At 41.6% G+C, this 72,089-nt stretch overlaps 1 protein-coding gene across 4 annotated transcripts; it reads left to right on the plus strand.

Moving 5' to 3' along the window:
• The first annotated feature begins 477 nt into the window (after nt 1–477).
• Ccnj (cyclin J) lies at nt 478–19,101 on the plus strand. 4 transcript variants are annotated; one of them, XM_037206780.1, is made up of 6 exons: nt 478–565; nt 1,481–1,590; nt 6,523–6,733; nt 15,092–15,391; nt 15,476–15,635; nt 16,174–19,101. In XM_037206780.1, the coding sequence occupies exons 2-6, from the start codon at nt 1,522–1,524 to the stop codon at nt 16,571–16,573; spliced, it is 1,140 nt and encodes a 379-aa protein (XP_037062675.1). In that variant the 5' UTR covers nt 478–565; nt 1,481–1,521; the 3' UTR covers nt 16,574–19,101. The 4 variants fall into 4 exon arrangements, with proteins under 4 accessions (XP_037062675.1, XP_028745219.1, XP_028745220.1 ...); XM_028889386.2 differs by lacking the exon at nt 478–565 and adding an exon at nt 827–930 and having other exon boundaries at nt 15,509–15,635; XM_028889387.2 differs by lacking the exon at nt 478–565 and adding an exon at nt 827–930 and having other exon boundaries at nt 15,512–15,635.
• The last annotated feature ends 52,988 nt before the right edge of the window (nt 19,102–72,089 follow it).

Consider the following 72,089-nt stretch of genomic DNA (forward strand, 5'->3'; position numbering starts at 1 on the left):
TGATTTATGTTTAAAAATAAATTGAAGTCGCTGTATACACTCTGGAAAATTGGGGGACCACTGTCCCAGCTCACCACCTACTTTTGTGGTGGTCCACCAAACACTTTCAAGTACAATTGATAGGGCTTCTGTTACTCACATTCCAGCTCCAGCATCACCTTAATCGACGCTGGAGTGTTTCCACAGTTTGGGGTTTCTTCCCTGACCACCGCAGATGGCCAATTACATTCATTATTGATTCGACAAGCCACGTTACTCAAGATGTCGATTCCATTCACAACTCTTGAGAATCGCCGAAGCAAAAGCAACAAGAAGAACTGAATGAGACTGCTCAAAGAATACTGGGTTAGAGGTGGAACTGGAGCAGAATTAAACAAGCCAAGCGGCTTAGGGACTGTGGGAACAGCGAAAGCCTATTTGGGAGGCCGGGGAGACCTGGGAGAGCTGCCCCTCGAAGTGAGAGACAGCGGGCCAGATCCGCGCTGCCACGGTTTATCGCAGGGCTGGGGCGTCGCAGACTTTCTCTGCCCGCACCCAGGACCCATCGAGGAAGGTTCTTCTGCAGGTGAGTGGCCCGCGGGCACCGACAGACGCCGGGGGCTGCAGAGCCAGACAGCCGGGCTCGCCGCGCCGGGCGGGGGCCCTCGCAGAGCCGGAGCGGCACCTGGCTCGGCCCGGCCGCCGATTGGACGGCGCGGCGCGACCCCGCTGTATCGCGAGACGAGATTGGCAGCGCGGGGCGGCCCGTGCCCCCGCGCTGGCTTTGTACGCCGAGCCGCCCGCCGGTCCTTTAACAATGGGCGGCGCGAGCGGCCCGGTGCTGGGCCCGAGCTGAGGCGGGGGCTTGGCGGGCCGACCGTCCGCGGCATGAGCGCTGCCGGCGCCCCGCGCACAGCGGCCGGGCTGGGGCTGTGACGGCCGCGGTTCCGGGTAAGAAGAGCCTTGCGCCGGTCGGGCGGGCTTGGCCGGGGAGGGCAGCGAGCATCGCGAGGGGAGGCGAGGCGCGGAGCACGGCCGGCCGGCCGGCCTTTTGTTCGCCGCTCGCGGGGGACGCGCCGCGGCCGGCGTACCTCGGCCCCCCGGGGTGGTAGAGCGCGCCCGGCTGTCCGCGCCGACCTGGCCTAGCGCTGCTCACCCTCCTTTCCGGCGGCGTCCGGACGGTGTCAGGGCTCCCGGCGCGGGCCGCGGAGTTCGAACCCGGGACTCGATGAGCCGAAGCCCGGCCGTCCCGCCCCGAGGTTCCCAAGCTTGCACCTTCCCGCAGCTCCTCCTCCCGCTGGCGATTGCAGACTTAAAAGCCCGCGCCTCTCGACTGGGTAGATCGGGCCTTGCTGGCGTTGGAGGATGGCTTGGGGTCAGGTCAGGTGAAGATGAGCAGCCGAGCGGGGTGACCGGAGGTCACAGCCCTGGTGGCGGGGGGCGCGGAGGGTCGTGGAGGGGAAGTTGCTGGCGGTGACCGCGTCTGGGGCGTGTCTTCCAGACTGAAGTTGAGGCGTCTGGCCGGGCGCGTCGCCGGGTTCCATGGAGCTGGAGGGGCAGTGGTGGCGAGGACAGCTGGCTGCGGATATTCACCAGGCGCTTCGGTACAAGGTAACCCCGAGGCCCGACCTTCCCATCGCGGCTCTTGTGCTTCCTGGAGAGGCCAGTTAGGTTTTTTTGCTCTCCACTTTCCAGGGCAGAGAAGGCGAGTTTGCTTATTTGTCAAGGTTAATTAACTTCTTCCTTCCTTGGGCTGCATCAGAGGAACCTGGAAATGTGGAGAGGAGTTGTGAGCGTGTGGTAGTTGGGAGAAGGAAGGTGGAAAGCGATGTTCCTTCCAGTGTTGCGAGGTGGATCATGGATTTGATCTTGGGGTGTGTGTGTGTAAAATGCTGAATTTGTATCAAATGAACAGCCGTTCTTGCTTCTTCTACTTGATGCTGCGTGCAGCTGTTGTAAGCCACAGTTAATACATAACTCAGCTCTCAAACTTGTTGTGAGACTTCAGACTACTTAATTCTTAGTTTCTCCGTTTCCTCGTCTGTAAGAGGAGAAATAAATAAGCTGGAGCGTTTCTTATGGGCTGATTGTGAAATCTGATGTCCGTGCTGTACGCGGACTTAGAACAGTGCTCAGCTTATGAGCTGTGTGTTAACTTACTGTTACTTGGTTCTTCAGATTTGAGGCTGTTTGAAAAGCCTTAAGGTGGAAGGAAGGAGCTGCTCCTTACTATCATGTGTAGAAAGTAGATGCGGGATACTTAATAAACACTGAAAAAAAAAATACACTCTTTTTGGACCAAAGTCTATGTATTATTGCTTCTTAAGTAACGATTTTACTTTGAGTGTCCTAAGTCGGATTTATGGGATAGCCCTGCTTCTCTGACGTCCTAAAGAGAGATCTAGAAAGATCTCTAATTTAACTCAGTTTCACCTTGACTCTAAAAGAACCACCTTAAGTGTAGAAAACTAAGTAATCAAAACAGCTGACTCTTCAATAAGACACTCATGTAGCTTGAGGCTTAAGGGTCCCAGGATAATAGATTTGTATCTTGTGTATCTGACCACATTAAGTACCTTGGGACCTTGAGTTCTGGCTTCGTGTGTTAAACGTGCACCCTTTTCCCTAAAGCTTGAAATTTCTAAATAAAAAAAAATTCTTTACTAATCCTGACATTCGGTCTCTTCCCCTGAATACATCCCAGACCCGTATGATACTGCTCTTCATAAATGTTCCAACTATGGAATGATTCTTAGGAATGGGGGGGGGGGGGATTGTCCCAATTCACTTTTGATTCTGGAGAGAGATACATGGATTTTCTAAGTGTCAGTCTTTTTCTCTCTCTAGTAGCAAACTAGTTAGTTGGTATAAATGGTACTTTTTGTGTGGATGGGAAAGTTTAAAGACTCTTTTTCCGTGGTGATCCTCATGATTTTTAGTTCTAATATTTTATGTGTAGGTAGTTTTAATCCTGAGTAAATTGCCTGAATTAGTTTTGCAGGTCATCTTAGAAGTAGAATTTTCCTTTTTTAAATTAGGATTTGTTGCATGCTTTTGTGCAATTTCTGAAGGGGCCACGGAACAAGACAGACCTGTAGTCAGGTGGATGTGAAGGATTTCTTCTGAAGCCTGTCTCAGGCCACCTGTTGCAAACTACTCAGGGTTGCCTTTATGTTGTCTTTAAGCTTAGTGTAGACCATGGTCCTCGTTTCAGGTAATGGTAACATAAAAGATTTGCATTAATTCATAGGTCTTGAACTTTACAACTGGAGAGATAACTATTTGTAGTGCACTGGAGTCAAGAAGTTAAACTTTCCTCATTAAAAATGCTAATATCAGCTGTCAGTGATTTCGTCGTTTGTTTATGCAACATGTTCAGTACTTAGTGTATGCAAGGTGTTAGAGCAGTGACTTAGTGCCACAGGTCCTTGCCTGCTCGGACTCAACAATCTGCTTTAGAAGTCAAGGGCATCTGAATGTAGCTCTTCCCTGGGGCAGTTGCCATTCATTTGCTGTGAAAGATGGTCCATGTTTAGACCTCCAGTTTTTAAAGAAATAGTTGATGTGACCAGCATTGTGTTTACTGAGGAAGAGTGAAATACAGTGAATGCCAACTCTAATACTTTTGTAAATAGTTTCCCACTCACAAAGACTTCCCAGGCACCTGTCCCTTAGGTGCTTGTCTTCTGTCATTCTGCTCCAGGGCTGTAACTCTGTGGAACGAAGCTGAAAGCTGTAAAGGCAAATGGAAACAATTGTAGTCTTGTGAGAAACACTTCCTAGAGGTCTTTATTTCCATCCTGGCTAGAGAGTTAACCCAGTCTGGGTAGGGGATGGCATTTGAAGTGGTTTCTGGTGAGGACTTAGACTTGGTGCATTGGCTTCCCTGTGCTTTGGTCCTTTGGATTCCTGAAAAGCCAATCAGAAGAAGAGTGTGCCATTCTAAGAGACTGGGAAAAGAGCAGAAGAGACTTGTGGCTGAGGAAAGTGTAGCCTCTTTTCCGTGCCTGCGTATCTGCAGCGCCTGTGCAGGGAGAGCCGGCCCGGACAGTCATCCATCCGGTCAGCACTTGTACTTGCCCACTGAAAAAGACAAAGGAAGTTCATTGGATACATCATTTAGAACCTCTGGGGCTGGTGAGGTAGCTCAACAGGTTATGTGAGATATTATGGGATAGTTCAGCGGGTACTTGTATTGAGGTTTATCCCTAGAGTCTCCGTAAAGGTGGAAGGAGAGAACCAACTCGACAAAACACTGCTCTCCATATGTGCAGCATGACATGTGTGCCTGCCCACAAATACCAGGTGCTCACACACTAATAACAGTGGATACAAATACAATCTCGTATTGATGGCCCTGGGGTTTCAGGGTGTTTTTTACTAATGTTGGTAAAATTAACATAGTTAAAAATAAAGCCCACCAATATTTTCCAGGTGTGATTCCTAGTCTTTTAATGTAATATTCAGGCCTCATTTTTTTTCTACAACTCCTTATCCTGTGGGCCAAGCGAGGTCTTCTTTGGTGTTCTCAATGCCCTGTGGTGTCAACAGTGTATTGTAATGATCTCTGCATTTTAATTCACCTGCTAGAAGGAGGCTTGAGACAATTTCCACTGTTTATACCTGAAGCTAATGATAAGTTTTCATCTTGCTAAACTAAAACTCTGTACTCTTTCCAGTTCGTCTGTCACCTGACCTGATAACCACTATTCTACTCTGCCTCTGTGACTTTGACCAAATACTTGGTGTAAATGGAATCATATTAATATAAGAATTGTCCATTTATGTGACTAGCATATTATCTTTAAGGTTCATCCATGCAGTATATGTCACAATTCCCTTTTTAAAGTTGAAGTGTGTGTGTGTGTGTGTGTGTGTGTGTGCGCGCGCGCGCACACGTGTGCACATGCACATTCATCCCATAAGCATTTGGGTTGTTTCCACATTTTGCTCATTGTGGGTAATTATGGACATGGGTGTACAAATACCTACCTTTCTACTTTCAAATATTTGAGATACATAATTAAAAGTGAAAATGTAGAATCATGGGATGAGTCTATATTTAAGTTTTTGAAAACTATCACACTGTTACCTACAGCAGTTGCATCATTTTGTGTTACCATTAGTAATGGGTAAGGATTCTAGTTCCTCCATAGTCTTGTCAATGCTTGTTATTTTCTTTTTGGGGCATTTTTGGGGGCGGGGTTGTTTTGATAATAGCAGTCTAGATGGGTATGAAGTGGTAGCTTGTGGTTTCGGTTTGCATTTTCTTAATGATGAATGATGTTGAGCATCTCTGCTTGTTGGTTACTTTATGGTTTTTCTCTGTCTCTGCATTACTTTGTACTTTTGTATGTATGGTACATGTACATGTACATGATTGGATATCTTCCTCTATCACTTTTCCATCATATTCCCCTGAGAAAGAATCTCCCGCTAAGATGGAACTTGTTTTGGCTAGATTGGCTGGCCACCAAGCCCTGGGAGTCTGCCTGCCTCTGCCTTCCCCTTGCTGGAGTTAGGGGCATATGCAGCCTTACCCAGCTTTGTGTGTAAGTGCTGGGGATTTCACAGAAAGCTCTCCTACCCTTTCAGCCATCTCTCAAGCCCCTCTGTCTGTTTGCTTAGGGAAAATGTCTGTTTATTCTCCCACTTTAAAATTGAGTTGTTTTATTGCTTTTGAGTTGTAGGAATTCTTTATGTAATTTGGGAAGGGTTGGAGATGTAGCTAAGTAACAGTGTGTCTTGAGAAAGATTAAAAAGTAATTTGCTACTAACCTCTTTGTATGGGATGTCTGATTTTAAACGTTCTCTCCCAGTCTGTGGGCCGCCTTTTTCACTCTGATGGCATCCTTCAAGATACAGTTTGCTTAGGAAGTCCAGCTACTTCCCCCTTTTTTGTTTTTGTTTTGTTTCTGTGTGCTTTGGTGTTTGTGTTTCTTCTGTTGTTATTAGCTGTCAGGTTTATTCTTGGTGATACATCCATCTTACAAAATGAATCTGAAAGCTTTCCATCTTGATACACAGGTGTTCCATGTTGCTGAGACCTGAGCCCAGGGCATAGCGCATGATAAGAATATACTCTACAACTAAGCTACATTCCCAACCCCAGAATCTCTTAATACAGAGTTTAAAAACAAATTGTATAATATTGTCCTGAGAGTAAATACTGATAGATGATTTTTTAAATGTTATGTATATGAAAGGTGGCAAAGTAAAGATCCTAACTGATAGAAGGGAAGTCAGATTAAAAGCTACTGATGGATAAGTCCTGGTCGCTGTCTGAAGTATTGTCTGCACAGTTCCAGGAGCATGCTCACTGGTCTGCTCCCTTTCAACCTTGCAGGAAGGGTTTGGAGTGTGGTTGGCTTTGCATTTTGTTATTCTTCAAGCATACACCCTCTCCCCACTCAACTTTATTTCTACATTCCTTTCAAGCAAAAGAGTCTTTAAACTCTTACAACACAGTATGTTAGGAAAACAATGTTAAGTCTGCATTATGAGGCTATTTCTATAGATGAAATATTCTTCCTCTTGCTTTAGGAGCTGCAGTTGCCTTCTTACAAGGGCCAGTCCCCTCAGCTGAGTCTCAGGCGGTATTTTGCTGATTTGATTGCCATCGTGAGCAACCGCTTCACTCTCTGCCCTTCCGCCCGACATCTTGCTGTCTATTTGCTGGACCTCTTCATGGATCGTTACGACATCTCTATTCAGCAGCTGCATTTAGTTGCGCTTTCCTGTCTGCTTCTAGCAAGTGAGTATGAATCTGATTTACATGACTAAAATCTATGTTGTTTATATGATAAAACTATAGAGAACTCAGTGAATTATCTTCAAATCCCAGTCATTTCAGTTTATTGCTTTTAGGAAGTATGTACTGTGGTTGTTAGGTATTAAAAAATAATTCTGACTTTTTTTTAAAAACTCATATGCCCAAGCCCTCCATCCTGAAGATCTGATACAAATACAGATTCTAAGCACCACAGATCTACTGGTTCATCTTCATTGTCAACACGATTTTGAATCACTTCGGGTATGCACCTCTACAGCTGGGACCTGGCCTAAATAAAGGGGGAAAGGCCGGGCAGTGGTGGCGCACGCCTTTAATCCGAGCACTCGGGAGGCAGAGGCTGGCCTGGGCTACAGAGCAAGATCCAGGAGAGGCGCGAAGCTACACAGAGAAACCCTGTCTGGGGAGGTGGGGGGAGCCAGCTGACCCCTTACATTCCCTTGTCTCTGCTTCCCAGTCAGCACTGCAGATCGAGCTACTGCTGCCACTCTGTCTTCTCCACCATGGTAGACTCCCTTTCTCTGAACTGTGAGCCAAAGTAAATCCTCTCCTTTAGCTATTTCTGTTCAGATATTTGGGTACAGCAATGAGAGAAGTAATTAATATACTGTGCCAGAATCTGAATAATAGGGACTGGGTATTTTTATTTTTTAGCACTTTAAAAATTCCAAAGGTAATGTTGATGTACCATTTTGATTGAGAACCACTGCTTTTGATCAGTGATTGACAACCAGAAGCAACTTAGGAAACACTATAGTATCTAGTGTGTAGATGTTTTGGATGCTGCTAAACACTCTGTAATTCAAAGAACAAGTCCTTGGAACAAAGATTCTCTGGCTCAAAACATCAGTGTGGCTGGAATTGAGAAACTCTGTCGTAAAGGGGCTGCACACTTTGTCTTGGCTACATGGTGTAGGTTTAATGAACTCAGTCGGGTTTTCTGCAACTGATAGGAAGTGACTTCAGTATGTCATCGGATAGACTAACTTTTACCCATACAGAATGTGCTGCTAGGCCTCACCTTGTTGTGTGCTAGTGTCTACACTGAAGAGAGAGGGCATAGAAAAGAATTAAAATTGAGTTTTTCTTCATTCAACAATGTAAAAAGATCACATTTGATATGAAGTTGAATTGATAATTGTTTTTGGTATTGTTTTTATAGTATCCATATCATTATTAGCCTTACTTCAGAGTAGTATATGGTTGTTATTGTCAACCTTGACCTCTGATCACAACTAATAAACCTATACAACTCAGTGCATTATTAGGTGGTATCGTTTCCAGATTGGAGCCTCTTAGATTTTATTTTCATACTCCCAAGACTTCTACTTGAATGACTTTTTAAATTATTTCAGATCCTTTGTGAAACCAGATGAATGTAAATAAAACACAACCATAGTGATGGCTTCCCATTGCCTGTGGGTTGGGGTGAGATCTGAACAGTGAAGCATTAGAACTCTTACAAGTCAGCTGTTGATCTAGTCACATCATGTGCCTCCTGAGCCAAATTCTTAGCAGAATGCTGTAGACTTCCTGAGTATCTTTATTTCCCCTTTAAAATCTAGACACATAGTCCCCCCTCCCCACCCTGAAGCCAGAGTAGTACTTACACATTTATAATTAACTTTAATTAAAGTTTTATGTTCATAGGAAATCACGTATAAAATGCTCCATTTGTTTCATCACTGGCTGTGAAGCCCTTTAGAGTTTGTCTACATAAGATTGGAAAAACCCGTACTTGACAGGTCAGATGTATAAAAATCCATAAGAAACATGTTTGTTTGTTTTTAATCCCATAGAATATTAGGTTACAGAATTAGCTCATACTAGAGACGTACTCTGACCATCAGACAGAAAAGCAATGCTATTTTAAATTTTAAGATCATTCATGAAAAATAGTTTTATGGCCAGCAATGCCTGTTACTGTCAACTCAACTATTGCCAAGTCCCAGCTTGCTCTCTGTGATACTTAGAGTGTTCTGAAGCAAATAGGAAGCTAAGCTTGAGGGATTGATTGTAAATAATGAATGATATTCACGTAATTTCATAAAATAATTTATATTGTGACTAAAGTTTGCTTACTAGTAACTTACCAAACTAATTAGGGGTACTTGTATTACACTGCACTACTAAAGTCCACTTCGGGATCTGGTTGGTTACTGAGAATTTTAAGCCAGATATGGTAGACCCTACATTCAGGCAACATGGCAAGACCCTGTCTGCAGGAGAAAAGTTTTTGATCACCATATAGTGTTTGCCATCATAATGCCAAGTTCCTATACTTTCCTATTTCCCTAACAGAGGAAGGGGACCTGATTCTTGTAGTGTCTTAGGATGATTGAAATGGAGTTTTCAGTTTTTGTTTTTAATTACATACTGCAATGTGTGGTTGTGATCCTTTTATTCTATGGAAGATTATTTGGTGTAATTACTGTGGCAATGTGTAATTTTTAAAGCTTATTTTCTAATAACAAGATGTTGTGTTCATATTTGCTGTAGTTCAGATAGGAATTGCTTATCGCTGTCTTAGTTACTTCTCTACTACCATGACAAAGCACCATGACTCAAGTAACATAAAGTCATCTAATGGGGCACACCATTCCAGAGGGTGGTAGAGGCCATGAGCACCGTGACAGGGAACGTGGGAATGGGCAGGCAGGTGTGCTGGAGCGATAGCTGAGAGTTTCACATTAAGACAACAACCACAAGGCAGGGAGAGAACCAACTGGAATGGTGGAGGCTTCTGAAATCTCAAAGCCTACCTCCTGTGACACACCTCCTCCAACAAGGCCACAGGTCCACCAACTGGGGACCAAGCATTCAAATATGTGAGCCTGTGGGAGCGTTATCATTCAAAGCACCACCATCACTTACTACTGCAAGAACCAGATACCTCTTCCCTTTGTTCTGCTGTCACCTTTGACCCCCTGTTCCTGAGAGAGACCGGCTTTTAAACATTCTTCCTTTTCCCAGGTAGAGTGGGTATGTATGCCCGGTGTATGCATCAAGGCCTCTGCCCTCCTGAGTAAGTGATAGGTAAGAGTTGGAGCAATTGTCCTCCACTAGGTCAGAATTGAAGAGACTGGAACTTAGCAACAGTCTGTCCTCCTCTCAATCTCTAATACTTTGTCAGAAAAGCTTAGGATGCTTATAAACTATTAGTCTGTTTTCATTGGATGATTCATGTTACAAATTTGTGGTATGTAGTATCTATTGTATTCTTTTTTTTCTTTTCTCTCTCTTTTGGTTGATGTGTGTATTTGTTTGTTTGTTTGTTTGTTTGTTTGTTTGTTTTAGACAGGGTTTCTCTGAGTAGCCCTGGCTGTCCTGGAACTGATTCTGTAGACCAGGGTGTCCTTGAACTCAGAGATTCACCAGCCTTTACCTCCCAAATACTGGTATTAAAGGCATGCACTACCACTGCCTGGTGGAGTCTACTTTTATATAATAATTGGATGCTGTATGTAATTTGGCCAAAGACATATCACAGTTTGTATGTTCTTGGAGCTAATGCTTATCTACCTACCTGGGTAGCTGCACTACTAGAAATGGGAAGGAAGGGCCTGTACATTATCTAATTTGTAGTATTTCGGAGTCAGATTGTCGTGATTTTTTTTTCTTTCTTTTTTTTTTTTTTTAGGTTTGAATCCCTAACAGTACAAATTTCAATAACCCTTGGTTCCCAGGTTAATTCTCTATAAAATGAAAATAAAGACACTTGACTTGGCTTAAAGTTGTAGTGAGGAGCAAGTAGGGCAACATGGGAAAATTGCAGTATAAAAAGTTGAGCATTATAATGACCAATTAATTCCCTAGTATGCTGTTCTGGAATCTCTAGCCTGGCTTCTTACTCCTAAAGAGCCTGGTTTTTCTGAAGTAGATTTGTTTGTTCAGGAAAATAACTTCTTATATGTCACCTGCTTTCCCTGGCTTGCTTCAGCTTGTTTGAGCAGCCTTGAGTTTATGGGCAGTTTAGAAGCAGCCTTGGAGATGAGGCTTCTGATATACACTCATGATCTTGGACTCAAGGTGAAGACTCTTAGTCACAGGCTCTTAGTGCTACTGTTAGTGCTAATAATTTGTAAGAAATGTTTTTTTCTCTTGGCTCATGAATATTGACTTAAGTTTTTTTACTTTATTTTTTATTCGGTGAAAAATTAAATCTCACAGTTGGTTTCATTTACATCTTAATTTTTAATGAGTTTAGCCTCCCCGTCCTCATAGGTTGCCTTTTCCTGTTCTTTCTCTATTTCTCTATTAAATTAATGGCCTTAGTAGTTTGTAAGGATTCTTTTATACAATACAGATGACTCTTCTGTTTGGTAATGAAAGAATAGAGTGTTGGCTGGACTCCAGATGGCATCCTCTGCCCTGCTCACTATGCCATCTCCTCTGCCACAAAGTCACCATTTGCTGTTGAAAATGTGTGGTTTCCATGGCTGGTCTGTACATTTCCTGTAAAGGAAAGAGGATCTGGTGTTTTGTTTCTAGCCTCGAATTCTTTATTTTCTGGGAAGCTGATATGAATTTCCTTTATCCTCATTTCCTGTTTTGGCCCTTTATCAATATAGTCATATGGCTTCTGGTATTTCCTTTCAAGTGAAAAAAACCCTGATCTTTGTGATCTGTGTGTATGAACAAGTAGATTAAAATGTACATAGCAGTTAACACAATAATGATAGATGTGAATGCATGTAACTCACTTGATATTTTCACACTTTTTGAAATTCTTCCATGTAGTTGAATCTATACCACTATCTATAGCAAAAAGGTTCCCAAAAACATATAAGACTGAATTAGAATCTCAAGTGTGGTTATTGATGCAGCATATTGTTTATTTATTTTTTAGACAGGGTCTTACTATGTAGCTGGCTGGACTAAAACGTCCTGTGTAGACCAGACTGGCCTTAAATGTACAGAGAGATCCACCTGCTCTGCTTCCCAGGTGCTGGAATTAAAGGCCTATGTCACCATGCCTGGCATGCAATTTATTTTATTTTATTTATTTATTTATTTATTTATTTTTGGTTTTTCGAGACAGGGTTTCTCTGTGTAGTTTTGGTGCCTGTCCTGGATCTCACTCTGTATACCAGGCTGACCTTGAACTCAGAGAGATCCGCCTGGCTCTGCCTCCCAAGTGCTGGGATTAAAGGTGTGTGCCACCACTACCTGGCTTATTTTATTTGTAAATGATTTATTTTTATTTTATATGCATTGGTGTTTTGCCCACATGTATGTCTGTATGGGGGTGTTGGATTCCTTGAAACTGGAGTTGCAGACAGTTGTAAGCCATCATGTGGGTGCAGGAAATTGAGCATGGGTCCTCTGGAAGAGCCAGTGCTCTTAATGGATGAGCTATCTCTCAAGCCCCATGCAGTTTATTTTTTTTAAGATTTATTAATTTAGATACACAGTGTTCTGCTATGCAATTTATTTTTAACTTTGAAAATCAGCACATAAACTCCTTGACATTTGTTTAATAGCTAAATATTGATAAACACAGATACAGAAGTCTGTCATTCTGATAGCTGTCCCCATAGAGTCTGGCGTGATGTTTTAGCTTAGAAATGCAGATTAGAGAATATAAAAGTCTTCTTTTGGCTCCTGTTTTTGGTATCACTCAACTTATTTGACCTTGGGTGAACTGGCTGATGTTATGTAACATCTTGATTTCTTGAGCTGTGAAATTGACCATAAACAGTTTTATTTTTTGATGATGAAAGTTTCAAGGGGAGAATATGAAACACCCTTGATCCTTGAATTATAGTGAATTATGGTATATTAATTTCTTCAAAGGAATTTAAAGCATGATATAAATAAACTCATTAATTTTTATAACATTCCTTTGAAGTATGTAGCTAGTACTGCTTCTACACAAATGGCAGGCAAGGTACTTGAAAGCCTTGATGATTTCATCTGGAAGGACTGAACAATTGCTTGCCTCATTTTCCTTCTGCAGAACTTCATGTTAGTACTATGAGAGCAGTGACTTCCTTTCCTCTTCAGTGGTGATGCTGATCACTGTCATGAAGACCTGTGGTGTTATATAAAATGCCATTCTTACATGACTAGAATTAGAAAAAGCTATCTAGATTCTTAAAGTCTGAATAACATAAGCTTTGCTCCTCTCTACAGTAATATTTAGAGTGGTTTTGAGCTGGGGACAGGGGATGTCTGTAATTCCAGATACTCAGGAGACTGAGCCAGGAGGAAGTCAAGTCTCAGACCAGTCTGGACACTGTAAAACAGTGTTTGAGATTAAAATTGTATGCAGTTGCCGAACATGTAGAAAGCTTGCACAAGACCCAGTATCTCAACAAGTGGTTTGCTTTTAAAGAAGTTCACAGTCTCTAGAGCAGGAGTAACTACTAAGTTTTTCTCAAGATAGGAGCTTAGAGTCTCCTGGCATCAAGGACAAAACCTCCTACCCCAGTTCTGTTCCCTAAGCAAACTCCTAGGTAGGAGCAGAGCTTTTTCCAGCCCCAAGGTGAGCCGGTGTGAGCAAAGCCCCACTGGCTACCCAGCTGGCATGCTGTCAGCTGACTGGCCCTGCCTTTGCCATCTGTGGTAGCAGCTCTAACCAGTGTTACAGATCTACCCTTCAAGAAGAGAACCTTCGCCAGGAAACGTTGGTGTCCCTGCTTTGGTGGTCTCTCTTACCTTTCCCTGTAAGTTGTTTATAAATGGGTAGAATAAAATTACAAGGTTTCTAAGGAAAGCAAGTGATACTGAAATCGTTATCCAGTTTTAAAACAATTTTTATATATAACAAGGTGTGCTTTTGAAAAATAACTTTCTAACAATAGTTTTGAACAAGAACTTATGTAAAATCCCCTGTGAGAAATCTGTAATTATAACTTTTAAACGTCAGTGTAAAATAGAACACAGTACTGAAAGGTAGGCTGCTTTAGCCCTGATCTCTGTTCTTCTGTGGACTGCCATGTCCCAGAGCCAGGCCTGCGTTATACAAGTACCTAAATGTGTGCTTTATGTGTAGTAATGCTTGTTTGGAAATTTAAATGTAAGTTGGTTCATTATCTGTAGAAACAGTTTTTTTAGGTGGAAAGACAATCTTGTTCCTCAGTGAATAGCTGGAACATTAGATGAGTATTTTCTCAGAAGCTGATGCTTCCAATAATGAACTCCTATCATGTCACCTTTCCTCCTGTTCTGCCTTGAGTGAGGAGATTTAAGAGAAGAGAAGAATCTTCCCCTCTTCCCCACCACCCCCTTTGCTTTAAAGCATTCTTATTGGAGGGAAGGAAAACATGTACTTGTACTTGGGTGTGCATACTGTGTGGAGATCAGAGGACAACTTTGTGAAGTGTGATCTCTGCTCCCACCTTTGTGGGTTCTGGGGATTGCACTCGGGTGTCCAGACCTGCACAGCGAACACCTTCACCTGCTGAGCTGGGTTCTCACTATACGACCTGTGTATAGCCTCACACTTACTGTCCTGCCTGAGCCCAAATGATCACAGGCACATGCTGTCATGCTGCAGGCTCCACCAGACCTAGCCCCCTTCCCTTTTTTGAAAAGTAAACTTACAGAAGAGAAGAGGTAGAGGTAGGTTTGTTCTTTGTATTTGTTTTTGAAATGGCAGTGCCTGTATTAAAGTAATTTACTCAGTTTTTCTTCCAAATTTCCTTTCTCTCTGCTCTTGAGATTATACTAAAAATTTGCCCAGATTAAATACTTGATGCTGACTAGTTTTCAGAAAAAGCGAAGAACTACTTCCGGGTGTAGCTCAGTGTGGAGCACTTAACCAGATAAAGTTTTGATGTTAAAATCTTTTTTTTGGTTTTCGAGACAGGGTTTCTCTGTGTAGCTTTGTGACTGTCCTGGAACCCACTCTGTAGCCCAGGCTGGCCTCGAACTCATAGAGATCTGCCTGCCTCTGCCTCCCACGTGCTGGCATTAAAGACGTATGACACCCCCGCCCAGGTGATGTTAAATTCTTGATGCTCTAAAATAATTTTCTTTAACCAACTACCACCTGTCCACAAAAAGAACACTTTCTGGGGGAAAAAAATCCAGTCGATAGTTACTGCCTCATTAGCATGTATGACTATTTCCATTATGCTGTAGTATACTATTCAAATCTATGCACATCTTTTTCAGAGAATGGTTAAAGGTCAAGGGTGGGGAAGTACTGGGAAGACAACATGCAAACATGGAAGAGAAGAGCCTTCTGATGTAGCTGCATCTGTGTGAGACAAAGGGGACAGTGCTAGCAGACAGCAAGTCCCATTCAGCTGGCAAGACCTCCAGATCTCACTCACTGTTCTAACATTTTCTCCACCCCTTCCCCTTCTTTACAAGGTAAATTTGAAGAAAAAGAAGACAGTGTGCCTAAGCTGGAGCAGCTCAACAGCCTGGGCTGTATGACTAATATGAATCTAGTGCTAACAAAGCAGAATTTGCTGCATATGGAACTGTTACTATTAGAGACCTTTCAGTGGAACCTCTGCCTTCCTACAGCTGCCCATTTCATTGAGTATTACCTCTCTGAAGCAGTGCATGAGACAGATCTTCATGATGGCTGGCCAATGATTTGCTTGGAAAAGACTAAACTCTACATGGCCAAATACGCAGATTACTTCCTGGAAGTATCTCTGCAAGGTGAGTTGCTGAGAAGGCCCTCATGTGACTGCACTGGTGACACATGTCTTCTGTTGCTTAAGTTCATTTTTGGTGTCTCCACAGATTATGCCTTTCTAAATTATGCACCTTCTTTAGTAGCTGCTGCATGTGTGGCTTCTTCGAGGATTATCCTTCGTCTTTCTCCAACATGGCCTACAAGACTGCATCGTCTTACTGCTTACTCCTGGGATTTCTTAGTGCAGTGTATTGAACGACTATTGGTGTAAGCCTGTTTGCTCTTGCATTTATAATTTCTAGGTAACATTTTCCTTTGTGTATAATATACCCTAAAAACTACTTCTCAAAGGCTCAAGGCTCTTAGGGTACTTCTGTCAGTTGCTCGCTGCTGTGAGCAAATAGTGTTTGCAGCAAAGGAGCATTCTTTGCCTGTGAGCCAGGTAAGAGTTACTGTTGTTGGTATGACCCTAAGTAGCTGACTGGGAAGGGAGCTGTTCTTGTACATGTGCAGGCCCACAGTGCTGAGATCAGTCCAGGCAGATCTCACCCCAACCTATCTCCATACTACTGAATTTTAAGGGTCACTAGGATGTGACCTCAAATTCCAAGTTGTAAAGAACTCAAAACTTCCAGCGGTGTTTATACTGAGATAAATCACTTGAGAAAGACACAAGGAAAGTATCGCTGCTGTGAGAATGAGGGGACAGTCTGGCAGTTTGTGAAATGAGCTATGGTGGCCGTGGGAGTGGGGCGCTGCAGCATTCTTGCTAGGTAATGCTTTTGTTTCCTGTCTCCTGTCTCAGTGCTCATGATAATGATGTGAAAGAAGCGAACAAACAGAGGGGACAGTCAGCTCCTCAGTCAGCACAGCTGGGTGTGTTCCAAACAGCTCAGCCCTCACGGCCAGTTCACTTCCAGCAGCCTCAGTACCTTCATCAGACCGCGATGCAGTACCGGCATCCTGTGTCAGAACAGCCAAGCCGCCAGCAGATTGTGTCTGCCACACACACCTCGTCTTACACCCTTCAGACTTGTCCTGCGAGCTTCCAAACTAGTGTGCAGAGCCTCGGCCACATGCAGACTGGTGTTGGGATGTCCCTGGCAATACCAGTGGAAGTTAAACCCTGTCTCAGTGTTTCTTACAACCGGAGTTACCAGATAAATGAACATTTCCCATGTATTACTCCATGCTTTGAGAGGTGATGACATACATCTCATAGGTCTTAACCGACCCAGACTGTTCTGAGAGGGATAGCTCTGGGGCAAGCTCTTTGTACTCCTCTTCAAAAGGAAAGGAAAACAAATAGTGTCAGAATGCAGCAGGCAGCAGCACCAGGAGACTGTGTGTCCCTTCAGTACCTTGAATACCTACGAGGACTTGGCAGATACTAATGTGTGTCAACCCCTGGGACTGAAATGTTCCAGCCCTTGGCCAATGGTCCAAATATTTCAAAATGCTCAGTACAGCTGAAAATTTGCCATTCTGAGATTTGAGCCATGGTAGGCTTTGGGTCTTATGCCGGCACATACATCAAAGACTGTTTATCTGTGGACTTGCCAAACCACCTTTTATGAAGGAAAGTTAACAGTATTAATTTTTGAAGAATTGTTTTAATCTTTCAGCTCAGAGTCTTTTTGGCCTGCTGGTGGGTTTCTAAGTTCAAACTCACCAGTTGCCAAGTATACTAATCTGTGCATTTAAAAAAAAACACAGATGATTTTATATAACTTCCTATCATAAATAATATACATGTCTGGATTTATATACTAAAATTAGGGGCTAAACAGATACATACCTTGAAATCATGATCATAATTTTTATGTTACTCTGCTAGTTCTCCCCCCTAAGTGATCAGCCCCTACTCTTCAGGATTAAGCATATTTAACTCAGGGAACTTGTAGTACTTGGAAACACTTAGCTGTAACCAACATGCCTTGGGAGTGTTAGGGCGTGAACCACCTGTGTAACATAGACTACGTGCTCCTGCTGGGATGAGAATCTAACGTAGCACAGGCTGAATGAAGTGGGTCCTGTGGTGCTCATGCATGGACAGGTTGTGCGTCACCCAGTGCAATCAGTGGTTTGTATTCAGATTTGTTGTCACTCTTTAAAACAATTTTCAGGAGAAGACATACTGTATAGTATCAGTACTAGAGTAGAGTCTGGTAGGATTATTCTGGAATTGAGGGTGGCCAGGGTAGTACTCAGGTTGGGCTAATGCAGCACTTTGTTATGGGGAGGGTAGTTCTGTAAGCAACCTTGGAATCCAGCAAGTCAAGCTAAGCAAGCAGGGGTACTGATTATAAACTCTCAGTAGCCGTTTTCATTAGATGGGCTGTGCAAATGCCCTGGGACAGTTCATTATATTGGTAGTGAGTGAAGACAGCAATAATAGTCATTATAGCAAGGGCAACCTGGCCGTAAAAGATTGGGGGCAGGGGAAACAGATAAACTTAAAAAGTAAAAAATAACTGATAAACTGTGTACATTGTGCTCTTATCCATGGAAGAAGAAAGACTTGGTGGAGGGAAACTTTGTGTTTTAAAATTAGTAAGGTGTATCTATGTTTTTATAAGATAGCACTTGAATAGAAGGGAAACTGTGGCAGATGTGAGACTACCACAGTGTGTGTTGATAAGAACTCACTATAAAGAGGTGGGTATGCAGCAGGAGTCTTAGTAATCAGCCAATGGCCTTTGTTGGGAAGGGGAGGGCTCCACAGCATGATGGACTGATAGAGGCGGCTTTCCAGTGGCTAAGTGCAGGTGGGTAGCTCCTGCCAACAGGAATTCTTAGAGAAATGGCCCTTCCTTAAAAGGAGGCTAACTGTCATATTTTGAATGCAGAACACACAGTGTGGACTTACTGGTCTGGTGATGAAAACCACTCAGGTAAGATCTCATGGCAGTTTTCAAGCGAGAAGACTGTCCTATTGCCTTTCCTCTTTAAAAAGGCTGCTAATTGGATTTTAGAATTCTTACCTTAAGAAAACTTGAATTATTAGGAGAAAGTAGGTTCAAAAGATGATAACGTATCCTTCAAATTCACAGACAGAGCCCAGCAGTGTGGAGTCCAGTTTTCAGTATTGTAACTACCTCAAATAATGCTATGAATGTAAGCTATTGGGATAGAAATCCTAACTTGAAACAACAGCCAGTGCCTGTGGTAATTTAATGTCTTGTCAGATGCTTTTATTGATTAGTCTGTGTCATTCTTGTTGTCGAAGAATATTTGCCTTTTTAAAAAGCTTATTAACACTTTTTCCAGTTTATATTTAAAACGCTAAAGAACACTGGATTAATCCTTTTGGGGGGGTAGAGTCAAATAATTGATGAATATTGCTGCATACCCAGGTTGGGGAGGCTGGAGAATCATGACTTTTTTAAAAACATTAGAATTCATTATAAATGTAACTCAACAACAGTTAGCTTGGGGGTTGGGGAAACGGTTGGGTTTTGTTTTGTTTAATTTATTAATTAGTCTTAAGAAGTTTTTTTGTTTTGTTTTGAGATTACTGGACCATCATTAAATGTGTACTGTGAAGAGATTAATGATGTGTAAAAAGGACTTAACCAGAGTCCCTTAAATAAACACTATCAAGTACAAACTGCAAACCAAAATATCTGTGCTATGACTAACTACACACAGTGAGTATGGTGCTAAGTCTACACAGCAGGATTAGATGAGTGCTGTGCACTTGATGTGAAAATAAACGTAGTTTTCACTAAAATGGTCTTGCCGCTTTTTGTTTTCAATACAGGCTTTCAGTGGTAACCTCATTGAACCATGTCATCATGCGTGTCCGACTTGCAGTCACAGATGCATTCACTAAGAGGCTCCAGATAAAGAACGTTGCCACAGTGGCAGGAAACATGTCTCCCTATGTGTATTAGATCCAGATCAGTGAAGCCCATTAGAGTATCCAGACAACTTTGAGCTTTGACTTTTAAGCGTAAAATGAGTTGTATGTTAGTAAACTCTTTTTTTTACCGAAACTACTTTTTTTTTATAAAATATGTTTTGATCAGTTCCCCTCCCATCTAACTCTATGCCTCTTTCAATCTTTAGAAAAGAAACAGGAAAAAAAAAATAGAGAACAGAAAACAGGAAGAAAGCAAACACATAACATGCAGAGACATGCGTACACACAGCTCATGAAAACACAAAATTAGAAACCAAAATATATAAGCAAAAGGCCAGTGTAGGGGGGTGCCCATACAAAGCATTATGAGACAGAAATATTCCTAAGGTACCGTTGAGTTCATTTTGAGTTAGCCATCTATACAGGGAATGGGGCCTGCCCTTGAGTGTGGCTTCTACATTCAGTGAGACTCCATTGGAGAAAAGTTTCCCTTTGTGAGCTGTTGTCTATTGTTTAGGGATGGGAGAGCATGCCCACTTCCCCCTCTCAGTTTGGACACCCAGTCTGTCTTGGATATGTGTAGGTCCTGTGCATGCTGCTACCTACTCTGAGTTCATACCTTCATCGGTCCTGTGGTGCCTGGAAGACCTTGTTTCCTTGGTGTCTTCCATCCCCACTGGCTCTTAGACTCTCTCCACCTCCTCTTCTGCAAAGTTCCTTGAGCCCTGAGGGGAGAGGTTTCATGGAGATATCCCATTGAGGACTGAGCATTTCAAGGTCTCTCACTCTGCACATTATCTGGCAGTTAGTCTCTCTATTTGTTCCCATCTACTATAGGTGGAAGCTTCTCTGATGATGGCTGAGCAAGACACTGACCTATGGGTATAACAGTATGCCACTAGGAGTCATTTCGTTGATAATATGTCTTTAGCAGAACAATAGATCCGTGGCCTATCTAGTCCCACATTCCCAGCCACCTGAACAGTATTAATCGGACGTGGGTTCCATCTGGAATGGGCCTTAAGTCTAATCATATGTAACTGTGAGTTCTAGTATCTTAAAAGCTGGTGCTGCAGGAAGCCTGAAGGCTGAGCTCTTGAGAAAAGTCCGGACAAAATGTTGAGTGACATGAGAGAGTCAGCAATGAGTAAGCCTGTGTTCACCTAGGTATAAATACCACTTGTTACTTAATTCAACTGAAGCCTTAGCAGGTTTTGATGCAGCATTAGCACCTGCTCTCCGAAGAGTTAGTATGTGGTGTGCTTTAGGGCTGAATTAGGAAGCAGGAAAGGGGGCAACAAGTGTTCTAAACAGGGGCTAAGCTTTACACTGTGACTCTAACCCAGGAAACGAGTTACTAAACAGCTGCTTCTGAAGCAGATGGTGAAAGCCCCACCCACCACCCACAAGCAGCTTCCATCTACCTCCATAAATATGGCTGGTACGCTAGAAGCAACTAGATGGAGAATCTGGGACTGTTTAATCATTGGGTGGGTTAAAATCCTCGTTCCCGTTTTTTAAAAGTAACAAGTACAGTCAGTTGGTAGCATCAGGACTGAAGCCACGCCCTCTGGGAGGAGAACGTGCTGCCCCCCACCCCACCCGTGGCCCTTCCCCACTGTCACTTCCCCACAGTGTCCCCAGACACTGTCAGGTACTCACTGCCACCCTAAATTAGAGGAGTTCTTAACCTGGAGTCCAGGACCTCAGGCTTGGTATGCAGTTTAGAGAAGACATCCTCTGTCCCTAGAGTTTTATCAAATCAGGGAAGTCTGGTTTAAAGGTGTGCAGCGCCATTTTGTGCATTCTGTCGACTTGCTAACCGTCCTCTAGTAGGATATGTTCCTTTTCCTTTTTAATAACCTCTCCTTTTATAACAGGTTGAGATTTACAGGATTCCCATGGATCCCACACCCAGTTTCCCTTTACCTGTCTTACATTAAATGTTACATTTGTCACAATGAACCAAATGGCACATTAATGGAAGTCTGTACTTAAGTCAGATTTTTATGTTACATGTTCACATGTTCACATGCATCTATATGTGAAGGCCAGAGGATTATGTCAGGTGTCTTCAGTTGTTCTATAACTTTTTTTTTTTTTAATTTGATAGATCTCTAACTGAACCTATAGCTCATTGGCTGGACCAGCTAGCTAGCAGCTCCAAGAATTCTGTCCCTACCCCACAGTGCTAGGAATATAGGCTTGCATTGTGTCCAGCTCGCCTGCCTGCCTGTATTCTTTCCTTCCTTCCTTCCTTCCTTCCTTCCTTCCTTCCTTCCTTTTCTTTTCTTTTTATAAATTTGTGTGTGGTGAGTGGGGCATGTGTGTGCATGCATGTGTAGACCAGAAGTTGATGTCAGCTGTCTTCCTCAACACTGTACACTTTACTGAAGCAAAATTTCTATATGAACATGTGCCCTCCAATTCAGTTAGCTAACCACCTTGAACTAGGGATCCTATATGCCTTCTGAGTGCTGGGACTATAGGCAGGCTTCCATTAAGTGTTTTTTGTTTTATTGGTTTTTTTTTTTTTTTTTTTTTTTTTTTTTAAGTGATTGCTGGGGATCCAGACTCTGGTCCTTATGCTCACACAACAAGCACTTTATTCCCTGAGCCATCTTTCCAGCCCCACCTTTATTGATTGATTGATTGCTTGCTTGATTGATTGATTGATTAGCATTTGTGCTGAGGGATTGAACTCAGGTCTGCATGCTTGCCCAGCAAACATTTTACTAATTGAGCCATTTTCCCAGCCCAAGATTTCTTAGTTTTTCCCTCTTGTGATTCAGATCCCAAATGTCTCCCAAAGTTCCTGTTAAAGTCTTGCTTCCCTGCTGCTGATGGAACCCTTATGAGATGGGGCCTTTGGAAGGAAGTTAGGTCATTGGCAGTATGCCTTGAAGGGGATGTTGGGACCCCTGGGCTCTTCCTCTCTCTCTTTGCTTCCCAGCTGCAACAGAACAATGAAAAGTTGCAGTCCCTAGTATCTATCTCTCTTCCAGTTTCCTACCCAGCATACCACATTTAGATTTCTTTTAGACAATTCTGGATTGCAACAAAATCTCAGCGATGATTTTGACAGCTTGGAGTGAGTGGTATTCCTTGGCCAGGTATTTGAATAAGTTTCTCATGGGCAGGGCTCTTGTCTTATTTATTCTTTCTATGTATAATAGGATACCTAGAGCAACAGGCTCTTGGAACTTTGGGTAAACAGTCCTGCAATGGTCCATGGCTACTAAACAGACTTGTGCCAATTTACAAGAAAGAGTGTTCTGATCATAGTAAGGTGAGGATAGTTAGGATAACACTGAGTTAAGGAGCTTTGAAAGCCACAAGCGAATGCAAGTGTCTTGGGACATCCCATATCTCAGGGCTTGTGATATAATGCACATGACTTTATGAAGAAGAATGCACCTAGAATGGTAGATTCGTGAGAGGAGACTACTGTCCAGAGGCTTTCTGCAGTAATGGCATGAAGAAGTGGAGGTATATGGGTACTTATTAATACAGATGCAAACACCAAGAAAGACTAGAATAGATAAAATTGAGAGATGGAGATATACTAATCCTACCATTCTTTACAAAAGTGAATTACAGATACTAAGGTGCTGACTAAATAAATAGAAAACAGGCTATTAGACTATCGGTATTCCACAGATGTAACTATGAGAACAAAATTGCAAATCTTCCTGATTATTAAAAAAAAATACAGAAGAAAACTACCCAATAAATATTTTTTTTAAAGTTTAAGAGCTGAGAGTCTAACAAAAGATAGCAAAACTTAAATCCAAAAGTAACATATCAACATAACTCAGGTCAGGTTAAGGGACAGGTAACTTCAGAGGAGAGGACAAAGTGACTAAGAGCACTTGCTGTACAAGCATGAGGACCTTAGTTTGAATCCCCAGGACTCTCTTAGCCAGGCATAGTTATAACGGAAGCACTGGAGAGTGGAGACCAGCAGATCCCCACAGTTCCCTGGGTAGCCAACCTACCTGAGCAGGTGAGCTGGTTCAGTGAGAGACTGTCTCAAGGGACTAGGAGAAAAGAGTAAGAGACAATACCCAGCATCTTCCTCTGACTTTAGCATAAACATGTACACACATGCACATATAAGCATATGTCATACATAACACAACAACATTAAAAAAATTGCCACTTGCAAAGTGGAATCATAACTCAATGTTGCATGGAAGATATAAAAACTATTCAGAAAGGTTGAACATAAAAATAGTAAGAATTATCATTGAAAACTCAGAGAAAAAGCAAAGATCAAAATTTTAATAACAAGCCAGGCATATTAACTCAGTTTTGTAATCTGAGCACTTGAAAGCTGAGGCAGGAGGATTGGCACCAGTGCAAAGCCAGCCTGATGTACATAGTGAGATCCTGGCTCTCTAACAGGAAGAAACAGTCTTACTAGCAGACACATAGTCTATTGTCAAAAGTTGTACCTGTAATAAGGATGAACAGGAGCAGCTGGGAGCAAACCGTTTAGCAACATTGAGCAAAAACTACATTAGAAACAAAGGACAAACGTCAGCAGCAGGCACCAATTATGTAAACATAAGGTAAAGGTCTTAGCCTATCATTTTGGTAATCTGACAATCTGCACAGAAGTTCTGAGAAGGAAGGTGGTACAAACCTGGCATTACACAAAGATGGCAGCAGAAACAAAGGACACTGAGTGACACCTGGAGACAGCCTGTCACCAAGCCATCAGCAAAACTCAGGCTCCCCAAGTCTTTAGACAACTGAAGCTTCTTGATTGACCTGGCTAGGTGCCTAAGGTTAGAATGTGGCGACTTGCCTCTCAGCCTGTTTCCAGCTGCTGTAGTTTTCCTCAAGGAGAACAAAATTCTATTTTCTAAACTCTTGACTTTATTCAATGAAACCAACCCATTACTGACTCCCACCAACCCATTACCAACTCCCACTACACAGAGTGAACTAATAATTGACCTTCACATTTCCTTCAATAAAGTCAAAGTAATCAAAACTTGAAAAAAAAACACAAAAAACATCTGTGCCTACAAAGAAAAAATGCAGTCAAGTCCAAGGAATAGAATTAATGTGGAAAACACTGTCATGAAATTGCAGCTAAACATCAGGTGATGTAAGCACATGTCTGTAATCTCAGGACTTGAGATGCTGAGGCAGGAGAGTTTGAGGCCAGCCTGGGCTCTGTAGAGGGCTAGCCCCCCTCCGCCCCCCAGAAAAAACAAACAAAGCCAACAAGCAAAACAGACTGGCACCAATAAGAAATAAGTAGGTCTGGAAGGTAGCTCAGTGGTAGAACACTGCCCTGGCGTGTTCAATATCCTGGCACCAGAAAAAAAAAAAAGAAAAAGACTTCAATTTCAGTCTTCAGCAGCTCAGAAAATGAGGGGGAGCCACAGAATTGGTGAACTAATCACTCAGTTTGACTTTTCTATCTGAGGCAGTAAAACTTAACTCTCTGGGGCTGGTACAAAAGGGAAATACACACATACACACACCCCTTTAGGGTCTTTCTATCTCTCTATTCTTTCTTTTCTTACCTCTATCCAGATGTATCCCTTCTGTGTTTTTATTTTTCCCTTACAGCTTAAATACCCCAGCAGACTCTTTCAAGCAGTATAAAAATGACGATGTGGTTACACTCTTATTTTTTAAGTAAATGATTACAATGAATACAAGTTTTTTTTTTTTAAAAAAGCATATTTCCCATTTCTCTTACATGATTAAACATTTTATGTATTACAGGTGAAAAGCAAATTATTCCCATGAACACACATTTATGTCCAAGCAACTTGTCATAGATTAACAGTGTATATGCAAGCAAGGTATTTTTCTTAGCCAGTTCTTTTACTTACAGGGTGCATTTTGCAGTTACAAAGAAAGGATCAATCGCTTTATTATTTACATCAAAAAGTAATCATAAAAAAACTTAAAAGAATCACAAATCTAAACTTTTATAGATGAAAAACATCAGTCAGCTCTACTTTAAATCCTCAGGGTGCAAACCCACTCATCAATAGTTTTTTATATCAGGAAGCTGAGGGCAGAATCAGGTACAAGGAATTAATCATCACCTTTGATCACCAACCCATTCTAACAAGAAAGGTACATCAGCCAGCAACAGCCAGGCTGTCATTGGTTTTGTTCCCTGACCTCAATGAGTCCCTCACTCAAGTATTGAAAGTGTGCCTTTCCAAATTTTAAGTTGTTCCCCAAGATATTCTACCTCAAAACCATTAACAAAAACATCTTAATTATTTAAAGATTTGTTTTAGCTATGATGAACACCGAAACCTGTGAACATATCTCCCAACATTAAGATTAAAAGAACTTGAGCTAGCCTAGTCTCTGGGGCTCAGTTGTTTTCCCTAATCATTAACCCAAGCCACAGTCTCTACACTACTCCTCAAGAGAAACTCCTAAGTCCTAGCTCTGTGACACTTCCGTGTTCCTATTTGCTATCCTCTGCAGCCCTTGCTTTATCAGGAGCCAGGGTAACACTTTAAACAGTACCGCTTAAGACAAAATCATCTTCATCATAATCCACAGGCAAAAATGCCCAGTAAAACGGGATATTTCCATGAGATAATCACACTACATTAAAGGCAGTGGGAACTCCCCTACATACACCCATTCACACCATGCCAGATACCAGAGAAAAACGGCAGCAGCAAATACGTAAAGGCACAGCAGTAGCAAGAGACATTCTGGAGTCGAAGCCCTCAGGGCCTTGCCTATCTGAGATTCACTCATCAGTGCCCTTACGTTCTGATAGGCTCAATGCCTGAATTCATGTGCCACTTGCTCCTCTGACGTGGCCACCAGCACATTAGTTCAAACAAAAGAATCTAAATTGAAATTAAGGATAGCTGGAATAGTTATTATAGAGAAATTTCTACATATCATGAACTCTGTGATAAAATCATAACAGTGCTCAGTAGAAAATATCCAACTGAACATGTTAGGAGGGAAAAAATAAACCAAACAAAATCAGAAGGAAAGAAAGAAAAGAAAGATGGTAATTAATGAGTTATAAAAAAAAAAAAGTACAAATATGGTAACGTTTACATAAACATAGAGTGCAGCTAAATAACAGAAAAAAAATACTTTGAAATTGGAATGAGGGAATAAAATTACCACTATTTGCAGATAGGAATGTATAGATGGAAATTGCAATAGAATCACTAAATAAAAGCATTACTAGTCGTAAGCTAATTCAGCAAATCAGTATGGTTCATAATTAAAGTGTTTCTCATGTATTCAAACAAAGACAAGATAGACTTACTGTAAGATACACTTAGTTGGGCTGGAGAGATGGCTCAGTGGTTAAGAGCACTGACTGTTCTTCCAGAGGATCTGAGTTCAATTTCCAGCAACCACATGGTGGCTCACAACATCTGTAATGAGATCTGGTGCCCTCTTCTGGCTTGCAAAGACACATGCAAGCAGAACACTGTATACATAATAAATAAAATAAATCTTTAAAAAAAAATATTTTAAAAAAAAAAAGATACACTTAGTTAAATGGCCTCCAAAAGAAGATGAATGGCCTAGCAGTAAACATTAGAAAGACTGTAAAAGCAGAGATTGTTATGAGTAGTGTCTTCTATACATGGCAGGAAGTTGTTGTACCCATGAACTCTTAACAAAGCACTGTCTCGGTCATTGTCCTATTGCTGTGAAGAGACACCATGGCCACAGCAACTCTTATTTTAAAAAAAAGCATTTAATTGGGATTTGCTTACAGTTTCAGGGGTTTAGTCCATTATCAGCATGGCAGGAAGCATGGCAACACTCAGGCAATCATGCTGGAGAAGCAGCTGAGAGTTCTCCATTCAGATGTGCAAACAGCTGGAAGAGAGAGACTCTGGACTTAGCAGAGACTTCAGTGACACACTTCCTCCAACAAGCCACATCTCCTAATCCTTCCAAATAGTACCACTCCCTAGTAACAAAGCAGTCAAATCTATGGGCGTATGGGGGCCATCCTTATTAAAACCACCAAAATCACCAAAACAAGACCTGCACAATGACACCAAGGCTGGATAACCTGGAGTACATAGCAGAAAAAAACAAAACAAAAACTGTCTCAATTATTTCATAGAAAAATCAATATATGGTTGTTAAGCTCTTCCAAAGAGGTTCAGCTACACTCAGAATTTAGGAAATAAAAACTTAAAAGTGAAATATTTTAACTTATGTTTACAAGCATGAAATCAATTGATCACAAGCCCATTGTTTGGAGAAGTAAAAATACATGTTTACTAAAGCATTTGTAATCATTTCAGCATATTAAAAAATGCTTAAAATATGTCCCATTCATAGAATTTATTCTGACAACCTTTCTAAATATATTTGGGCTATCTGTCTATCTATCTATCTATCTGTCTGTCTGTCTGTCTGTGTGTGTTTTGTTTTTGTTTTTGTTTTTCGAGACAGAGTTTCTCTGTGTAGCTTTGAAGCCTGTCCTGGAACTCACTGTGTGGACCAAGCTGGCCTCAAACTCACAGAGATCCGCCTGCCTCTGCCTCCCAAGTGCTGGGATTAAAGGCATGTGCCACCACTGCCCTGTTTATATTTTAAATTTATGAAAAGTTGTGCTAATTTATCATTAAATAGAAAAAGTAGAGTATAAATTATGTATTTAGTATATAGGTCATGTAAAATATATGTGATCCTGTAAACACCAGAGTATGGATATCTCACTCCATCTTTGATATATCTTGGAGGTCAGACATATCTATCTGTAATACAGAAATACTTTATTATTTTAATGACACTTTAGTAGCAAGATAAAACCCTTACTAGTGAATGTCAGTCATTTGTAATATTTTAATCTTATCAAAAATAATGAAATAAGCAGTCACCCTGTCTTGTTTCACATCTGTATAGCTCTGTAAAAAGTTCATCACATTTAGAATTCTTATACACATTTAGAAAGGTTACATTTTTTTTTAAGATTATAAAATAATTCTTCCATGGTTTTCCTTAGGTCAAAATTTAATTTTTTGAAATGTGAATCCAACTTTATTTTTTCCAGGTGGTTACCCAGTTGACCTAATTCGATTTTTATAATGATCCGTATTTTCCTTCATTAATTTAAGATGTCATGTCTATCAGATATATAATAAATTCTACATATATTGGTTCTGAAATTTTCTATTATGTTTCATTTTGTCAACTTGTTGGCCAGCATCATCATTTATTGATTGTAGGTGTACAGTAATATAATCTAATCTTTAATTATTCTGTTTTAGAATTTCCTGGGTTGTTCTTACTTATTTACATGAACACTGAGATTTAGTAAGGTTTATACGTTAATTTTAGGAGACTTGATGTGATGATTTGGAAGTAAATGGCCCCCAGATTGGAGTGGCACTATTAGAAGGTGTGGCCTTGTTGGAAGAAGTGTGTCACTGCAAGGGCAGGCTTTGAGGGCTTTTTTACTCAAACTTCCCTCAGTGTGACAGTCAGTGGACTTCCTGTTGCCTGTAAGATGTAGGACTCTCAGCTAGTCCTCCAGCACCACATCTGCCTGCATGCTGCCATGCTCCCCGCCATGGTGATAATGGACTGAACCTCTGAAAGCCTGCCCAATTAAATGTTTTCCTTAAAAGAGTTATGGTGGTCATGATATCTTTTCACAGCAATAAAAAACCCTAAGACACGATGTGTTTTTTTAACACTTATTATTATTGTTGAGAATTTCATATATGATTACTGTCTTTACATAATTTACCACCCTCCACTCTCTCCTCTCCAACTCCTCCAGTGTCTCCCTCGTTCCCTCTCTACTTCATGACCCCCCCTTTGTGTGTGTAAGTGGTGTGTGTGTGTGTGTGTGTGTGTGTGTGTGTGTGTGTGTGTGTGTATTTAGGGGACAGCCACTTGCCTTGGAGAAGACAGATTCGTCTTTTCTCAGTCATTAATTATCTATAGCTCTTTGTCTAAGGTTGGGGGCTTGTGAGATTTCCTCCATCCACACTGGGATGTAAACTAGGGATTCTTTTGTCTTAGTGTCCCATCTCACCACAGTAGAGCTGAGATTACATTTGCCTGCACTATGTAACCAGCTTTTATGTGGGTTCTGGGGATTGAAACCGAGGTCCTGATGCTTGCATAGCAAGCATCTGTACTCAGCCATCTTCTGATGTATTTTAATCGACTTTTGTATATATTAAAGAATGATTATTTTTAGAACACATTTTGTTTTCAAGACTTTTTTCTTAAATACATGAGTATTTGCTTATATTTAAACATTCAAATGAATTAAAATTATTTAGAACAAAAAGTGAGCTAGTTTATTACATATATTGGAGGAAATATATCTTTTTTATTTTTAGAGAAAAGCTTCTCAGGTCAAGAAGTGAACCAATTCATTACACACCAAAGAAGATTCCAGATGGAAACTTCAACAGGTATTTGCTGTGGGATGGTCTGTATGTCAAATTTCTCTGATTGGTCAATAAATAAAACACTGATTGGCCAGTGGCCAGGCAGGAAATAGGTGGGACAAGGAGAGAAGAGAGTTCTGGGAAGCAGAAGGCTGAGGCAGAGACACTGCCAGCTGCCACCATGATAAGCAGCATGGGAAGACGCCGGTAAGCCACCAGCCACGTGGCAAGGTATAGATTTATGGAAATGGATTAATTTAAGCTATAAGAACTGTTAGTAAGAAGCCTGCCACGGCCATACAGTTTGTATGCAATATAAGTCTCTGTGTTTACTTGGTTGGGTCTGAGCGGCTGTGGGACTGGCGGGTGACAAAGATTTGTCCTGACTGTGGGCAAGGCAGGAAAACACTAGCTACAGGTATTTGTGCAGATTTTTTTTCTAGTTTGAAGATACCCAGGGGTCTTTGTATTAGAAGATTCATTTCTATAAGATTTACAACTCTTTTTAGAAAAAGGTTTATTTAATATGTCTGTGTATGTTTGTGTGTATTTTTTGTACCCTGTGGTGGTTTGATTAGGAATGGCCCCCATATAGGCTCATAGATTTGAATGCTGAGTCATCAGGGTAGGACATTACTTGAGCAGGATTAGGAGGTATGGCCTTGTTGGAGCAGGTATGGCCTTGTTGGAGGAAGTGTGTCACAGTGGGTGGGCTTTGGGGTTTTCAAAAGCCCATGCCAAGTCCAGAGTCTCTCTCTTACTGCTGCTTGTGGACATTGATGTAGAACTCTCAGCTACTTCTCCAGTACATCTGCCTGAGTGTTGCCATGCTTCCCAGCATCCTGATAATGGGCTAAACCTCTGAAACTGTACACAAACCCCAATTAAATGCTTTCTTTTATAAGAGTTGTTGTGGACATGGTGTCTATTCACAGCAATAGAACACAAAGATACACCATTATGTGTAGCTGTATTTACAGGCCATAAAAGGGCATCGATCCCCTGGAACTGGAGTTACAGGTGGTTGTGAGCTGCACAATGTGGGTGCTGGAACTGGGATTCTGGTTATAAGCATTCTGAAACGTTGAGCCAATCTCTCCAGCCCCTGTTGTATCTGGAAAGTAACTCTTTAATCTCTGTTCTGTTTTACATGGCTCTCTGATGGCTGTGTGAATTACCAGTCATGTTCAGCATCAACATTCCTCCCTACTATGGCTCCTCATGCTTGTGCTTTCTCTCCTCTCTCTCTCTCTCTCTCTCTCTCTCTCTCTCTCTCTCTCTCTCTCTGGCTCCTCATGCTTGTGCTTTCTCTCCTCTCTCTCTCTCTCTCTCTCTCTCTCTCTCTCTCTCTCTCTCTCTCTCTCTCACACACACACACACACACACACACACACACACACACACACACACGGCATTACACATGCTAATCAAGTGTTCTATCACTGAGCTACATGCCCAGCCATTTTATTTGTTTAAAGACAGGGTCTCACTATGTAACCCAGCCTAAACTCAAACTTGTAGTCTTCCTGCCTCCAACCCAAATGCTGATTTTACAGGCGTGAACCACCACACTTGGCTTGAGTATAGTATATAAATAACAGAATGTACTCTTTCAGTAAATTTTGGCAAATATAAACCTGTGTGATAACCATCACAATCAAGACTCAGAACATTCCCACTGTCCTAACAGGTCCTCTGTGTCCCTTCCTACTCAATTTTCTGTGTGACCAAACCCAAGGTCAAGGTACCCATCAGGAACAACACCATGAGGTGAGGAACTATTGACGTGTAAAAACTTATTTTTCCCAGATGCAGGGAACCAGACCAACCCAAGACTTTCTCAGAGTCACTGATAAAAGGACAAAGGGAACTTTAATTCTGTGTCCTTGTCCAGGAATGGACTTGGCAAGGCCAGTCTAGGGCTGGAGCCAGTGACTCAAGAGAGTCAAAGTTGCGGCTTCTGGAGACCTGATTCTTCCTCCTGGGCTGTGGTTATCAGTCCTTAGCCAGCTGTGTCTGAGGTATCCCATGTTCTCTTTGCCAACATTATCTGACTTAACTCTCTGCTGACCTTGGCTGTTCCCCCTGTAAATAGTATATATGATGCTGTACTTCCTAATAAACTTGCTTGGCATAAGTCATCAGCTTATGCGAGATCCCTGGGTCCCAGCTGTTGCTTTTGTCTTCTTTATTTCTCATCCTTGATCCTCCCATGCAACCCCTTGCTGTTCAAGACCCTTATTCCCGCTGGTTCAGGAAACCTAGGGCTTCAAACAAACGAATCCATCCAACATGTTCCGATTGGGGCTGGCTTCTTTCATTTGACGTCCTGTTTGAGATTCACCATGTTGTTGTTGGTTTTTTTAACTTTTAATAAATTTATTTGTTGTTGTTGTGTGTGATGTGTGTGTGGACTTGGCATCACTAGGCTTGCATGGCAAGATCTTGACACTCTAAGCCACCTTGTCAACCTGGTTTGCTTTTATTTCTGCATAGTATTTTGTTTCCACTTTGCAACAAAAAAGAAGAAATCATCATGTTAGAAATTAATAATAAATGATATTTCAGTTCACTAGAGCCTTCATTCATTCACCCATACATCTTGTCTCTCTCTCTGTGTGTGTGTGTGTGTGTGTGTGTGTGTGTGTGTGTGTGTGTGTGTAAATGCACATGCACATCTGTGCACATGTGTGGAGATCAGAGATCAATACCAACTGTCTTGTTGTCTCCACCTTAGTTTTTGGGACAGGGTCTTTCCTTGAGCCTGCTGCTCACCAGTTTGGCCAGTGGCTGGCCAGCAAGTCCCAGGGATCCTCCTGTCTTCCCGTCTTCAGCACTAGGATTATAGACCTCATCCACCTTTTCAACCATTAATTTTTCCCTTATTTCACAAACATTTTTTTCTGAAGCATCTATGTATCAAGAAAGTGTCAGCCACTGGTTAAATGCAGGCCACAAGCCACGTGACCTAGAATTCTAGTCCTTGGTATATAAAAGGTCCCCACCTTGAGAGCCTGTCTCAAAATAAAAATAAAAACATATAAGGTTCTGGATTTGCATGTCACAGTTTGATCTTTAGGAAAATGATCTTTTGAGATAAAATTTATCAGTACCTCAGCCTTTACGCAGAAGTTGCAAAGACTATGGATCAGTATCTAAAGTGATGAGGTACCGGAGTCAATGCTCTTTGTAGACTTCATGAGTAATGTATTGCGTTCTATCATTAGAACAGTCAGATGGCTGCCACAGCCGAGATAACATGACCATGTTCCAGGCAGGAAGAGCTATATATGTCACTTTTATCGGAAAAGCAAGAGTCCTTCCAGAAGTCCCAGAAAATTTCTTATTTCATCATCCAGAAATGGATCTCAAGGCCATCTATAGACTTAGGGAAGTTAATGAGGCTCTTGTAAAATGAGATAAGATTGTTGTGACTGACACATACCAATTTTGACATAAGATTGGCACTGTGTCATCTCAAACAAAGCCAAGGTTCTAACAAAAGCTACACACTGTGTCTGGCTATCCTGTGATGGCTGCTGGGAGCCTTGGGGAGACTTCAGCATGGACGTGGTAGTGAGAGTATACTCCTGCACATGTGCAGAACTCTTCTTTACACCCACCCAGTGAGGTCTCTAAAACAGCACCCAAAATTGGCACATCTACTCTTATGTCCCAGTCAGAGTTATGACTGTGTAACTGAGCCCATTATAAAGCAAGATACAGGTAGATAATGTTTACAGGTTCCTCTGAAAAGGCTCCCTCAAGCCTCAGAGTTGAGGAAAGCAGTTTCTAAGGGAATCTAGAGTCAAAATTTTCCTTTGCTGTATCTCCTAGGCATGCTCACTGCTCAGCTCTCTACCCTGTCTCTGGAGAGAAAGAAATTCAATTTAGATTCTAAGGAAAGCTCATCCTTGGCTTCCCCAAATATGGAGGAACCAAAGCCAATTCACACAGAGAAATATAGTTAGGATAAAGAGCAAATTGCCAGCTTTAGAATGCAAAGACTCTGACTTAAGGACACTTAACACACCTCTGATGTGTTAGCTCCATGGCCATTCAAATAAATATAACAGATTTTTGTAGCTGGAGTTTTCCTGCCTTGCCCACAGTCAGGACAAATCTTTGTCACCCGCCAGTCCCAAAGCCGCTCAGACCCAACCAAGTAAACACAGAGACTTATATTGCATACAAACTGAATGGCCGTGGCAGGCTTCTTGCTAACTGTTTTTATATATTAAATTAACCCATTTCTATAAATCTATACCTTGCCACGTGGCTGGTGGCTTACCGGCGTCTTTACATGTTACTTGTCCTGGTGGTGGCTGCAGTGTCCCTCCTCCTTCTTCCTGTTTCCCCAATTCTCCTCTCTCTTTGTCCCGCCTATACTTCCTGCCTGGTCACTGGCCATCAGTGTTTTATTTATATAGAGTGATATACACAGCACTTCCAGTTTTCTTCTTTTTTTAAAAAGGAAGGTTTTAGTTTTAACATAGTAAAATTACATATAACAAAACAATTACCAAGCAAAAATTACAGTTACAATATTAAAGAAGATGTCCTATCTATCTTATATTTGTAAGTTTAATGTTTTATATCTAACTTATCTTTTATCATAACTGAGGAAATTACAACTATCTAGTTTTCAACCACATCAAAGACCACCTTCACCGTTCAGCGTCCCGGCGCAGAGAGAGCACTGGCCCATCCAGCTCTCGGTTCTCCAGGTGCCTCCCCTGGCCCCGCCTCGTAGGTGTGACAGTTGCCAGAGTCTCAATGGGGGTTGGAACTTCCATATCCAAGCTGGAATGGCTACCCACTACAGATTTCAGTATTCTCAACCAGAAAAGCTGGGCAAGACAATTGTAAGCCTTCCCCACCAGAATAGGCTTACTGTAATAATCCTCCAGCAGGTATGAGCAAGACATACTCACCTCTTCTGCCAGCTCGAACATGGGAAGGGGAGAGATTGTGTTTTTTCAGAAGTGGACACATGGTTGATTTGGGGCCAATAAGACATATGGTCTGATTCCAGGAGAAGCTGTCTAACAATGTACAGAGAACCTTGCCAGCTCTGCATGGGATGCCTGGAGCTGTTGCAACCAAATGCTGCAGCTTGACACTCAATGTATGTACGACCTTTTAACCCACCAACTGTAACATAAAATGCAACAGAAAGCTGGCAATGTAGCTCAGTGATGTAGTGTTTGCACAGTGCCCCAATACACTGGGCTCAGTCCCCTGCAGAGTGTATGTGGGGCACATGTGGCAGCGATGGCAGGGACAGTGACAAAGACAGTGGAAATAACCCATTTCTTTAATGACATCACTGTAAATAGGAGCAGCCCACCCTGAACCTGCACACAGCCCCTTCCATCTGGACTTCCTGTTCTATAAGTAAATTGTTATCTAACTGTCCTATTGCTATGAAGAGACACCATGACCACAGCAACTCTTATAAAAGAAAACATTTAGCTGGAGCGGGGTGGGGGTGGGGGGTTGCTTACAATTTCAGCAATGGTTTAGTCCATTGTCATCATGATGGGAAGCATGGCAGCATGAAGGAAGATATTGTGCTGGAGAAGTAGCTGAGAGTTCTGCATCAATATCCACAAGCAGCAGGAAGAGACACTGGACCTGGCTTGGGCTTTTGAAACCCCAAAGCCAACCCTCAGTAACACACTTCCTCCAACAAGGCCACACCTACTCCAACAAGCCACACCTCCTATTCCTTCTCAAATAGTGCCACTCCCTGAATGCTACTAAGCATTCACATCTATGAGCCTTTGTGGGGAACATCCTTATTCAAACCACCACAATTCTACTAATCTTTGACTCTGGGTTTCTGTTACTTGCAGCCAAAAACACTATAGCTAATACAGACATTCTTGTATCTTTCACATCTCCAATGTGGCCAACTATAAGTACATTTCATTATGTTCTCCTAAAAAATACTATCCTTTGCTTATCTGAACAATCTCAGTTAAAAGATTCATCACACACACACACACACACACACACACACACACACACACACTTGCTTGCATGTGTATGATGCCACTCTCTATCTGGTTTTCTAAATGGAGTGTTTATTATTATATCTCTTAGAGGAAAATATATTGTCTTCAAGGCTCATACCTCCGCCTTCACTTCTAGTGCTGCTAAACCTAGAAGGCTTCATATGCACGGATACTTTCTATAACTAACATTCTTAGTTCACTACTGAAAGAAATACCCCAAATCCAGTTTCTGCTAAACTACTGACAAAAAAATTTATATTCAGTCTAATCCATCCAGCATTCATATAAAAAATAGGTTACTACCAATTTGTTCTTCTAAATGTCCCCACCACTGCTGAGAGCTACTGCTATCTAACGCTTGGATGGCTGCTCCCCTGGGTCTTCTCTTCCCACTGAAGCCCTTTGTGCAACTGTAGCTACGAAGATCTCAGAGTTCAAAGCTGTCTTCAACATCATCTCCTCCTCACTCTCTCCTCCAGCCCTTCCTTCAGCTGACTGTTTCTTCTGGAGCAGATATTGTCCATGTCAGCTCTCTTCAGGGGCATGCTTGATTTCCCTCTTCCAGTTAACATTTTTTCATGTCTTCAGATTTCAGCTGAGCATGACCTTAAAAAGACTTCCTGACTCCCTGACACAGTCCAGCTCATGTGTTAATTGTACTTTTTGATATACATTTTCATTTCTGTGTTTGTCTGTGATTAGGGGTTACTGGCAATCCACTGCAGTAGAGCCTAACTGCTTGCTCCTATGCAGTAATGAAACATGAATCTCACTTTTTTTTTCTTTTGTTGTTACCAATGTCCACAGGAAACCTACTCTGAGATCCTTTCTTTAAATAGTACATTATGCCAGGCACACAGAGCTGGGTTGTCTTAGTGCCCCCTCAATGGGAAAGGGTTCGTGAAGTATGGAGGACATACAAGGATAATGCCCAGGCTACAGATAGCCTATCACTTGGGATGGCAAGATGTCAACAGCAGGATCATTGCTTGTCACTAGACATAACTTCATCCAGTAAGGAATTACTCAGCCCCCTCTATAACCCCTTCTCTGTTCTAGTAGAAGGTAAAGTACCACTCGACTTCATCTCAGAGTAAAGTTAGCCTCTCTCCATTACAACATTTTCTCTTTTTCAATGACTGGCTGACTTGTATTCTTGTGACAAATCAGAAAATATATGGGGAGGAGGAAGAACAGCGTATTCAAAGGTATCAGGTTGAGAGAGGATCCAACTGAGGCTTCCCACATGCCCAACTATACCCTCCATCCCAGGCAGATCCAACCAAGAGCCTCAGACATGTTAAGCTATACCCCCACCCCAGGCTTCAAGCTTGAAGAAAGTTTGCAATGGCTTTGATATCTTAGCTGTCAGGTCTAAAGGAAATTCCAATCCCCCAAATTCTGGATCCAGTTCCCTTCTACCAAAGGAGTCATTTCCTTATCACTGTCAGAAGGGACAGATGGCTATCATGGTGCTTATTATCGTACCAAAGTGCATCCTGGCCTCCAGGCTCACTCAGTACCTGTGGCTCGTCTCACCCTGCTCTGGGTTCTTCCAATAACCCTACCATTTTGGCTATGTGCTCTCTTGGTCCTTCTTTCTCTCTTTTGTCTTCTTCTGTTGTCCCACACCCCCACACCCCACATCCCTGCGTCCCCCCACTTCCCCATCTCCCACCTCCCACCACTCCCTTGGTCTCCTTTGCCTACACTCTCTCCACCCCACCCCCACAGCCCATGTCCATGTTCAGTGTACTACTTTCTCCCCCTGCTCTGGGTTCTTCGAGAGTCCTCTGGCTGTACCCTCCTGCATATCTGTAGTAAAAATTTCCTCAACCATACCTTGGAGTGGTCATATCCTCAGTTTACACATCTGCTGCCCAAACCCTCAGTTTATACAACTGTCTTCATTTGCACTTTCCACGAGCCTCCTTTTTTTCTTAACTTAACCTTTTTCCTTTTGCAAGACTGGGGATCTAACTCATAGCCACCTACGTGTGAGACAAGTGAACTGTCTCCGAGCTGGAGCCTAAACCCTAATTTAATCTTCTTGACACATTTTTATTTTTAGTATGTATGTATGTGTGGTATGTACAGATGGGTGTGTGTGTGTGTGTGTGTGTGTGTGTGTGTGTGTGTGTGTGCCTGGAGTTGATGTTAGATGTTCCCCCACTTTTTTTTTTAATTGTGGCCGGGTCTCTCACTGAACCTTGAACAAGCCAATATATAGCTATTCTAGATAGCCATCTTGCACTGGGACCTCCTGTCTCTGCCTCTGGGATGCTGGAATTACAGGTTCCTGACTTTTCCCTGGGTTCTGGGGATCCTAACCCTGGTCCTTGCAACCACTTTATCTGCTTAGATATGTGCCTAACCACCCCACCAACTTTTAATGTTTCTGTAAAAGTTTCTACTAAAATAGGGTATAGGTCTTGAAGCAACATTTTTTTTAAAAAATCTAAAATGAAAACAAACACATATATAACTGTAAAACACTTGAAAGCACATGCTAAACTTTGAATATATGTTACAGAAGCCCTTTTCTGGAGAGTCTAACTACTGCAAAAAAATTTTTTTTTCTCAGTCTCCAGTAAGTAATATATCATATAGCATGTGAAAGATGCTTTATGAAGGTATAGAAATGAAAATAAGAGAACAGATGAATGAAGGTGTTCTAGAAACTCAAGGAAAAATGACGGGAGAAATGGCTGTTGGCTGCCAGGAAACACCGTCAGTGAGGTCCAGGGAAAAGCTTTTAGGAACAAAATCATGTTTAAGGTGACTTCCTTAGAGCCTGGGCTAAGGCAGACAAGTCCTAGGAAGTACTGCTGAGTGTAGAAACAGGGAGGTAACTAGTGACTTTAAAACTGCTTCCTTTGAGTGGAGGCAAAACATTGCTGTTGGCCAAAGAATTAACAGGAAGTGCAAAGTGAGAAAAAGCAGGTAGGGATGATGTTTTCATGAACCCTGGGGGTGAAAAAAAAAGTACAGCACAGAATGGAGAAGACAAAGTGCTGGAAGAATGTTTAATTTTTTTTTCTTCTAAAGCAAAGGGGGTTTCAGAGGTTTCAGAGGACCCAACGGGCAACATTGAAAAGTTGGACTTGAAAAGGCAAAAGTTCTAAAAACCAGGACTGGGAAGGCCACAGACCATGAAGGCCACACAGAATGGGAAGGACACACAGACCAGGAAGGACACACAGACTGGGAAGGACACAGAGACTGGGAAGGACACAGACCAGGAAGGCATTCATGTGAAAGGAGGAAGGAGACCAAGGAAGGAATGCATAGCATCAGGGAAATGCTGGGGTGTCCGGTGGTACTAATGTGAGAAGCCCTGTTTTACAGATTCGTGGATTCTCTCTTCCCTGGGAATTGTAGAGAAAATCTACTGGGAATCTTCATGAGGAGTGGGGGAGGGGAGGGGGGGCGGGAGCTTTAGAGGAACAGGGAGAACTGAGGTGAGCAGATGTTAGAGAGTTCTTGAAGTTCTTGAACCAGAGCAGTGGCTGAGTCCCTATAGTCACAGCTACTTGAGAAGTAAAAACAGAACTGGAGGCCAGTGTGAGCAAACAAGTCCCTATCATATTTAAATGAAACAAACTCTCTTGTGGAGATGGGGAAACAGAGTGGCCAGGTGAAGTTACTTGGTTTGCACTGCTCCTCTCCAGCACTTGATCTTCTCCTCAGGGAGTCTTTCAGGAAGAGAGAGGCTTATAAAAAAGCTCTCTCTTCACCACAGGCTTTCTTTGCTGGTGAAATTGAGTGTCTCAAACTCAGGTCAGAATTGTGGAGAAGTGTAAGACACACAGAGATTTTGATGTCTGAGTTTACTCATGTTCCTTTTCTCATTGTTCTGAAGCCCTAACAAAAGCAGCTTAAGGGGGGAAGAGTTTATTTCAGCTCACAATTTGAGGATACAATCCATCATGGTGGACAAAGCTTAGCAGCGGGAACATGAGGTGGCTGGTCACACTACATGCCTAGTCAGGAAGCAGAGAGAGATAAAAGGTGAAGTCTGGTGGTCAGCTCTCTTTCTTCTATTTCATTCAGGCTAGGAACCCTACCACTGATGGTACCACCCTCAGATATGAAGTTTGTTTAAGTGATTCTAGATCCTGTCAAGTTGGCAATATCAACCATCACAAGGGGAAAGAGAAACAGGTATCCTTTCAATTATATAGAAGAGCAAAGTTTGCCTTCTTAAGAACAGCAACAGGGATAGCTCTGTTGCACAGGGAAACTAGGAATGTTCTCAAGGTGAGATCAGAGGGGCCCAACTCCCCCCATGGGTGTTTGACTTTGAACTCTGTTAAGTACTACTGAGAATGTTAGCTTCACAGTAGATCTTTATCATAGGATCCTTGAATAGTTTTTCTTTCAAGTAGCCCAACTGTTAGCAACAGTCATACCAGCCACTTGATTGACAGCTAGCTGCCTTGACAAGGGAACTACAGATCAAACAGTTCTTTCCTAAGCTACAGGCTGGACTGCCATCATGGCCACCCAGCCATTTTGAGCAGTGAACACTTCACGAATCCCATGAGGAAACTACTCCAGTGCAAGGACAGCTACTACCATAGCTGCGGCTGAAATCATGGACTTCAGCTGCAGGAGGCCTTGCTTAACCATAGCAGTTCCAGGCAGCTTGTCCTGGCTCCAGGAGACTTCACCACAGCCGTGACAAGCTAGATGACCCCATCCATCTTGTAGCCATTCTCATTAGGAAAAGGGAGGAGCACTTTCTTCACTGACTCAGGAAAAGCTTGTGATTGGTACACATTTAAAACTTGTGATTGTTGGACCTAGAAGCTGTGCACAAGCATTCCACACCCTTCTTCGGATTATAGAAGCCATGTGTTTTTCAGACTCCCTGGGTCAGTCCAGGAGCCTTCTCACCAGGCACAGTCCTCCTCCCTTGCTACTTCAACAGTAGGCTCCAGTCAAAGTTTCTCTCAAATGGTCTTAATGATTAGTTATGCTCTTTATCATGGGTAGAGTGTGATGGCTGGTAACACAAAACATAGACAAAACCCTGGCTGGCTGCAGTAGACAGTTGCATCTAAGGCCTCATGATTTCTAAGCTATAATCCCTCAACTCAGCACCTAAGAAGAGGTTGAAGAGTCCCAGAGTGTGGCTGGGAGGAAGGACTGTAGAACCACAGATGACTGTGGCTGCTCAGAAGCCGCAGAGAGCTAAGATCACGGGAGGTAAGAGAGCAGGAAGGGCCACTGGAGCAGTTCCAGAGAGTCGCCAAAGGTCAAGAGCTGGGGTCCAACACCTGCAGCTTGTGCTGTTACTCCAGCTGCTGAGTGCGAGGCTACTGGCACTCGAGGCCTCTTGCACTACTTACTTAAGTATGTCCAGCTGCAAGGCTGTAGCTTTGAAAGCCCTTCGTCTTCAAGGCTTCACTCTAAGTCTCTGGGCTCCGGGGCCTGCCCCCAAAGTCTCTGGAGCTCAGAACTGCCAATACCAAAGGCGTTGCCTAGTTCCAGCTGGATAGAGGAAAAACAATACCAAACCAAAAAAACAGAAAACAAAACAAAGCCCAAAAAACAAAAAAATAATAAAATAAAAAAAACCCAAACACACAAAAAACCTCAATCAGCCCTTTTGTGATAAAAACAAAACCCTAAAATAACTTATTAGAAGGGTCCCTTGGTGGACTATTAGCCAGAATAATCAGCTTTCCAAGCTTTACCATTTCACTTCAAGTGACAGTATCAGGGTCAAAAAGATCAGGCCAGAAAGAGTGAGATTAGAGAGAGAACACAGAACACTCAGCAGATGATCTACAGAGAATAGTCTACAGTTTACAGTAATTCCCAAGCCCCCTTGTTGTGGGAGAAAAAGGAGGTGCAAGATGGAAGAGAAGTAACGGCATGTGATAGGATGCAGATTAATATAAATGAGTTCATTTACGTTATAAGAGCTAGTTAGGAACAAGCCTAAGCTATAGGCTGAGCTTTCCTAATTAAGAAGTCATCTCTGTGTCATTATTTGGGACCTGGCTGGTGGGACAGAAAAAACTGGTTACATCCCCTCCTCACTCAACAGCAGTACAGGCCTCATGAGGCACACTTTAATAAGACTGGAGCAGTTTCTCTGGCTACATCATCCTACTCGCCTTCAGCTCCAAATTTGAACACTTCTCTGTTTGTTCATACACTTTCAAAATATCTTTCAATTACCATTTTTTAAAAGTCAGAACTCAGAAAACCTCAATGCTATTTGTAAGTTTATACATCTTCATAATACAAGAATGTAATAAGTGTTTCTTACCGTGAAGCTCTTTAGCCAATTTAAAAATAAAATCAGTTAGGTTTCTTGTTTAAGTCTGTATATACCAGCATTTTGATTTTACAAGACACCTTCAAGGGACAAAAAATGCTTGATGTTATCAGGATGAAAAGAATGCTACCTGGGAAGATGACTCAGTCGGTAAAGTGCTTGACACGTGAGCTTTGAGGACCTGAGTTTGAATTCCCAGCCACCACAGAGGAGATTCACATGGTGGCATGCCCTGTAACCCCAACACTAGGAGCCCAGAAACCACTGGATCCCTAGAGCTCATTGATCAGTCAGTCTAGCTGAATCGGTGTGCTCCAAGTACAGTGAGAGATGCTAGCTCAAAAAATAGGGTGGGGAATGACCGAGGAAGACATCTGACTTCAATTTGTGCCTTCACACTCATGCACACCTGTATGCACGCTTGTACACACACACACACACACACACAATCCTCCCCACACACACACTGCACACACACACACTGCACACACGAGAGAGAGAGAGAGAGAGAGAGAGAGAAGAGAGAGAGAGAGAGAGAGAGAGAGAGAGAATATGGAATTTGGAGATACTGTTGCTTTTTGTGTGTGTGCCTGTACTTGTGTATGCAGGTGTGAAAGCTGAGCGTGACCTTGGGTGTCATTCCCCAGTCGCTGTCCATCTTGTTTGTTTTTAGAAATAGGATCTCTTACTCTCTTGGACCTCACAAAGCCAGATAGATGGCTGGGATCTGCTTGTCTCTGCTTCCCCAGTGCTGGGATGACCAACACCCAACATCATACCAGCCTTTTCCACGTGGATCCATGAAGCTCAGGTCCTCACTCTTGCACAGTACAAACATTTTTTTTTTTTTTTTTTAAACCAACTGTTCTATGGCGTTTTCCTCAGAATCAACACATTCCCTTCAGGAGGAAGGGAGCTCAGAGGACTAGGTCAACAGAAAGTCACTTGTCTGGAAGAACAGAAACTTGGAAGAAAAGGGGGGTAAAACAACTGTGGGGGAGGGGACCAGCCGAACTGTAGGGAGTGATTTTCTCTCCAGCATTTTACAAGCTGTACAGAGGGCACGGCAGCTTCCCCGAGTCGCCTCCTTGCTTCGAGGCAGATGCCTTTGAGTCAGCCCTGCTCCTGTAAGTAACCCTCGACCCACACTCCTGTTAGCAGCCCCAGGAAAAACTCAGTGCTTCAGCACGTTGAATACTGGTATAATCGTTTCTGTAATCTACTGTGAGTTCCCTTTCTGGAGTGGGTAGATGCCTGTGTGTAAATATGAGTGTGAGCATGGCTGTGTGTTGTGTCTGCCCAGGAAATGTCAGTCATATATGACCAGTTAAGCTATCTCCCCAGCCCAATGTTTGTTCTCTAAATGAAAAAAACAAAAAGCAGCAAGATAATTTCTGCCTCTCCTCCCTCCCCTTCTTTAGGACCAGTGTTAAGCTGGGGCTTGAGGCATGCTGGGCAAGTACTACATCCCCAGCACTCTTGCCTTTTAAAAAAAAATTGAGACTACGTATCTAAATAGTCTAGACTCTCTTCCAATTCACCTTAAGCTTGCAATCCTCACCTATAGCTTCTGGAGAGCTAGGATTGTAGGCCTGTGCAACTAGGCCCAGTTACTTTTGGTACACTACATATAAAATTGAAGCCAAATGTAAATTTAAAAAATGCATTTGTAATATGAAATGAAGAGCTGCTTAATTCATTTAGCAATTGGAGAGGGGGTGTTTTTCAGACAAGGCAAGACTGGGCCCCAGCTTGCTGTGTGATCCCCTGCCTCCACCAATGTTGGGGTGACAGCCTGTGCCGCCATGTTTGCATCTGACAAATGTTTACCTAGAACTTACTGCATGACAGACACTGTGTTAGTGGTTACTTAGGAAAACAATAGAAATGCTTCCCACTTTCCCACAACCAGGAAGCTTTTGTTTTGTTTTGCTTTGCTTTGTTTTTGAGACAGAGTCTTGTTATGTAACGAAGGTTAGCCTGAACTCAAGTAGCTCAGGCTAGCCTTGAACTACTACCTACCTATCTCTGCCTCTCAAGTACTGAGTTACAGGCTTGCACAACTATGACCAGCAAGAGCTTATAGAATTTTGAATTCTATTTATCAAAACCACACAACACAGCAATAAAATGCTATAAAGATGTAGATAAAAATTAGGATGGAAAAGCTGCCCAAAGCCAAGATGTATATTCTTTCAAACTTGGACATCTCAGAAATTAGAGCCATCATACTTAGGGTGTGGTCAGACAGCAGTAGGTGGGAATACTATCCCCAGGGATGCAGAGAAATCCGTGTGAGGGCTTAGAAGAAAATCCCAGGTTTAATAGTAAAAAGGTCCTTTTAAGAATCCTTGATGACTCAAGATCTGAAGAAACCTAAAAGTTCAGCCAGGTATGGTGGTGCACATCTGCAATCCTAGCATTCAGGAAGCTGGGGCAGGAGGATTACCATGAGTTTGAGACTAGTCAGGGCTACATATCAAATTCAAGAATTGTATGAGTTACATAGCAAGAAATTAAAATCTCAAAAATTAAAACAAATTAAGATTAAAGGTAAGTAAGGTTCAATGGGTTAATTTATTAAATATGAGAATAATGAAATTCAGAGAATTTAAAGTATTTGCCCAACAGACATATCAGGGTAAGTAAGCTGAGTCTAGGTCTGTTTTCATTCTTTTACCAAAGTATTCAGTTTTGAGGAAATGGATGTCAGATAAAAGAAGTACATAAACATTGGCCTAGTATGTTTAAAGCTTTGGGTTCAATCTGGGAAGTAAGACAATAAATCCAAGAGACTAGTGAAAACAAAGCAGGTTTGAATATACCGCTCTGCAGAGAGAAAAAGCAAAAAGAGCTGATTTGGTGGGAGATAATGATTTGAAATGTCCTTCAGTCATGGGAAAGTCTTTTTTTCCTTTTCCCATAGGCCAGGACTTACCCTCTTCCCAAGTTCCACATCCTATTGGTTTAGGACACAGAGCCTAATTTAAGGAAAAATTTAGGACTTGCAATTTTCCCCTTCTCTGATCCTGGGCTCAGTCACATAGCAGATACCTGTAACTTTCCAATTCTCTGAAACAAGCAGGCACCAGCTGCCGACTAGGGGACAAGGAGCCTAGTGCCTCCTGCTACCTGTAATTCTATGAACTTTAAGTGAAAATAGACCGTAACAATTTATGTCTTCCAAATCCCAGTACAGCAGGGGAGGGAGGTACATAAGAACATGGCTCTAGTCTTGTGACCATGGGCAAATCCCTCTTTGCCTTGTTTCTCCACCTGTTAAAACACCACTTTACAGCATTGGCATAAATATTAACTAAATACTACAGTACCATAACAGAGATAGGCAGATGGTTAAGTCCTCTATAATGGCAAGTCCTTACGATCAAATTTTACATGTAGCAGGAAATTATTTACAGTAAACCTCGATTACCTCACAAATAATGGTCATTACATGAGGCTTGCATCGGACTACAATAATGGAAAACTGAATACAGTGATTGATGTTTGGACCAAAGCAATAAAAATGACAACTTTAACACTGCTTTGTCCAGAAGCTAAACCATGGACCCAGAAGATATGCATTCAAGAAACCATACAAAGAGTAAGGTTTTAGGTAACCCATGGTCAAATTACTAAATACTTTATTAGGCACAAATCACAGTCTTAACACATGCAAGGAACAAAATACAGTGTGTAAACAGATACTTCAGTTTGCTTCTCTGTAAGAAACTGAAATTAGACAGGTGAGGTGGCACACACTTTTAGTCCCAGCACTGAGGAGGCAAAGGCAGGCAGATCTCTGAGTTCGAGGCCAGTCTGGTCTACGGAGTGAGTTCCAGAACAGCCAGGGATACAGAGACATCCTGTCTTGAAAAATAAAACAGAACAAAAATACTGAAGCTAAGTATGTATGAGTATATGAAACACAATTCCAAAACCAAAATGAAACACAAGTTTTGGTAATTAGTTTAACAGGACATGTACTTTGGTCAGAAGCATAATAACTGATTATGATTTTCTTAGCCTGTTTTGAAGCACTTTCTCACTCATTACCAACTTAGTGCTTTGCATATAGTACATAATTACAAAAAAGAAATCTAGAAGGCTGAGGCAGGAGTATTGCTGTGAATTTGAGGCTAGTTTGGGATACATTGAATTCCAGACTCCCCTGAGCTATAGTTTAAGATTGTCTCAAAAAACCTTCTTTTTCAAGGTGCTTCCTAATGTCATGTTGTTTTATGTTTAAATAGTGGGATATTCTGAAAATGGCCACGGTTCTCATTCCTCTCTTCTTTTACTATTATTACTTTTTTAAAAACACACCCAAGCTAATTGTGAGACTTTAGGTGACAGTCTAAGCTACACCACTATCAAGTGAAGTCAGCCTGCGAGTAACTAGTGTCTACATTTTTGTTTCTATAAACGCAGCAGCTACTTCTGTTTTATGTTACATATTTCAGGCAAGTAAATAGCTTTAACTGAGTTTTTTTTTTTTTTTTAATCTTACTGGTATTAAGTTGATTTTAACTACTATGAAATGTCAATACATCAATTCACATGTTTGTTTCTGTTTACTTGGTGACAAGATCTTTAGGATATCCCCAACCCTCCCCATACCCTCCCACAAGGAAAAAGTAGCTAAAATTAATGTACCTACAATATTTTCAGAAACTCTGGTAACAACAACTGTATGAGCAACTCTGTTGTCTTTCCTCCTCTTACAACTCACTGAATAGTGGCCGAGTTCAGTTTTCCTAAATGTTCCTACTTACTTTTGTTTTACAAGAACACTTGCGTTTTAAATCACATCTTAATACGATCACGACTCAACATGTGAAACTGTTTATGAATTCTGAATTCTAAACTTGTATTATTTTGTCTATATTTGAGGGGTTTCTTTTTGTTTTTTGATTTTTTTTTTTTGTTGTTCTTCAGAACTCTGAAACCAATCACACTGAAATCAATACCCATCCTTGAGACTCTACACTTTTAAAGTTTGAGAGTTCCCATCCTCTTGAGAAGTCTAGGGCGGGGCAGACTGGTTGAGTGTGGCTGGGTCAGCAAACAAGTGCCCCACAGTGAGGATAATCTTGGCTGAAAGGACAAAGACCTGACCCAGACCCCCGTGGGGGCAGAGGCGCCTGGTCGCATGTAGTGAGAGGGCCCTAGCGCCGCCGGGGAGAGTCCTCAGCGCCCCCACCTCTTCCGGGCGTCCTGCACACGCCTTTTCCTCCAGGTCGCCGCCGCGATGCCTGCCGGGCTGCGATGGGATCAAACGCTCGCCTCACAAAGACAGGCTGGAGCGGGCCGCGGCCTCGCCCTGCCAAGGGGGGCAACTCCTCTAGAAAGACCCGACAGTCGACAGGCGCAGGGGGGCGCAGTCTGGGGGCCGTCGGGGGCATCCTGCCTCGCGGGAGTCTCTTCTGTTGCCTCTAGGTGGCAGGCTTCGAACCCCCCTAGCTTTCAACGCCTTTTGGGCAGCCCTTCACTCGGTGTCCATTGCGGGCGCCCAGAGACGGCAGCCATGACAGTTGCATCCGGGTATGATCCGGAGCCACGTCCTGGGTCTCCCGGAAGTGACGCGGCGCGGAAGGATACGCGCTCGACTGAGGGAGACTGAGGTGAAGTGGTCTCCGGAAGTGGGTGCAATTGGCCGCTGCCGACCGGACAGTGTTGTAGGAGGAGCGTGGCCTTCTACACAAACCCCGTCTCTGTGCTTAAAGCCAGCCATGCTGTGCCTCATTCAACAATCCGAGAGACACAAGCTGTTATCATTTGTATTTCATATATATGGAAAAACTAAGACTGAGAGAGGGCAAGCGATTTATCTAAGACCACACCAGGAGTATTTAAACCAGATACCATGTCCTCCGTGGTGATTCCCTTTTGGGAAACTTAAATTCATATTTCATGTCATCATAGATTGTTGCCTCTGCAAACATTTCAGCTCAATAAGCCACACCCATGATTCTAATCAAGGACCAGACTTTTTATTCTGATTTCCTGGGGAGTGTAGTAGTTTTCTGTGCTGGGAATAAACCTTGGGAAAATGTGGTTTTAAGCAATTTATTTCAGACTTGGCAAAAATAACTTCATCTTCTATCAGCATACTTCTCTTTCACTATTACTTTATTATGTTGACTGGTAACATCACAGGATAAGAACTGAGAATACTGACTGCAGCATTACAATGAATGCAGCAACTCTGGACTGCTGAAATGAGATACTGGCAAAATACATGTTTCCAAAAGAGATTTCTTTATGTTAATGTGACTCTCCGGGGTGTGTGTGTGGGGAAATGAGAGTAATGCACAAGAAATATTATAAAGGGAACACCTATCACAGAAAATGCGGGAGAGCCAGGGGAGGCCCAAAGAGCCATTCCATGGTCTGAAACAGTCGAGGGAAGGACAGAGGCCAGGGAGGTTGGTGAAATTGTCCTATACTGTTAACAGTCTAAGTAAGTTTCAACAAATCAATTGGGGATCCTCAGTCTAAAATCAGCCATCAGAGGAGACCTCCCTGGAACCAGACCTGAAACAAGGTTGGTTTCATGATTGTTGGAAACATTTACCAGTATCAAGTGCCCCTCTACCCCACAGGGTCCTGTTACATAGTCCTGACTGAACCTGATAATCTGTAGTCCATGGTGGCTTTGAACTTGCTGCTATTCTACCTCAGCCTCAAGTTTCAAGTCTTAAGAGAGGATTTTAGAGATGATAAGAGTAGTAGTTATTTTAGAGTGTTGTCACACTTCTCTATGCTGCTTCATGTCCAGTGACATGAGACTCAATGGCATTACTCAGAGAAGTGCCTATGTATTGTCAGGGCTTTTAGAGATACTATGCTATTTTGACATACATCTGAGAATTTTCAAGAATAAGAGCAATAGGCTAGCAAGATGTTTTGGCAGAGGTGAAGGAGAGTCACTATGTTAATACTGCCCATTTCTACCACAGTGTGTCAAGGCAAATGATGCATCAATTGTGGACCACATGAGAGAGAGTTGGGTTAGAGACTTTTTGACATGCATAAGAAGAGAGATGAGACTTTAACAGAGAAAGTCTGTGTAGCCTGGATTAGTAGAAAATCCAAAGCAACAGATAGGTGAAGTATTAATAGAGAAACTGAATGCTGCTTGTCTAGGGCAATCTGCTTATTCAAGTTTCCTTGCGGTTCTTGCTTCTTTAGAGCTGAAAGTCCCAAGTCCCTCTTCCAGGGACAAAGCTTTTAACAACCTTTCATGGTCTCATGTAGCCATGTAGGATGGCCAGAATACAATAGTGAATTTCTAAGCAAACTCCCTCCACCTTTGGGAGTGCTAGGATTCCTCAGACTTTAATTTTTAACTAAATTTGTTTTTTGTTTGTTTGTTTTTTACTTTTCTTTATGGATCCAATAAATGAGTGTGTGTGTGTGTGTGTGTGTGTGTGTGTGTGTGTGTGTGTACAAGCATGCACATGCCCATGAAGCCAAGCATCCCACTCTGTCATTCTCAACCTTACTCCCTTGAGGGCTCTGACTGAACCCAAGTTTACCTTTTTTTTTTTTTTTTTTGGCTAGACTGGCAGCCAGTGAGCTCTAGTGATCTTCCTTTCTCCCTCCAAGTACTGGGGTCCATGCCTCATTTTTCAATGGATGTTCAGGATCCAAACTCAGGTCTTCATGCTTGTGCAGAAAGATCTCTTACCCAAAGAACCATTTCTTTAGCCTCAGTAAACATTTTCAAGCATCTGCTTTGTGTCATCCACAGTGTTTAATCCTTGAGGCACAGAATGGGGAACAAATACAATAATACCACAAGTAATAAAATATTAACAAAAATTCAAGTGATATAATACAGAACTCATTTTTAGAAAGGATCTGGCCTTGAGGAGGATGAATGTCTCCTATTTTACTAATTGGGAATGTGGAACAATGCAGAAAACCAGCAACTCAGCTATCTTGTTTGGCTGCACATCTCTGCCCAACCTGAAGGACGGTCAGGGAAACTTAGGTTGATCAGGAAAGCAGGGGATGCTGCTTGCTCCTGGGATTGCTCTCCACCTTCCCAGGATGTTGTAACTGTTACAAAGGCCCTTCAGTGGGATTTCTGGGAGGATACCCTGGGTGGGACCAGTGAGGGAGAAGGAGAGGGAATCTGGAAAGGGGAGAGCCCCTCAATCCTATAAACCTGAACCCAGAACCCCATGGTGGACTCACAACTCTGGGGCTCCTTCCATGCTGACAGGAGCTGTTTGTTCTAATACAATTTGTCATTTTTCTTCTCTTTGGCTGTTTCTTCTCTGTGGCTGTTTCTTCTCTGTTTCCCCATGGCTGTGGCCCTGTTATTCCTGTCTGTCACTTTCTCTTTACAAGCACCAGTGCCTTTCCCGTATATGGCCCTGGCACTCCCACCTGTCACTTTTGCTTTCTAAGTACCTGTGATTTTGTCTTCTCTACTGATTGAACAATTATTTGTTCATGTTGGTACCTCTAGTTGACCACCCCTCACTACAAGCCCTCATAACACACCCACTTCTGGTGGAAACAGACAGCAAACCCTCCCAAATTGCTTTCCCTTCTTTTATCACAAAGACCTCACTAAAGACCATCAAGAACTCACAACTGTAAAGGTAAGTTCATAGTCAAGTTTCAGTAAACACTTAAGGACCATAAACTATGGAAAAAGGTAGCAAACAGGGAATTGATAACAAATCCGTACTGTATAAAATGCATGTTCCTAGCTTAAGGTCATAAACAGATTTAATACATAAACAAGTGTAAGTTATTTTGTGAGTTACAGGTCTTGGAAATGAGAGACTTAACTGCTGAAAAGTGTAGTTGAAGATCAACAAGGTTAAAACAGATCAAAGAGACCAAGTCCTCCTGAGGGGTCTGTGCTAAGGGGTTCAGCATTATTAAATACTATTAAAAATCTTAGTTTCTTAGGTCTTTAATTTTCTTCCCCCTGTGACTGTGCAAAAGTCAAGAATGGGCCATCTAGCCACTTGCAGGAAAGCCTGGCTGCCCTGACCTTGGAGCTGTTAGTCATGCACTCTTTTCCTTGGCAACTGGCTGACTTGCCTAGGGAAGTCCAGCCTTGTTGAACACCCCATGATGTTCAGCCAACCCTATTCCAGCTGCAAGGACCACTATAATCATGACTGCTGCTAGAGAACTTGCTCCAATCACAGCCACTCCAGGCAACTCATATTGGAATTGGAAGACTCTAGTGTGAGCAAGACAAGCTTCAGGGAACTCTAATGATCCTGTCTATCCTGCAAGTGTTCTTATTAAGGATAGGAAGAGGAAGCACCTCCCCAAAAGCCTGTGATTGCTATGTAAGGCTTCTGATTGCTTCATAGATGAGGTATCTGATAAGTGTAAATGTAAGTTATGGGTGGTTAAACTAGAAGCTGCTCACACATAAAGCTGTGGTTGGTAGAATTACATTCTTCTAATACCCCCCCCAATCACCCAGTTTTGCAACATTTGGTCTCAGGAAAGGCTTCTCTCAAATCTGCCCCAACTCCCTAATAGGGATCTACCATGTAGCCTACACTAGCCTTGAATTCATCTTCCTCTTATCTCAGTCTCCAAATTGCTGATATTACAGGTGTATACCACTGTACTTGGCTTCTGAATATTCTTTTATTGATTATTTGCAGTCTTTTTTACAGATAGGGTAGGTAGGCTATTGAGCTGGTTATATAAGGAAAACCAGAGCTCCTACGGATTTTAGCCCAAAACTCATTGGCCAGCAGTGAGAAAGCTGCTGAAGAGTTCAGGAGTGAGTGAAATCTACAGAGCTGGGACCAAAAGAGGGCAAAGAAGCTTTAAGAAAATACAGGCAAAAGCTTCCAGCCCTAGTTTCTGGAAGAATTCTTGAAAGCCTATAGTAGTTAAGAACCAAGGATCCCAAAGCCCACAACTCTAGGAGCTGTCACGTTAGCTGCAGGGTGCTGGGCTGCTATCACTCAAAGGCTGGAACAGCCAATAATCTTCTGAGCTGAGCAGCTAGAACTGTAAGTCTTTGCCTTTCAAACCTGGCAGCAGTAAGCCTCTGGGTTCTCAGGCTTAAAACCATAAGCCTCTGGGTTTGGAAGCCCAGCCTGTAAGTCTCTGATGCTTGAGAGCTCAGGGATGCCAATGCTAAGGGAGCTGCTCCATGCCTGTTCATGATTTCCATCTGAATGGAGCAAAGGGACCCTTGCTCAGCCATCTGCGATGGTAAATTGGTATGCTAGCAACAGAAGGGGAGTAAGAGGAGAGATAAGAATAACTGGTGCCTGACAGTGCTTACTGTGCTAGTGGTGTTACCTGATATGTATGCATATAAAACTCCTAGGATTCTCTGAGCAAGCCTGTCAGCAGTGTGCTGTCACTGGTTCTTTTATTTTCTCCCCCCCCCCTTTTTTTTGAGACAGGGTCTCTCTGTAACAGTCCTCACTGTCCTGGAACTTGCTCTGTGGACCAGGCTGGCCTTCAACTCACAGAGATCCACCTGCCTCTGCCTCCTGGGTGCTGGGATTACAGGCATGTACCACCATCGCCCAGCTTATTTATAAGAGAACAGAAAGAATCAACGTACCAGCCAAAGTGACATTCTCATTCTGAACCTGAAATCCTGTAGTCCACAGACCTTTCAAGTCAAATGATGAAGCAGCAAGTTTTAAGGCATTTCAAACATTCAAAAATGTATCACTGGCAGGAGGCCTCTGGAAAGAAAAAGAATGATATCTGAGAAACAGGATCACTTGTTTAAGGAAATACTGTTTACAAAAGGTTTCTTTTAAATTTTTAATTTTTAAATTAATTTATTTAAAAAATCCATACAATATATTTTAATCATACTTTCCATCCTCCAATTCCCCCCAGAAACTCTCCACCTTGCTACCCACCCAACTTCATGCTCTTTCTCTCTCTTAAAAAAGAAAAGAAAAATAAAAAAATGAAAATCAAACAAAAGAAACCCCAATAAGATGAAACAAAGAAAAAACCCACTCAACAAAACTATGGAATCTATTTTGTGTGGGCAACTACTCCTGAGCATAGGGCCTGTCCTGGAGTGGGGTTGATATACCCAGTGACACTATATTGGAAAAATTAATTTTCCCTTTCCCAGAAGATATCAATTGCAAATGACTTCTTGATTAGGGGCAGAACTTTGTGATCACTTCCCCTTTTTCATTCTGAGATTCTGTCTGGTTTGAATATGTGCTGGTCTTGTGAGTGCTGTCACAGTCTCTGTGAGTTCATATGTACATCAGCCCTGTTGTGTCTAGATGATGCTGTTTCTTTGGAGTCATCCACTACCTCTGGCTCTTACAATCTTTCCTTTTCCTCTTCCACATAGATTGCCTGGCCCTTGAGGGAGCAGTTTGATAAAGACATCCCATTTAAGGCTAAGTGCTCCAAAGTCTCTCATTCTTTACACATTGTCCAGTCATGAGTCTTTGTGTTAATTAACATCTATTGCAAGAAGCAGCGTCTCTGAGGAGGGTTGAGCAATGCTCTGATCTGAGTCCCAGCCTAGTGATGCAGCTGTTCATCCCCGGTTGAGAGTGATTATGCGGGTCAGCAGAGTCATTTCTTCCCTTTGAAGCAGGGACGTTTATACCAGCTCTCTCATGGCAAAGTGCACAGAGGTGGTATCATGTGACTTCTGAGGGATCCAAAATACTGCTTCTGTCTAATTCTCTCTTATTGGGAGGTTTATTCTGGGAAAACCAGCCACCATGTTTTAAGGAAGCTCAAAGTAATCTACAAACAGAACTTACCTGGAGAGACCCATAGGGAAAGAAAAATGAATCTCCCAGCCAACATCCACCACCAGATTTCTACGTGATAAGGTCTCAAGTGACTCCATAATACAGGCTCTCAGTCTTCCAAACAAGGATCCAAATACTGTAAAGCAGAGATGAGCTGTCTCTATGCTTTGTTTGCCTCTTACCCACACAGAATCCATAAGCATAAAATTTGTTTTATAATATTGAGCTCAGCAGTAATTTTTTTACAGTCACAAAATCTGAAATACATTAATATGATAGGTAAGTTGTACAAGGAAAACATTGGCATATGTAAATTGACTAAATATCAATTATGAACAAGACTAGAAGAAAGTAACTTTAGGAACTGGAGAGATGATTCAGTTGACAGTAAGCTTGCCTCACAAATCTGAAAACCCTAGAACCCATGTAAGATATGTAAGGTGTGGTGACACACGCTTACTAACCCCAGAGACAGTGAATGGGAGGTGAGACAACCAATCCTGGAGCTCATGGCCAGCTAGTCTAGCCTACTTGCCTGAGTCCCAGACCAGGGGGAGGCCTATCTCCAGTAAAAGGCAGACACCTAAGATTGTCCTCTGACCTCCATGTACACACATGCACATTCCCACACACATGTGCACCCCACAGGCATACATACCCTCACACACAAAAGAGTAAGTTTAAATCTAATAAAGTATCATAATCATTTATTGATAAATATGAAAATGAATATTGATAAATATTCAGTTCTTAAAATTCATCTTCAGTGTTTTTATGAGAGACATCTTAAAAATAACACTGTAAGAGGTGAAGAGTGAAGACATAAGAAGAATATCCCAGGAGACTTTGTCTAATAAAGATACTATCTTACAAAATAGCTTTCTGGGAAATGACTAAGAACAGCAAAAGAGACAGTGTCATACTATAAACGCAGCAGTCTGTCATCAAAACCATGAACTTCACTGCATATAGCTTCATAGACTCAAAGTACAAGTTTGTGATTTATGGAAAAGAAAAGAGAATTCAGAAAGAACCAAGAGCTTGGGTTGTAGAGACAGATGATTTGGAATGAGTCTAATTAAAGGCTCTTTTATTGCCCAGATATTTATCAGAATTGTGTAGACCATGTGTTGGGCCCATTTCCACCTTGCGAAGCTAAACATCTATAGCAGTTCCCCTAGGCCTTCCCTACTCATTGTTTATTTGGCCTGGAAAGTACAATTTGTCTTCTTAGTTCACATGACTTCATATCACCAGGGACAATACCCAGGAGCTCTCGGTTTGTTTGTCTTTTGTTTTGTTTTGGTATAGGGTCTCACTATGTGGCTCTGGCTGTCCTGGAACTCACTCTGTAGACCAGGCTGGCCTCGAACCCAGAAATCTGCTTGCCTCTGCCTCCCAAGTGCCAGGATTAAAGGTGTGCGCCACTACACCTGGCTGCAGGTGCTTTTGTTAAGGATCTCACAGTAAAGCCTCAGCTAGACCTGTGTAGCCACTTGTAGCCATGTCCTGTTAATTGAAACCCCCCCTTCTGGAGTGAAGAGTTGGAAGTCAATGAAATTTATTAGAGTCACAAGGCCCCACCTGCAAGGTTACAAAAGCAGTAAACAATTTCTGGGCAGAGGAGACCTTTCTGCCCAGCAAAGCCATCTGCAAGTTATGAGAGAAACTCCATGAGTTGTCACCCATGCTGGGATAGACTTTGCACCTGGTCTGAGTCACCTAGACTCCTTTAAGTAATCTCTTGCCTATGTTCCTGTACGTAATCATGATGTGCTCACTATTACTAATCACTTCAATGATCTGTCTTAGGTACCCTCGCTGGGCACTCCCCAAGACAAGTCATAACACCTACGTATAAGACTGGGGGCTTTGTGCTCATACTGTGCTGACACATTTGAAAGTGACTGTATTTCCCATATGAGAGGGAATGAATAATTGGGGGAGGGGCACATGGTGAAATGTAGTGGGTAGTCACTGAAGTAGTGTCCAGTGATTTTTGTTGTTTGATAGTAACAGACTCTCCTGTACTGAAACATTTGATCTCTGTAGCCAAAGCAACATAGTGGAAATGAGGGATGAGGACACCCAAGACTATGTAATAAAAGGCAGGTAACTTCTACCTTGTGTTCTCTCAGATTAGTTGATGGGGTGGATGCCAGCTGCCATGCCAGGGTACATGCAACAGCCTGGTGGAGCTATGGAATGCTTCAGGGGAGTCACTTGCAAACAAGCCTGCTAGGCACAGAAGACATCTGAAGGCAGATCATTGACTATAGTCACGTTGTGATGGTACTTCTAGCAAGCACCCAGACTGCTACTACCTCTGTGACACAGTGCCTGAGACATCTTGCCATGATGCTTTTGAGTCCTTCATGCACACAAACTGTAAGAAAATAATAAATGATTAGGTTTATTTGTGAAGCTTGAGGTAATCGTTAATGTAATATTAATTGCTAACACAGGAATTTCCCCCAAATATGAAGCCATATTTTCCTGTAAAAACTATAAGTACTATGCATATTTCAAAGTCATGCTAGAGATGTAAGAGCAAAGCTGCTGGAAGAAGACAAGTAGAAAATTTTGAGAACAAAACTCATGCTGGAGAGATGGCTCAGTGGTAACGATGAGCACTTTCCCATCTTCCCAAAGAACCCAAGTTCAATTCCCAGCACCCACACAGTTACAACCACCTGTAACTCCAGTCCAAAGGGATTTGATACCTTCTAGATTCTGTGGGCACCTGCACATATGTTGCATTCCCTCACACAGACACTTAACTCACACATAAATAAAAAATAATTAAAGAAGCCATATATCTAAACAGAGACAATGGAAGCTAGAGATGATGGAAGATACCTTCCTTACTGTGCAAGAAAACATATGTTAACCTAGATTCCACACAAACCAAAAATGAAATAGCAAAGGTAAAGCAAATACATCTTTAGACCAATAAACACTGAAAAAATTACTTGAAATCATATACTAAAAGATGTAATCAAGGATATATTTTCACACAAAAGAATGGAGACCTAGATAAAAACTTGTAGTTATAAACCACTATGAAGTCATGTGAAAGTGAGTCTGAAGTGATTATTCATGTCTAAAACAGTAATAACAATGTTGGGTTTTTAAAATGCAGAGAAAATTAAAGTACATGAAAGATAGTATTAAACAAAATAACATGTTCTTTTCTCATTGACCAAGAAAAGATTGAAACACTAACTATATCAGAAGTTAATAAGTCAAAGATGAATTATAAATGCTGTAGATAAGGTATTCAAAGACAAAGAATAGATCACTACCAACCTGATACAATAGACAGGAGTAATAAAACACTTTAAATCCAAAAGAAGGGGGAAAAAGGAAGAATGTGAACATAAAAAGATAGGAAAAGCATATTTTAAGATGGTAGTTTTAGGTTCACATGTATTCTTAGTTACATTAAATGTAAATGATTGTATAGTACAACTGGAGGTAATTCTGTCCCTATCTGGAAGAAAGGTAATCCACTATTGAGAAGATACACATTTGAATGACTGGCATGTCAACACTGACTTAAAGCCAGCTCTTGTAAGTATGTTATTACAGAAAAAGTATATTTTAAGTAAAGATGTATTACTAGAAATAGCCTCACTTCATAAGGAAAAACATTCGGTTTACTTGGAAGATATAACAAATTGTATGTATGTAATAACATTGCATCAAAATGTATGAAGTAAAAGGAAATAACTATAAAAAAGACACATCTACATTCATAATGGAAATTTCATTATTTTTTATCAGCATATATTAACTCTATACATATTTGAGTGTATTTATTTTTTAACTTTTAAATTTTATTGGTTTTTATTAGTGTGTGTGTGTGTGTGTGTGTGTGTGTGTGTGTGTGTGATATCATAGCAAACATGTAATAGTCAGAGGATCATTTTGTGTGGTAGATTTTCTTCTTGCAACGTTTTGTGATTTCTGGGGATTAAACTCAGACAATCAGGCTTATGTGGTAAGTGCCTTTATCTGCTAAACCATCTTGCCAGCCCTTATAATGCACTCCTAGTAAATAAGAGAATAGATTTTTTTTTTTAAAAAAAGATCTAGACAAAAACAATGATTCAGATTTACCTAAGTGACATCTATAGACCACTATACTCGTTACCTTATATGAACATTATTTTGAAGAGCACACAAACTATTTGTCAATATTGACTATATTGAAGACTGTAAAGCAATCTCAGCAATTTAGGAAGGTTTGATATTGTGAGAAATATCTTTTCTGCTCACAATGAAATTGTGCTTGAAGTCCATAACAAAAAGCAGCAAAGAAGAAAAATAAAAGGGTTAAAGAAAAAACTCACAATAGAAGTTAGAAAATATTTTGAAACAGCTAAAGCAGTGTTTAGAAGGAAATTTACAGGTTTACATGCATGAATACAGAGAAAAGATTAACTAACTAACTCAGTCACTACAGAAGTGACCAGAAGCAGAAAACAAACAAGTTCAAATAATTAAAGGGAGGAAATGATATGAACAGATATTCAATAAAGAGGTTAAGCAAACTTAAAACTTTGGGTGCTTAAGACTGGCGGGGCGGGGGAGAGATGACAGTTTATATCAGCAAAATATAAGGAGATATAAAAACATCTACAAATAGGAAAATGATAAAAATCATGACAATGAAATTAGCACTTAAGAAAAATGACATATTCTAAGAAAATATATAGAAAAAATGAACACAAAAAGAGGAAATGAATGGCTGGAATATGTATCAAAGATATGCATATGATTCAATGACATCACTATCAATACACTTTTTTTCTAAGATTTTATTTTTTTCCCCTTTTGATGGTGGGAATCTGACCTAGAACCTAGTTCAATGCTAGGCAAATACTTTGCCACTGAGCTTCCTCCTCCAGGTAAGATTGTACTTTCTGAAAAATCCATCAAATATAACTACATTTGATGTTTTTCATTTAAAATTTTATCCTTTCTAGGATATATTGCCCTTTTTTTTTTCTTTTGTCTTTCGAGACAGGAGGTTTCTCTGTGTAGCTGTGTAGTTCTGACTGTCCTGGAACTCACTCTGTTGTTCAGGATGACCTTCAACTTAGAGTTCCACCTGCCTCTGCCTCCGGAGTGCTGGATTAAAGGAATGCACCATCACCACCTGGCTTGTGTTTGAAAGCATTTTTGTTAATAGTTTCAAAACTATATTCAAATGACAAACATATTAATGTTTCTATTCTTACAAACACATGCTATTTATATGCTATTTCTGTGTCTGAAATGTTTAATGTCCAGGGTCCTCAATTGTAGACTATGGTAAATATTTAAAGTGTTAAAGAAAGCTCCACTATGTAAAATAATATTTATTTATTTATTTATTTATTTATTTATTTATTTATTTATCCTGATCTTGGAATAGTTTGCATGGTATAAATTCTAGGAAATATGCTGAAACTCTGCATCTTAACATTTATCCCAAGAGTGAAGAGGTAGCTAACGGAATGGAATAAAATATTTGCTAAACTATTCATCTGACAACCAAGCCCCATTCTATGTATTTTCAAATGGGCAATGGATTTGAGTGGAAACTTTTCCAAGGAAGAAATTCAAGTGGCCAATAAATATATTTTAAAAATTCTCAGTGTCACTAGCTGCAAGGGAAATGCAAATCAAAACCACAATGAACACTTCTGTCACCCTGGTTAGACTAGCTGCTTAAAAACAAACAAGAAACTGAGCTAGCACGTGTTAGTGACAACGGAGAGAAGCCTCACATAGTGGTGTGTGGTCCAAGGAGACGGATGGTTCAGCAGATAAAATGTTTGCTCCACACAAACCTGGCCACCCGAGCTTAGTCTCAGAATGCACACAAAGGTAGAAGGAGAGAACTCAGTTCCACAAAGATGCATTCCGCCCCTCCCCATGCACACCTAATAAGAATAACATTTTTAAAAACATGTTTTAAAAGTACTGATTATAAATCAGTACTGTTATAAGGGAGAGCAATACAGAAGTTGCTTCAAAAAGTGCAAGTCAATGTGTTATGTATGTGTTTACTCCACTTCAGGGTGTAGAAATCCAAAGGAAATGAAATCTACACACCAAAGAGGTATCTGAACACTCATGTTAATTGTCTCACTGCTCACAGTAGCTTAAGGCAGGAAATTAACATAGCTGTCCATCAACAGGTGACCAAATGAAGAAAAGTGTGGTATATACACACAGGAGAGTATTGTTTGGTCATTAGAGAAGGAAATCCTGTATTCTGTATCAAAATGTATGGAGCTGGATAAGACGATGTTAAGTGAAGTAATCCAGACACAGAGAAGCAGTTGCTTCATATTTCTCTCCTATGTGGAAGTTTTAAATAAAGTCGATCTGAATGTAGAATAGAGATTTTTAGAAGCTGTGAGTGGGAGAACACGAATGGAAGGAAGCTGAATGTTATCTTGCATGTGGCATGCATATACTGACACATTACATAAAAACTCATTAGTGTGCTCAAGCAATATATAGCAATAAAAATAAAACTGCATTTAGCTGGGTGTGGTCGTGGTTCACAGTTATAGCACTTGAGAAACAGAGGCAAAAGGATGACAATTTCAAGACCAGCATAGGCTACATAGTGAGACTATCTCAAAGTGAGTTCAAATTTTGTGAATATTCCACTTATCTGTGCTCAGTTTAAGGGCAGTAATATGTAAAGTTTGATGTTTTGTTGCACAAGTCTTCTATACCCGAGTCCCTGAAGGATGTGTGCTAAGATTCCTTTTGATTATGAATCCCTCAGTTGGTTTCATTTTGCTTTAAAAAAAAATCTTATGTGATGTACAAGTTCAGGATTGTGATACTTTCTGAATGGGTTTCTTTTGTTATTACTCTTGAGTGAATATTTCTTCATCCCTATCAAAGCTCTTGTCTTTAAATGATACTTTGGACCCATGTTAACAGTTTACCCTGTTTTCCTTCACTCTTTTCTTGGTATGTCTTTCTATCTTTTGCCTTCAGATTTTCTTCATACTTTTATTTTAGGCTTTCTCTTGTACACAACTCAGAGACAGCATTCCTTTTTGGGGTTCAGTCTCAGAATCTATCTTTCATTATCTAAGCTTAATTTGTTAAAATGGTTATTGATACCTTTGGATTATTTTTTATTTTAGTATGGTAGTATTATTAGGTCTTTATGTTTTCCCTTCCTCATATTGGGTAGAAAACATTCATTACTTTTTTATTTTCTCCTTGATTGGAAACTGTAGGATCTGTGTCTATTCTTTTAGTAGTTATCCTTAATGCTTAATGTAATCCATATATCTATCTCTCTATCTCTCTCTATCTCTCTATCTATATCTCTCTATCTATATCTATCTATCTATCTATCTATCTATCTATCTATCTATCTATCTATCTATCTATATTAGCAGTGTCCATACTCAATTTTCTTACCATTATTCTGAACATAGTAAGGTGTTTACCCACTAAATGCCAAGCCTAACTCCAAAATATTTTAACTGTTGCATAGTTTTAGCATCCAGTTTTTTTTTTAAAAGATATAGTTTCCTCAAAGAATTAATTTTCTGAAGTATGTTGTAAGTTTCAAAAATCTACAATTTGTTAAATCTGTGACCTTCCTTCCAGGGTGAATTACCTTCTGTCAAAGTTCAGCTTGTTTAAGAAGGTGATATTAAGTTTGTTTACTCTTCCTATGTGGCAAATATCTTATTCCACCCTCCTTGTACTATTATTTTAACTAGCTGTGAAGTCCTAGGTTGGTAGTAATGTCCTCTTTACAACTTGACAAATTAGACACTGTCTTACAGCACCTGTGATGCCACTGGGGTGGGGCTTTACTCTGTTCTTTATTTGCATCTTATCTCTTTTCTTGATAGAGGCTTAATTTTTTTTTTGCTTTTATTATTTTACAACATCACTATAGTATGCCCAGATGCTTTTATTACCTTATTCAGTGCTCATAGATTTTTTAATGGAGAATTATAATATTCAGAAAAATGCCAAGGCTGCAATTTTTCATATACTGTTTTCCCACACATTTGTGTACTTCTAGTTGGAAACTTTTAGCCTATTTTCCATGCTCTTAGCTGCCCTGTGTTTTGCTATATTTCTCTCTCTCTCTCTCTCTCTTATTCCCTGCATTTCAAGGCAATTCCTTAGTACCGTTTCCACATATATCTTCTTTTCTATGGTAACCACAGCAGACTTTTCCTAGTTTGTTCATTTAAAATATTTTAATACTGTTTTGTCTTCCAATTTTTAAAATTGTTATTATTTTATTATTACTATTTTTTGAGACAGTGTTTCATATAGCCCCTGGCTGGTTTCTAACTCAGGAATGGCCTTATATCTCTGATCCTTCCACCTTCTCATGTCAAGTTTTGGTATTATAGGAATGGGTCATTTACACATGGCATTCAGTTGTAATTCTAACAAATTATTCTTAATAATAATAGCAAAGTATTGATAGTTTAAAATATCAGCCTTGTTTTATTTCTGACCACCTCATGATTCATTGCCTATTCTTTTCAGCATCATTCCACCATTGACCTTTGTGAAGAAGCTCTGTTTCCTCTAGAGTAAATTTTTGTTCTGAAGCTGGGTTTTACTGACTCCTTCCCTAGGTATATTACTTAATAGAGGTTGGCGGTTCATCTGGACAGATAGCTTGTCCTGCTTGTTATTTCTCTTGTTCTCACTCTCAAACTTGCTTGTGGTTTACCCTTCCCCATCTAATTGTTTTGAAACTGTCTCTCTCAACCCACTTGGCCTTTGGTCTTGAGTAAACTGAAGCCATCTCAACTCTGTAGGGGTAGTGGGTGATTTTTGTGTTGCCTTTGGAACCTCCTTTTAATATCACTCTGAGATTTTCTTGTACTTCATCTAGAGTTATATCTGTTATTTTTAAATTTCTGTGTTTTGGTCTTTCTTGGTTTAGTTGTAGGGAACCATTAACTATCTCGGAAGGATTGTTAGGTAAAGTTCAGAGAACTTCTTTTTCTGAAAATGTCTGAATTCTATGCTCATGTTTAATTAACCATGTATCCCAACACAAAGACAAATCAGAAAGTCTCTACCCCCTCATAATGTGGAAAACCACTTTTATAACCAGAAAGGCAAGAAATAACCTACAGAGATTACCTATTGATGTGTTTTAACATTGTTTCATCTGGGCATAATTTGATAGCCTTCTATCTGGGATTGCCTACGGGGCTAACTTCTGGGATTGCTGGAATTCCGTTGCATAGTTAGTAGTCTGAATTCTCAGATCAACCTTCAACCTACTTGTACATCAGCTAAGTCATATAGTTCACTACATGAAGAGGTTTCTTAGGGCCAATTCCTGTGGAGTATGGTTTGATCTAATATATTAAGGTTAACCACGTTTTGATGATAATTGCTTGAAAGTCTTTGTCAAGGATCTTGTCTTTTTCAGTGGCAGTTTCTGGTTTGTTTGTTTTTCTCCCCTTTGAATGGATCATACTTTGCTACTTTTTGTATGCCTTGTGACAGTTGTTTTAAAAACTGGGCATTTGTGTCTAATGATGTGATAACTCTGATCATGAGAATACCTAGAACTAAGCAGCAGCTTGCTCCAGAGCAAAGATGAGGCTTCCTTCACCTCCTCCCAGGCTTGTAGGTTTTTGTCATTTTGTTTGGATTTTTAGCATTGTAGCCATGCCAAGGGTAATCCTGAAGAACATACATTGTTGAATGTCCACACAGGTATTTCTGAGCTCATGCCTTTCTTTAGGAATTTGCAACACGATTATAATTTCCCCTGAATGTGTAGTTGCTTTTGAATATACGACTCCTCAATGTCTGCTTCCCAAAATGGGGGAAAGAGAAAAATGTAAGGAAGGAAAAGATATGGGCCCTTTAAATGCCCTGGAAGTTGCTTCAGCTTGCAGAGGAGGGTATTGCAACCTTGGCCTGCAGCATGTTTGTGTGACTGTTGTGCAACAATGCCTCTTCCCCTTTATGTCAGTACCTCTGTGATTAGAAGTAATGATCAGTAATCCCAATACAGAGCCTGGTTTGAGATATAGCCTTGGTCTTGCATGTGAACCACTGTGTTCCCAACCACCACTGCCATAAAACATAACAAAATGGAAGGAGAGGAGGGAAGAGGGAGAAAAGAAAGAAGGGAGGAAATTCAGATTTTTTTTTTTTGTATGTGTAGAACAAACACTTGTTTCTTATTGCATATCCTGGCTGGAAACACAGAAATGGGCATGAGCCATGAGCTGAAATGGACTAAAATTACTAGCAGTCAGTCTAGACAAGACTTCCTCTGGAAGTTGTAAGCCTTCAGTGGACTTCAGAGTTCCAAAATAGTTACATCAGACAGTCTGTGATAAACCGCTCTTGATTAGGTAGTGAGATAGACATCTAGCACTTTATTGCCATCTTGCCAGAATCATTTCTAGATGCTTCTCTTTTTATAAGTCTGCTTTTAGATAAAGGTGAAATTTATATCCACTGCATGAATTGTATTTATTTTAAATGATTAAATTTATTATTAATTATAATTAATCTTTCCATGCCAATAATTGTCTAGGTAAAAGAGTCTTCTAAATGCATGATTTTTCAGATAAGTGTTTAAATCCTTCTGTTACACTTCGAGCTAAGAGTGGGATGCTAACAGTATGTATGTTTTCTAGCCACTTAGCTGCTTTGGATTTTTGGAGAAAGCAACAGAGGTAATCTCAGTCTCCCTAAGAACCTTTTTTAACTTAAATCTGTTGAGTTTCCATCTGTTGCCTTGAGATGAAGCTCCTTGGATGCCGCTGGTTCCTTGTGTCTGAGGAATGAAGGCTGTTTGGTGACTTGGCCAGTTAAAGTGAAGCCTGTGGATGCTACAGGCATCTTTTTTCATTCTCGGTTGACTTATTATGTAATACTGATTCCCTAGACAATCTTTTCCTTTTCTTCTTTTTAATTTTTTTATTTATTTAATGTGTATGGGTGTATATATATTTTATATACTTGTATGGATATCTAAAAGAGCATCTGATTCTCTAGAAATGAAGTTAGAGATGGTTGTGAGCTTTCATGTGGGTGCTGGGAATAGAACTCAAGTATTCTGGAAGAGCGACCAGTGCTTCTAACTGCTGAGCCATCTCTCCAAACCACATCACTTCCTTTTCTGCTACAGTCCAGTTTTCCCTTTCTGTTAGGAAATCAGTGAAATACAAAATGACCTGAGCATAAGTCATTCGGCTTCTCTCTTCCCCTCTATGCCAAATGTTAAAATATAAAAGAATTTTTAAGTGTCTTTTCTGCCTCAGTGTCTTTAGGGTCAAGAATTATCAACTCAAAGCCAACCATTTCATCTTTCATATATATCCTTTCCTATGTGGTTTCCTTTTACTTGTGAAATAAATCTCTGATAAACTATCACCTCATCTGTTAAAATGCAATATATCTTTAAGTACCATACTTTTGAAACCCAACAATGTATACCTAATAATACACTTAAATACTGAAAATTCTCACTATCAAATATCTTGTCTTCAAGCTTGCAGTTGTCCCTTATCCATGTTTGTTTGCTTGAATCAGGATCAGAGTAGCATCCATAGTCCCAATTCTTTCACAAAATCTCTTTCTCTCTCCCCTTTCTCTTACCCCCTCTTTCCCTCTCTCTCCCTCTCCCCCGCGGTGTGTGTGTGGTGTGTGTGTGTGAGTATGTGTGGGTCTGTGTGTAGGTGGAGGCATGAGGCTGATTTTGGATGTTTTTCTTCCAATGCGCTCACCTTTAGTTTTGAGACAGGGTCTCTCCCTGAACATGAAACTCAAGGGTTCTGCTAGGCCAATTCTGCCTATCTTTTCAGAAATGATATGCTTCTTGGTTTGATATCTTTCTGTTCTACTTGTTAAATCTTAAAGAAGTTTTGCTCTTTCTCTAGATCAGGTTGAAAATGAAAGTCCTTTTCAGGTTGTCCTTTGTTGTCTGAGTTAAGAAGAGAGAATATTGTTACCATCAATGACCCGTTCATTGATCTCAACTACATGGTCTACATATTCTAGTATGACTCTATCATGCCAAGTTCTACAGCATAGTCAAGGCTTAGAATGGGAAGCTTACTATTAATGGGAAGGGAATCTCCATCTTCCAGGAATGAGATCCCACCAACATCAATGGGGTGATGCTGGTGCCGAGTATGTTGTGGAGTCTACTGGTGTCTTCATCAACACGGAGAAGACCAGAATCCACTTGAAGGGTGGAGTCAAAAGGTCAAAAGGGTATTCATTTCTGCCCCTTCTGCTGATGCCCCCACGTTTGTGATGAGTGTGAACCAGAAGAAGTATGACTACTCATTCAAGATTTTCAGCAATGCCTCCTGCACCACCAACTGCTAAGTGTCACTTCCAACCCCCACCCCTCCCTGGCCAAGGTCATCCATGACAACTTTGACGTCTTGGAAGGACTCAAAACCACAGTCCATGCCATCACTCCACCTAGAAGTCTGTGGATGGATGGCCCCTCTGGAAGCTGCAGTATGATGGTTATAGGGATGCCCAGAACATCATCCTTGCATCCACTGGTGCTGTGGATCTGACCTGTGCCCAGAGAAAGCTGCCAAGTCTGATGATATCAAGAAACAGACATTGGAGGTCCACTAAATGGCATCTTGGGCTACACTGAGGACCAGGTTGTTTCCTATGACTTTAATAGTGATGCCTACATTTCTACCTTTGGTGCTGAGGCTGGCATTGCTCTCAGTGACAACTTTGAAAAGCTCATTTCCTGGTACGACAATGAATACAGCTAAAGCAACAGAATGGTGGATTTCATGACTTACGTGGCCTCCAAGGAGTAAGAAGTGCTGGACCACACAGCCCAGCAAGAACATGAGAGGAAGAGAAAAGCCCTTGCTGCTGAGGAGTCCCTGTCCCAACTCAGCCCCCAACACTGAGTATCTCCCTTCGTAGTTTTCATCCCAGACCACCAGAAGATGGGGAGGGGCTTAGGGATCCCTGCTCTCTTGAATACCTTCAGTCAAGTTCAGTGCACACTGAGGACCAGGTTGTTTCCTATGACTTCCACACACAAAGGAAGAAAGAAAGACAGACAGACAGACAGACAGACAGACAGAAAGAAAGAAAGAAAGAAAGAAAGAAAGAAAGAAAGAAAGAAAGAAAGAACAGAAAAGAACATTGGGATAGATACCACCTGAAGCTCAGCTACTATTTCATAGATTATCGTTAGTGACCAACCCATAATATCCTTGATTGAGGGGTCTGGCCACTTTATGTTAGATCACCCAGGTTCTTTATGTCTAATTTGTCCACATCCAGATGCACTTGATCATATTTTGGGGGCTGGGAGCATGGGCTTGAGTTGAAAGAGCAACAGAAAGAGATTCAATTTTAGGAGATTCTTTAAACTAAATATCTTTCTGGGCATCAGTGAAATAGATCTTTAATCCCAGAACTTGAGAGGCAGAGGCAGGTGGATCTTTGAGTTTGAGGCCACCCTGATCTACAGATCAAGTTCCAGGATAGTCAGGGCTACTCAGAGAAACCCTGTCTCAATAAAATAAGATAAAATAAAATAAAAAAATTAAGCATCTCATTTTTTTTCATTATGGTTGCATGGCTTATGGTGTTCCAAGCTATGCTCACTTTTCTGTGAATGTATGTGTAAGCTTGTGGCCTTTATTATCATATGATGTTACACGATTCAGAGGACAGAATGCCCAAAATGAAATGCATTATATCCATTGGGTTTTAGGAGCAAATGTCATTGTTTTACATTAACATGTTTTATGGTACAATGTTCATGAATTAATAATACATTAAAAAAAAGATTTGTAAGCAGAAAGGAAGCTTTGTGACTGTCACCACTAGGTTTACTATGAGAAGCTCAAAAGTTATACTCCCTGTTAGTTTATAGCAGGTTGGTCTTCAGAGCAGCCAACCCCTGAAAGCATTAATATGGACATCCTATTCCATTAACTATCCTTCTTTTTTTTTTTTTTTTTTTTTTTGGTTTTTCGAGACAGGGTTTCTCTGTGTAGCTTTGCGCCTTTCCTGGAACTCACTTGGTAGCCCAGGCTGGCCTCGAACTCACAAAGATCCGCCTGGCTCTGCCTCCCGAGTGCTGGGATTAAAGGCGTGCGCCACCACCGCCCGGCTAACTATCCTTCTTAAGTGTGAAACACTATAGAATGCGACTTTACATTTAACTATCTCCTCATCCTTTCACTTTTGTTAACTTCAGTGTTCAGAACTTTAAAAGAACATAGAATGAGCTGTTTGATAGGAATGGGGAAAAAACGGGCAAGGGGAAGAGCTCAACGTTTTAGCTTATTTAGCATGTACACTTTGAGTCTTCTAGTATAAATGCAGGTTTTCAAGGTTTTACGTACACACACACACATGAAATTTTATGGGCATGCTTCAGGGCATGATGATGCATTCTCTGTCTCTGTCTGTCTCTGTCTCTCTGTATCTGCCTCTCTGTCTCTGTCTGTTTCTCTGTCTCTGTCTCTGTCTCTCTCTGTCTGTCTCTGTCTCTCTCTCTCTCTCTCTCTCTCTCTCTCTCTCTCTCTCTCTCTCTCTCTGTCTGTCTCTCTCTCTCTTTCGTCAAGACAGGGTTTCTCCGTGTAGTTTTGGTGCCTGTCCTGGATCTCGTGCTGTAGACCAGGCTGGCCTCGAACTCACAGATATCCGCCTGGCTCTGCCTCATGAATGCTGGGATTAAAGGCGTGTGCCACTGCTGCCCGGTGGCTGCATTTTCTTGATGTAAAATATAAATACGATAACAAACTCTACCCATATTCCCAACTATCTTTTTTTTTTTTTTTTGCTATTAAAAACAAACAAATCAGGCGGTGGTGGAGGCAGACAGATCACTATGAGTTCAAGGCCAGCCTGGTCTACAGAGACAGTTCCAAGACAGCCAAGACTACACAGAGAACCCTTTTCTTTTTTTTTTTTTTTTTTTTTTTTTTTTTTTTTTTTTTTTCTTTTCTTGAAAAACAAAAAAAAAAAAAAAAACAAAAACAAAAATCCTAAAACCAAACAAGCTATGTTCTCCTCTCCTCAGCGATGTGTGTCCTCCTGTCTGAAGCAATAGGGATATTGTGCTGTTAAAGAGAAAATATTCCTCATTATATAATGCCCTTTTGATAGTAATAGATTTCTCCTTTGGTTTTATATTTGTACTACTCGTGAAGTTCATCTTGCCTTTTCTAGGAGGACTGTTGTACACCAACGTAATTATCACTCAAAACTGAGGGGTTCTTAGTGTGGTTATTAATTAAAGGATAGAGGAAAACCTTCTTCGGGGCCACAGGTCAAAGTGTTCAAAAGCATAGTCTATGAGAATGGAAAACACTTAAAAGTTTTCAAGCTGTTTTTTAAAAAAATTGGAAGTGCCTGGCATACCTAAAAACAAACAAAAGCCTACGGTACACAGTCAAAGCCAAAATTCTCAGTTTCGCTTTTTAATATTTTGACATATCCCTCCGCCTCGTGTTTTTGATGGCACTGTGCTTTGACGGGTATTTTTTTAAGTAAGGTAATTATTTACCAAGTGAGTTGAGCAGGCTTCTGAAATGTTATGAGAGAGAGGAGCCATGTATGAACTCTGTGCGACTCTTGTGTGACGTGGGGGTGGACGGATTCTTTTGTTGGGGGCAAGGATTCCACTTTTGAGACTGTTGTGCGTGGGCCTCGGGGATTCCTTCGCTCAGACGACACCTCCCTGCCCTGGGGTGAGGACGTCTCGCGCCTTGTGGGGAGACCATCCCTCGCAGTGTCGCCTGGGACCCCACTTTTGAGCTCAGTCTTGGCTCTCCGTGGGCCTCAGCTTCCTCCATCGACCAAGACTGCAAGGGACACCAAGAGTTGCAAGGTCCGAGTGAGTAGTGGGGAGACGCCATTTGCTAGGACGGGGCTGGTTAAAGACTCTCTGTGTGGAGGCCATTTCCTGTCAGCCAAGGCTTGCCAAGCGCGCCCAGCTCCTCCTGCTTCTGGGGTCTCCTTGGAGAGAGTGCAGAGTGGCCGTTCCCCGCCCTTCCACCGGCCGTAGGATGCCCGCGGGTGGGGAGCGCAGGGCGGGTGGTGAGGCAGGGCCCCGGGGGGCGCCTTCCTGCGAGTGGCCCCGTGCACTCGGCGCCATGGCCTACTCTCGTGCGGCTGAGGCGCGGGCCCTTCCGGCCGCCGTTCGCTTCCGCTCGCCTCAGGTGCAGCGCGGATCCCTCCGCCGCAGCGTGCGCTGCCGGCAGCGCGGCGCTCGGCTTTCCGGCAATACCCGGATGGACGGGTAATGGCCGCCATCTGGGACTCGCAGGCAATGGGGACCACGCCAGGTATTCCCTGTGTGCGGAGCCGCCAAGACCGGTTAGGATGTCGGGACGCACAGAAGGACAGCAAGGGGCAAAGGGAGAATTTGAGGGTTGCCAGGGCGCCCCCAAAGGTCTAGGGATCCGCCTCTTGTGATAGGGAGCTCATGTTAAATAGTCCCGTCCATTCAGCGCTTCCGCCCAACTTGCTGCAAAGTTTTTCTAGAGAAGCCAGTGGTTTTTAACCCCGGGCTTTTTGCCAGCTGTGCGGGCTGGCCATTCTCGTCTCCGCGCGGGCTTGCTGTAAGTTTGTCTGGCTCCACTCTCCACAGTCTGAGAGCCTCGGGCTTGGGCGCGAGCGCGGCGACGGTATACTTCCGCGCGCCCGAGGGGCAGCGGAACTCCGGGGAAAGGGGCGGATCGGGCGCGGCGTTTGGGGGCGACACGGGGCGTCTGGCGCGCGAAGCCGTCGCTAGTCGGGTTCCGCGGCTGGTGGAGACGGGATGGGCGTCCCTCAGCCCGCACCCCTCGAGCTGTAGGTTTGCCGGCCCGCCTCGACGGCATCCCTACTATGGGCCCAGTCTATGGCTATTGGGGGCTGCTCCTTGCAGAGACTCCCCACTCTCTGGCGCACGCACTCCGCGCCCTCTTCAGAGTTGGGCAAAAAAGTGGTCCTCTTTGCAGACTCCCCTCCCAACCACACCCAGTGGCAGATGGCTTTCTTTGTAACTGGCTTTTTTACTTGTAGGGTCCATCTTGAATCTGTTCTTAACATGGTGTCCTCTTTGTTAAGTGTGTAGTCTCTGAGTAGGTGGCTTTGGTAATTCAAAGTATATGGGCTGAATGCATATATGATAATGTGTTTAAACTCTTCTCTAGACCATTGGAACAGATGGAGCTTCGAAGTTTAGAAAGCAAAAGTTAAGGGTTAGTTTTTTCTTTAGGTTTAAATTTGGGGCATTTAGGGTTGGTGAATTATTTTTTCAAGTCTTGAAAATAGGGGGGAAAGTCAATTTTTAAAGAAATTCATGAGAATGTTGAACTGTCTGTGGTTATCTCAGGGATGCAATGTGAAAATAACTCACATCGTGGTAGGAGCGTCATTAATTTGAAAGTCTACCTTTTAGGCACTCTTTATTAATACTAATTGAATTGCTCTTTTTCCAGCAAAACAGATCTGACTTGAGTGTGCTCTAGTATGGTCAGAGTGAATAGAGAACATTTAAGGTGACTCATTAGAATTCCCTAACATTTTTTCAAGTTATTCCTGCAACTCTGTGCAGATGGGTTTATTATCCTTCAGCAAAACTGTATTTTTTTTTTTTTTTGAGAAATTCATAAAAGGCAGCTCATATGAACACTTTTGGGGTATTGGTATTCTATGGGGTGGGTAATCGCATAGACCTTATTGTTTTCTTTCTTTCTTTCTTTCTTTCTTTCTTTCTTTTTTTTTTTTTTGCCAAATTATGATTACCAATTCAAAACATTATGTGTCTGGTGTTTGAAAAACGGGCAGCAATTACAATGAATATCTACTGTGTGATCTCATAGTATATAAACTTTTAAACCGAGGATTTTATCTTTGCATACTTCATATCTTCCAAATCTTTTCTCGAAATAGTGTACTGTGGTTCCAAAAGCCGCTGTATTTTGAAATACTCTGAATGAGGAATTTTTTTTTTTATCTAAATATAGTTTGATTTAAAAAATACCATACAATGCTACAGTGGCCTTTTAATGTTCTTTTATTGCTGCTTTTTGCAGTTAGGTTGTTCTCACTGAAGCATTGTGCCCTATAGAGCACTTAAATATGACCACTCTTCCTATTTTCCTTTTTTTTTAAATGCAAAGTTTGAATCCTGCATTTCTTCAGGTATTCTACTAAAAGGTTTTTTTGCAGTAAGCAGAAGAAAAGGGTTATTATTACAAAGTTTCAAAATTGTTGTTTGCTCTCATGTGTAGACTATGAATTTATTCATACTGGCTTCACACGGTGAACAATTGTCATGAGATGTTAGATACCAGCACTGAGCATCATCAAGATGCTTTTGTAGTGGTCACATAAGTGGTTCAGAATCGGATGC

Source organism: Peromyscus leucopus, chromosome 1 (genome assembly GCF_004664715.2).
Source record: "Peromyscus leucopus breed LL Stock chromosome 1, UCI_PerLeu_2.1, whole genome shotgun sequence".
Taxonomy (NCBI): domain Eukaryota; kingdom Metazoa; phylum Chordata; class Mammalia; order Rodentia; family Cricetidae; genus Peromyscus; species Peromyscus leucopus.

Coding starts and splice junctions, on each gene's coding strand:
- Ccnj (XM_037206780.1), top strand. CDS start 1,522: ATGGAGCTGGAGGGGCAGTGGTGGCGAGGACAGCTGGCTGCGGATATT. Junction 1,591..6,522: donor ACCAGGCGCTTCGGTACAAG/GTAACCCCGAGG, acceptor CTCTTGCTTTAG/GAGCTGCAGTTGCCTTCTTA. Junction 15,392..15,475: donor CCTGGAAGTATCTCTGCAAG/GTGAGTTGCTGA, acceptor GTGTCTCCACAG/ATTATGCCTTTCTAAATTAT.